This window comes from Haliotis rubra, unplaced genomic scaffold, assembly GCF_003918875.1.
Source record: "Haliotis rubra isolate DU_JTF1 unplaced genomic scaffold, ASM391887v1 Scf610, whole genome shotgun sequence".
NCBI classification, from domain to species: Eukaryota; Metazoa; Mollusca; class Gastropoda; order Lepetellida; family Haliotidae; genus Haliotis; species Haliotis rubra.
The window spans coordinates 182,699-243,646 of NW_025767314.1; the positions used below are offsets into that span (position 1 = coordinate 182,699).

The following is a 60,948-nucleotide window of genomic DNA, read 5'->3' on the forward strand; positions in this document are numbered from 1 at the left end:
TACTATTTGCCCTATTTTGCTCTATGGGTGCGAAATATGGGGATTTGAAAATGTAAAAGCAATTGGAAGGATTCATACTGATTTTATTAGATATATTCTAAACCTAAGACGCAGTACCCCAACATAAATGTTGTATCGTGAAACAGGGAGATCACCTCTTACTGATAAAATTAAACTGCGCATGTTGTGTTTCTGGTCTAAAATAGTATCCGGAAAATGTAATTCTACGTTAACAGCATTATATCAAATATCATTAACAAACTCAATGAAATACAACCACAACTATAAATGGCTCGATTACATTAAAACCATATTAGATAATATTGGTATGTCCAATATATGGCACTCTCAAGATATAGTTTCCTTTTCTTGGTTCAAAAATGCTGTCCAACTTAGAATCTCAGACCAATCGCTTCAATTGTTTAACAACCCCATAACATCTTCCTCTAAAGCTGTTATCTACGAATGTATGAAATCTCATTATGATATCTCCTTACTGGAACGTAAATTAGGAACAAAGCACTGTAATATTTTAATCAAATTTAAAACCGCCAACCATAAATTACCTGAAGAACAAGGAGAGTTCTATGGATATGCACCTTCTTTAATATGATATGAGCGACGTTTCGGTGTAGCTACTAACACCGTTATCAAGCAAATGATGTACAATACTACATGCAAGGTATATTTATATACATGGTAAAGTTGAACAGTAAGTGATGATGTTTACACAATTAATGAGGTAGATGTACAGGGTGGTGGATGTTTACACAAGGGGCCAATAGTTACACAAACATAGTAAGCTATGGGGGATTAGGGGGGGGAGCCAGTGATATGACAGACAGGAGAATAAAAGGATTATCTGCCAACATGACATGATTAATTTACCTGTACATAATTGCTGGATTTGTTTCAAGCCATAGCCTAAAAGTGATATATTTTTGAAAAATACCCCCATGATGCTTTGCATGTATTTGTAAACTTATGGTAATAAAAAGGATGATTGATTGGTGGTGGGGAGTGGGCGGAATTTCTGAAGAGCACGTTTGGTCACTCAACAGCTTGGATAGAGATTGATTATTGGCTATATTGTTGACCAGTCAATATGCTGGGTTTCGGCTTTATCAACTTAAGCTATCATTTAACAGTTTGTTTATTGTTAACATATATAGTCGTAACGATGTATGAACTATACACATAAGGCAAATAGGGGTAGATAGTAGGGGTGGGTATTGCAGAGAATTTTCATATTGCGATATGTATTGCAATATATTGCAAGAAGTTTTTTCAATGACAACAACTACTTATACTCGAGTTAATGCTTGATTTATAAAGCAAAAACAAAACAAAAGCATAATGTTTGATTAAGCTTTAATAAAAACTTTTAATCCTGGCAAAATAAAAATGTAAATAATATTTGGCGCAAATGAAACCACAGGGGCTTGTAACGCTAAAAACTGCCATCAAGGCATATACTATCACTGACGGGGTCTTAGTACTATATAAAAGGAAAGGGATGTAACGAGGTCAACACACCAAGTTCGTGTCAGGGCGAATTCAACAATGATCACTGCATACAACCCTATTAAACTATACACGCATTAAAAGCCAATAGATTTACCTACAAAATGAGACACAGATCACAAAAATCGAAGCAGTACTTTGGGTGCTAGGGCCTTCGGAACGTCGAAAAATCATGATTTTTCGATTCCGAGCCAAAATCCCTGCTCAGAATTTGTACCGCAAACTTACCGAATTTATTTTTTATTGCATCGTGTACGCTCACACCGCGCACCAAAACACGCTGATTCGATGGCACCTGTCTCCGTGCTGATCGCCAGTCGTTCCGAGACTCATAAACTTTACAGTCATAATCGGTTTACCTATGTTTATACATCGCGATCGGGCTTGAGCCATACCCTTTCGCCATTGACGACCTTGGCCTTCGCCTACCCCGCACCGAACATAGCCTCCCATCTGATTGGCTATAAATAAAATAAGCTTTGTATTTATTTTTCACCTCACGTCGTCTGCTAATGTGGCGCGAAGCATGAAAACGGCAAATGTCAACATTTCACAATCATGTCAACAATTAATTGGCAAGTAATTATTTTCTTTCAATAATTTCTCATGTTTTCCATGATTATGTATCATGTTTTATGAATATCAATAAATTCCAAGAAGAGTGTACAGCTAAAACATGTTTTTTAAATTGTCTATATCAAATTGTTAAACACAAATTAGAACTGAGTTATATGTTTTTACCCATTGATACAATGTTAACTGTAACATTTAAGAGCTGGTTTTATAACATTATGAATAAAATGGGAGTATGTATTGTAAATTAAATGTAAAATCTGTCAAAAGATAATCTGAAATTTATGAAGACCTTTCAAAGGACCCATAAATATTTACCATATTCTGGTTGCAAAGTCTAAATATTTGATGAGTTGGTATTTCACTTTGGTCAATGATGCTAACAATAAAGATTATAGTGATTCAGTTTTACATTATTGCCGTGGTGAAATTCACTGAGAAATCTTTATGTATGTTTACATGAATGTGGCTGCTGTTGACTGTGCCTGATCTGGTTTGAATTCATTTAAATACATGCAGTCTACACATGATATATGGTGAACTGTATGTGAAATAGTTTAGGCTGTTGTAGGTGAAGAGCCTTTGAGGTATATATTTGGACCCCTGGTATATTCTTTTCTGGGAAGACAATTTGAAGTTTCAAGAAAAATATATTCAACTCATATGAATGAACAGTAAAAATATTTATTCTACATACATAATCTATGTGATGTAAACATGGGGATCATGGCATCAGTAATACATAAATCATGAAAATGAATAGTATATGAATGTGTTATAAGAGACAAATAGATTTTTTTTTTTCACAGCTAACCCAAGACTAAAAATAAAAATTATACATATGGCTTGGTTTAACTACATAGAATATGCACTAGTAATCCTGATATTGAACAATGCAACCCTATTAATAATTATAAGATATACTCTATGAAAGGTTTATAAATTGGCGATTGACTTTCCAAACAAGTTTTCAAAGACATAATGCAGTTTGTATACAACACTACAAGTACTGTTATAAAATAATTTTGATTAGTGTTGGGGTTTTACCAGTTATGAACAAGTGGTATTCACAAGTTATCCAAAACTTATAATTAATGCAGACAATGGTTATACTTTCATGGCAGGTTTATGATAACAAGAAATCCATAGATGTTTATGTGAACCAGCTGGAAGTGATCTTGTCAGAGACCTGCAAATATAAGAAAACTACAGACACATATCTCAAGTCAGATATCTTATCTCTTCTAATTGTGCATAGTAGTGGTGATTCGATTATTTGAAATAATCAAAGATTGGTTGCAGTGACTAATTAACCAAGCAATTGATAATGTTTTTGCATAATCGAACACAGACAATTTGGGAACATTTGTTTGCATTAACAATATTTTTCACAAGGTTGGATTTGTCTGTCATTAAATTTACATTTCATAAGCGCTATGAGCTCGTTCCAAGTCATGATTGAATTTATCAAGAAGACTCCCACAAATTAATGTTCCTAACATACTAGTCATCATTTACAGATGTTAAATTTGCCAATGCATTTTGTGCAATGTTAGAAAAACAACCAAAGAACTACATGTTTGTTCTTTATTTTTGAGTGTGTATTAACAACTCTAATAGGATAATTTGAGGACAGGCTTTTGTTGTACAAGTAACAATGTGTTCAACGAATATCATCCATTTTCACATACAACTGCATAATGCTTTTTTAACTTCTGTTTATTAACTACAAACTCCACATTTGTAGGTACTTCATGCTACGCGTTAATCACTTCCAAAAATAACTATGTTGCCATAGACGTATTAATGCCTATGAATACCTTTGACTTTGTCAAACATGACCATGGATAATAAAATTAAAATAGTGTCTGTAAACTGCAGGGGCCTTGGGGAGAAAAACAAGCATAGAGAAATAATGAACATATGAGGAAAAACATGTTGCTCAATTATTTGTCTACAAGATATTCACGTTGCTGAAAAAGATGAACTACTAATGAGAAACGAATGGGGATTAGAGTGCATTATCGCCCCTTATAGATCTAATGCAAGAGGGGTTGCCATTCTTTTTAATAACAATATTGAAGTCAAAATACATAGAACAATAAAAGATCCTTATGGCAACTTTATTATTGAAGATATCTCAATTGATGGGATAAAATGTACCATTTCAAATATTTACGGCCCAAACAATGATGATCCAACTTTCTATGAGAATATTTTTAGAAATATTGATAGCCTTGAAAATGATTCTTTGGTCTTGTGTGGAGACTGGAACTTCGTACTTGAACCGTCAATAGATTTAGAGAACTATCGGCATGTTAACAACCTAAAGCCATGCAAGTGGTCTTAGATATGATAGAAAATTACGATTTGTTGGATATTTGGAGACAATATAACCAAGGCTCTAAATGTTTTACATGGTGGAAAAAAAATCCTATACAGCAGGCTAGGTTGGATTTCTTTTTACTATCTCAAGATAGTATTAATTTAATACATCCTTATTACACAATAAAGACTATGGGTGCCCATGTATCGCCTTACAGACTTTGTAAAATTGATATTCCCTACTGGCAGGATTTGATATATATTTGGAGTAAATACTATAGGTCTCATTTGACAGATGCAAGAGATAATCAGGCTATTCTAGCTGAACCCGATATGGTTTAACCACCAGTGTACAGACTCAAATTTTATTATAGAAAACTGGTTCGGTAAAGGAGTGCATTATATAAGAGACCTATGTGATGAGAATGGGCTCCTACCCTTTGTAGACTTGAAAAAAAAATTCAACCTCAAGGGTACTTATCTGGACCACCATCGAGTTGTTAGTAATCTCCCTAAAGAATGGATAAAGGTGATAGACAATTCTAAACCCATATGTGTCTACGATCTTATGATGAATAACTTTCTAATGGAATGGATTAAACCAGCAAAGGGATCCCGGAAGATATATGATATACTTGTGCAAAATAACTATCTCCCTATTATTTTTAGTAAATGGCAACAAATGTTCTTAACTGACTAAAACTGGAAGGAAATATTTAGTCTTCCTAAACAATGTTGTAGAGATATCAAGCTACAAAATTTCCAATATAGATTTTTGCATCGCATTATATACACCAAAAAGGAATTATTTAAGATGAAGCTGATCGACAATAGTACTTGTCAAGGATGTAACAATGAAAACGAATTGATTGTGCACGTATATTTTGAATGTCCACAGGTTAGTCATTTCTGGTACAATCTGGAACAATTTTTGAGACAACACCTGTGTCATGAGATTCAGCTTAATCTTAAATCCATCCGCTGTGGTATCCAGGGGACCGCAAACTTCAAACTGGTGAACCACATTCTTTTGGCCCGGAAAAAGATATATATACATAAGTTGTATTAGAAAAGAATCTCTATCTTTCAAATCTTTTACTGCTATCTTGAAAGATATTTTTCAAGTTGAGAGATATGTTGCTAGAATATAAAACCAACTAAATGAATGTAGGAGTAAATGGCTACCACTACTCACAATATGGACCGATGTGTCATGACTCTTCAACAAGCTTAAAGTAGAATTTTGAGATCGCGAATTACAATATGTGCCAATCCACGGATGGGAAAAGATATACATATTTAATGCATAAGCTGTATTAAAAATTTAATATTGATCCTAAAATCCTCCATCGCTTCTTTGAAAGATATGTTGCCAAAATGAAAAACCAGCCAGACGAATGTGGAGTAAACGGGGCGCCCATTACACAACATGGTCTGATGTGTTATGACTCCTCAATGTATAAAACTTATGATCTTTGTGCAGTAACACTTGAATGCATGTACTCATGCTTGAAGACTGATGTGTTATTAACTGTCAACATGTATAAGCTTGTATTAGACTTGACATCTGTATAACAACTTACCTACTGATGTGAATAAAAAATGTGGAAAAAAAAGGAGGATAATTTGATAAACGACGCTGACCAATTATTTTCAATGATTGATCAGTTGTACGGAACCAATCATCAATTATGAGATTTTAACCATATCAACACTAGTGTACAGTTGAGACGTACTGTCATGAGTGCATCATGGTTGTCTGCTGTAATATTGTCTACATGTGAATATGCACAATGTGCACCATTTCCTTAAATTGAGCACTAAGATAGTAACCGCTTATTACATTCAGCTACTAAAGATGCTTATACCTGTATTTTATTTCGTTTTAGGATCAATACCTCTGCTGTTTGCAGTATAATTATTCACTACATTGGGGACAGAACCACTCATCCGGTAAACAATCTAGGTCATGCACTTTCAGACAATTTCCATGAAACCATCTCTCGCAAAGGTCACAGGCAACACAGTCAACATAACATTCTGCATCACATATCCCACATGGGTTTTCAACAGAGAGTGCCGATGTCAAGGCTTTGCCTTTGCCTCTGCCACTGCCTCTGCCACTGCCACTGCCTCTGCCTCTGCCTCTGCCTCTGCCACTGCCACTGCCACTGCCTCTGCCTCTGCCTCTGCCTCTGCCTCTGCCTCTGCCTCTGCCTCTGCCTCTGCCTCTGCCTCTGCCTCTGCCTCTGCCTCTGCCTCTGCCTCTGCCATGACTCTCTACACATCCTTCCAATGGCTCTTTGGTTTGTGAACTCTCCCTTGTATCTTTTCCTTTTGTAATTTTAATGTCTTTCCTGTGTGCCTCTTTCTTCTTATTTTCCCAAGACTCCAAGATGTCTCTAACAAATTGTTTGGACATGATTCTGGTGAAAATCTCAATAAAGTTATTGTAGGTTTCTGTGACACCTGTGGCAAAATCTACAACACTGTTAAGACAATCTAGTACAGGAACCCTTGTAACAGTCTCTGTTGAGTGTGACTTCATTTTAAACACATTCATCCACTTCTCAAACAGTTCTGCTTTTCCTTTGAGAGACTCCACCACAAACCAATGCAAATTTCTACCATACTCATGCAGATTTCTTTCTGTTTGCAAATGTATGCATATCTTACTGACTTGCATGGCAAACTCAAAGCCAGAATCACTAATATTTATGAGACCTTCTCTGATATTCTGTTTTCTTCTTATTTCTTTTAAACTGGCTGGGTCACTTGTCTCAGACACAATCTGTCTCTGATTCCTCAAAGCCATTTCTATCATTTGTTTTTTCTTATACTCATTCTTTACAATCTCCAGTGAACCTGCCTTAGCCTTGAATATGTTGTTGGCAACATTACTGGCACATTTCTGATGAAGTTTTCTGAAGCAATATCCAGCTACATAACGTATTTTGCCTCTTGTTGCGTCATTAATGTCCACACAACTTCTAGGATTGACATCTTCCTCAGCAAGGTGCTTCGCATCTTCACTCTTATGCTTGAGGAATCGCTCTCTCAAACTCAGAAACATTTTGTAGCATATGTGATACTCAACATCACCCTGGGATCCAAACAAATTCACCACAGCAACTTTGTATTTTGATGTTGTCAGATAGTCATGGCAGATTTTGTAGAACTTGTTAATAGTTTCACTTTTGCAATTAACATCAACAGTTTGTGCATAGGCTTTGGAGATGAAATTTTCCACAAGTGAACAGTAGTGAGCAACTCTTTCTGGATTTTTTTCTCCCAAACTAATTTGAACATTCACCTCCTTCTGAAATTCTGTGATGTCATATTTGGGGCGAACAGATCTGAGAATTGACAATGCATCATGTACTTCATAGGTGCTCTCAACTGTATCAAGTTCTTCCTCACTGTCATCCTCTGGGATTTTGCTAATGCAGTCTTCATAGGCTTTTATCAAGTTGAAATCATCAGCAATATCGAACACATCGATGGTTCTATCTGCCACTGGGGACATGAAATCCTCTCCAGATGTGCTGCAATATTAATGGTATCGATGCAGAATTTGTTTGGTAAAATGTCACTCATAAAAGTTTATGAACTAAGGAAATGATCATTATTCCACTTTTTACCAAAAATCATCATTCATTTCAAATGTGTGATGACATCAATAGTTTTTACTTAGGAAAATAAGTTTACTCTACCCCAATGTATAGTGTAATAAAGTACACTTTTGCCCTGAACTTTTACATTTAAAGTACGAGGATGCGACATGAAGTAATTTTGGCACCTTTGATATTTAAATGAAGCATCTTATAAATACTATTACTACACATCTTATAGTGTGACTAGTATTACCACCCATTCCTTTTTTTAATGATACCACATGTAACTATGGATCCAGTATTCAAAATAATTGACCCTGATTTTTTTAAAGTACAGTTCAGAAGATAATCATGCCATCTCTCTCACGACATTTGACACATTAACATTTCATGAACAATAAAATCACCTTTCATATGAAAGTTGGCAGCAAGCGTTGTTGTCCAGGATTGGCACAGATTCCCTTTCATAAAATTCAAAAAGGATGTCATGTTGGGGGATAACAGCACATACATCAAACTTAGTGACCCTAAGTCCATCAATCCTTCGTGCACGACCTAATGCAACTCCAAGCTGACCAGGTCGAAACATATTATCACAGTCAATCTCCAATCTGCAATTAAAAGATAACATACCAACAAAGGAAACAAACCAACGACATAATCACCAAGGACAAAATAGTATTTGTTTATAGTTGTTGTTTATAAAGTACTGAACAAGATGGAAGTCAAATTTACTTTCTAAAAATGATTTCAACCAATCTTCAGAAAAGAATGGACTATGGTCGTTTTTGACATTAATATATATAAAAGGATAACATAGAAGTAGCTTAAATAACTTGAAACAAATTCCCAAATTAATCTGATACTTATAGCGATACTTAATTAGACATTAGACATTTTACTATCATCAAGAAATATTTGTAACACACGACAAAATGAATGTAAACTTTCTCCATGGCCTGGTCACTTTATAAACAAGGCGAAATCATTCTCACAAAGAGAACATCATTAACAGTAGTAAATCTTGATACTGACTTTTACTTATGATTGTAAAAGTGGCGACTGACCTGTCAATTGTCATTCCTTGACATTTGTGCACTGTGAGGGCATAGCACAGTTTTAGTGGAAACTGTAATCTTCTGGCAACATCTGACTTGAGCCTTGGGTCATAAACTGAAATCATACAAAGTTAATATATTATATATGATATATAGTTCATGCTGCAAGGACTGAATGTTGTTGATATTATTATTTGACCGGACAAACAGAATACAAAACACATGTATATTCTCTATTAAATACAACAATATCAAATAATCCTTGTCATCGTCTATGCTCATTGATACTGGATATATATAACCAGATTTTTTTAAATATGAAATGCAATAAGGCATGTTGATTCACTGTTTGAACAGTTTGAAGAAACAAATCCATTGATAAATCAAAGAATTGTGTTCTTCATGATACAAACAAGTTTGGTTATTAAATGTACTGTATTGCATTTAACAGGCTTTTGGGGAGACTAGAATTTCAACCTGATGGTGAAATTGCAGTTGATCATCTGCATGAACAGTACAGGTTGGAAATACAAGAAATAGGACACACACCCTGTTCGCCAAATATTTTTTCAAGACTACTGAAATCAATTTTCCCAGTTGTCAAACTTCACCGACCAAGAGATAAAGGACTACAGATCAGTATTTATCATGGAATACATTTAAGGCCTTATCCTTCACTTGAGAAATGTGATTTTGATACAGATGTCATCATCAAAAACATACCTCCCCAATACAGAATCATCGAGGTGAATAATGATAGTGTGCATTTAGGACTTGACACTGGTTTACGTGCCAATGGAAATGTTGTTCAGAAAGAACTTGTCTTCAATGAAAATGACTGGCATCTGATAGTGTCTGGCTCTAAGATCGCAAAGAAGGAACTACAATGCCTATACATTGACACAACATTTCAATGCACCCCGCTCAATGTGATGACAGTGTGTCAAATTGTGGAGAAGATTCCCCTTTGTTTAGGTGTCATCAAGGACAAAAGACATTGTACAGGAAACCAAATAAATGTGAATTGGTCAAAACATGGAGATATAAAGTTTAGCATGAAGTGTCTGAGGTCACCCTCATGTAACTATGTTGTCACATTCATCGGAACAACCAACTGTTGTCGTGTGTGTAGGCACATATCATTCAGGCAGCAAAAGCATGAGAATCAAATGAACAAGGGTGAAGAGTCTAAAGTTGCTGGAAGTAGAGAACTCTTAAGGAATTTAATTCCTAATGCATCTGACAACATGCTTGACGTTTTCTGCAGTCAGATTCATAATTCATCCAACAAAGATCCTCGCAATAACCGTTGGCCCAAATCTGTTCTGCAAACCTGCTTGACCTTATGGACACGGAGCCCATGCAGCTACAGTGACTTAAGGAGTAGTGGACTGCTATTACTGCCATCAGAATCACTCCTTGTTCTGTATAAAAACTCAGTCGAACAACGGTCAGGGTTTTGCGATGAAGTGTTTCTCTGGATGCACAATGAAGCAGAGAGGTTGAAGCTGCATGAGTCTGGAAGAACTGGAGGGATTCTGATTGATGAGATGTCAATACAGTCAGACATTCATATGGTAAGAAGTGCCTCAGGCATAGAGTTTGTTGGCTTTGTTGAAAATCTTCCAGAGTCCGAACACATGAAAACAATCCAGAGTGGAACAAAGAAGCAGCAGTTGGCAACCCATGTATTTCAGATGCTTTTCTTGGGAATGAGCGGTTTTCGATTCCCATTTGCTCACTTTCCGGTGAAGACAGCCAGTGCCTCGGACACTCACTGCATGGTTCATGAAGCCATTGACAACCTCGCCACATGGAATTTTAGAGTGCTCTTTGTAAGCATGGATGGAGCCGGTGCAAACCGTGCCTTTATGAGAATGAATGTTGACATCGACCGACTGTCACTCACGGCAAGGTCAGAATCCAATCCTCTTAGGAAGTTACATTTTATTATGGACATTTCTCACTGTCTCAAGAAAATCCGGAACAGCATTCTGAAAAGTGCAAAAAACGGTAAGGTGCGCTGCTTAGAATTGCCATCTGGTTTCCAAATCTTTTGGCAGTTTTGGGTGGATGCATACAAATGGGACAAGTGCAACATACTGCAGTTTCACAGGAAGATGACCGCAGATCACATATACCCTGATCAATCGCAGAAGATGCGCAATCATCTTGCAGAAGAAGTTCTTGACAAGGATATGTTAGAACTCTTCCTCCACTACAAAGCTTCCTTAGGCTCAAGAGGAGAAATGCTGAATGGAGCCATTGAGTTATTAACTCAAACAAGCATTTTGGTCGCCAATTTCAGAGACCACCGGACAATAACTCATACCGGAGACAAGAGGCTCTATGAAAACAGACAAGTGTTCCAGTGGTTCAAACACTGGGAAGATCATCTGACAGGCACACCAGCAGAAAAGAGGAAGGCACTGATGTCACCCCAATGCAGAGAAGACCTGACAGCCTGTATTCTTGGCTTTGACAGTATGGTGAAAGAGTATCTTCTTGAGCATCATGGGAGCGGGGTGAAGCCATCATGCATCAACAGTGATCCCATTGAGAATCATTTCTGTCAACAGAGAGGTTTGCATAATGGAAATGCCACCAACCCAAATTATGCCACCTATCAGAAAACTAACAACAGTATCATTCTGGGACAAGAACTTATCTCCAAAAAAAGTAATTGTCATCATAAGAGAACATCAGCAGATTCGTTCTCTTCTGGAGTCAAAGGCCCATTGCGACAAAGCAAACAACAGAAACTGCAGAAAATAAACCCACTATCAGATTTAACTAATCACGATTAAGTTTACCAATGACAACAACTTTTAAAGAAGGCAAACTGACTTGACACATGTACAGTGGATTCCTTATTATCAAGCAAAGCCACAGATGGAACAAGCCTGACATGAGACCTAGTAGCATGGAATATTATCATATTCTTACCTCCAAATGTATATTTCTCTATCTTAGATGAGCTCCTTGGAAAATCAACATAAATGCAATCCTGAGAGATTTCAGTGACAACACCAATGCTTCCATTGACAAGATTGTCTGACAGGTTCCTCAGCAGCATAACCTGGCATCCTACTTTCAGCCACAGACACTTTGGCGCCACAATCCTATCCAAGTGTTTTTTCTCACCCCAGTCTTCGCTGTAGAATATTTTCAGTTCTCCTGAAGAAAGAAATTTACAAAGGGTTAAAATGCAAACATAACAACAGATTGTACATGTATTTTGGATTTTTAACTCTCAGATGAAACAAGCAGCTTCAAAAACTTTAACCATCTGTGTCAGAATCAGTGACTGTGGTCAGCCAGTGCCAGGAACCTAGGGGTACCATTCGTGAGCAACATGTCCATGGAACAGCATGTTAACCAACTCTGAAATGCCTGTTACTTTGAAATTCGTAACATAAGCAAGGTCTGACATCTACTAGACACTACAACTAAACTCATGATGCAAACTCTCGTCACTTCACGTCTTGACTACTCAAACGCTCTGTTTCAACATCTCACGCTCACTCGAGTCAAAACTACAGTGAATTCGAAATGCAGCACCACCAGTATCAAGAACGAAACTCTGACCATATCTGCCCAGTTCTCCAATCTCTCCACTGGTTTTCCATCATACAACGCATCAGATTCAACATTATCCTCCTCGCCCATAACCATGATAACTGCAGCTATAATTCCTGATCTTATCTCAATGACCTTGTATTTCTCCACAAACCCAGTCAATCTCCTCATTCCAGTGACCTCTTCACTCTCTCCACTCCACTCAGCGAAACAAGAATAGGTGATAGAGCGTTCTCCATCGCAGCTCCCCATCTTTGGAACTGTCTTCCACAATCAATTATAATCAAAATGGAACATGCCTAGTTCTTTGGAACCTTACCTTGTAGGTCCATTAGTGTCCTCTGATTGTGCATATCTACTTGCTGGTTGGTGGAAAAGACTCTCACAACATGCTCTGGACCTTCCAGTGGCTGAGACAGACTTTCTAGAAAGTCAACAGTGTCCTGTGAAACTATCCCACGACTTGTTTCCCTCACAGCAGTTATCAGCTGGATTTCACTCTGTCTGACAACTTTATCAAGAATGATATGATGTGGAAAAGCATTGTTCCATAAAGGTCCACTGCAAAAGGTAAAAATGGCATTTTAAAGTGTAAATGTAACCACATGTGCTAAAAAGAATTTGTGAAACTTACAAACATATGCCTTGGCTAGCTGTTATCACAGTACAAGTAATCTTGCCTGCATAGGTAGGTTAATAAACCCAGTTTTGTGAATATTACTCATTATGCCTCACTGCAACCAGCATGAACATGATGATTACTCTTAAATACCTGAATGCAAAGTCGCCTCTGTCACCATACAGTGTATTTGGCACAGGTTGGAGCTGGAAGAAATCCCCGCATACAATCACCTGCAGTCCCCCAAACATCTGTTGGCTCTTCCTAGCCATTCGGCAAACTGCTTCTACTTCACACAGCATCTTGTAGCTGAAACACCAAAATAATACCTGGTAAGGAAAATACATTAACCTGTGGGACCTGCTTTACAACACTGTGATCGTATTGATAAATAACTTCAATTGTACAAGCAAGTGAAGTGCCTTTTATGTCTTTCCCCATGAAAATAGATTTTGGGGTAAAAGTATTGAATTTGAGGGACAAAAGGGTTGTATTTATAAGTTTCATTAAAGTCAGTCACAGAAAAAGGTGTGAGTAAACAAGCATCATGAGCATGCAAAGTAAAAATTCATACCTTAAGTAATTACATTAATACATGACAATGTGTGTAAATGTGTGAACTGCTATGATCATATTGATAATTATGTAATTTAATTTTAATTAAGCAAGCACATGAAGTGCATTTTTTCCATGAAAATAAACTTTGGGGGTAAATGTAATGCATTTGAGGAACAAAATGATTGTATTTATAAGTTTATGCAAAGTCATAATTCATACCTTAACATGGATATCTCATCAATTATTAAGACATCTGTGTGGCATAGCCTGTCTCGGGTCCTCTCTTCTCGCTCAAGAACTTGCTGCAATTCTTGAATTGAATAGCGGCCGTCTTTAATACCACAAAAACGATGAATGGTTATAGCATTCTGCAAGAAAAGGTGTATGGCTTCCTTTAACTACATGATTTGTATTCATTGAAATGTGTACATGACAACATATTTGTCTCAAATAAGACAGCACTTGGGGCCCTGCACACTCGACAATTGTTCAAAAGTATAGATCTTGCTATAACTAAACATTTTACTGCCAGACAAAGTTATAAATATATGGCACTAGAATGGATCAAATGTGCTAGCACTTACGGAATAATTGGCACAAGCAACTCCGGTTGTGCACGTCACGACGACTTGCAGACCGTTTCGTTTCAGTTCATCCTTGATGTGGTTGAGAAGAAATGTCTTTCCGACACCCGCTTGACCAAGTATCGCCAAATTATGTCGCGATAAAGCGACTTCGAGGGCTGCTTTCTGCTTGTCAGTCAGTGTCATGTTGACATTGTCGTCTGACCATGCTTGTTTACGCTCTTCAGTTACCTCCCTTGTTTGGCCAATCAGATGGGAGGCTATGTTCGGTGCGGGGTAGGCGAAGGCCAAGGTCGTCAATGGCGAAAGGGTATGGCTCAAGCCCGATCGCGATGTATAAACATAGGTAAACCGATTATGACTGTAAAGTTTATGAGTCTCGGAACGACTGGCGATCAGCACGGAGACAGGTGCCATCGAATCAGCGTGTTTTGGTGCGCGGTGTGAGCGTACACGATGCAATAAAAAATAAATTCGGTAAGTTTGCGGTACAAATTCTGAGCAGGGATTTTGGCTCGGAATCGAAAAATCATGATTTTTCGACGTTCCGAAGGCCCTAGCACCCAAAGTACTACTTCGATTTTTGTGATCTGTGTCTCATTTTGTAGGTAAATCTATTGGCTTTTAATGCGTGTATAGTTTAATAGGGTTGTATGCAGTGATCATTGTTGAATTCGCCCTGACACGAACTTGGTGTGTTGACCTCGTTACATCCCTTTCCTTTTATATAGTACTAAGACCCCGTCAGTGATAGTATATGCCTTGATGGCAGTTTTTAGCGTTACAAGCCCCTGTGAATGAAACAAGGCAATATCTGAAGATTTCCGAGTGTTACGAAGTTTTCCGAATGCATGTCAAAATACCGGTTTTAGATCAGCGTATCGCAATACGTATCGTTTTCATGTCTGAACCGGTAAATACCGGTAAACCGGTTATATTGCGCAACCCTAGTAGATAGACACTTTGGCGAGTTTATTTGTCCTCAGAGATTTTAGTGTTTTTCGATAAGTAAAACAAAGCGATTGAAATCCAACCATTGAGTAGCGATAGTATTTATTTTCATATACATTTTACGCACACAGCTAGTGCATAGAACATAATGGTTTGCTGTACATGTAAATGTAATCTTCACCTTGATACGAATGAATATCACAATTATAGTACACGTATTATAGAATTTAAAAAAAATGACACTATACTGAATTATTGCATTGTATAAACTTGCAGTTGAATGCCCCCAAATATTTATGAGGATGGGCGTGCCTATATTTATACTGAATTCAAACGAGGTTCATAAAATTACAGATGCATAAACATTACAGAGAGGGGCGTGGCTCCATAAAGCAGGTTGTCCAATGATATAACAGCGCATCTGTTTATTTTACACTTGTCACGGGACAAACCTTTGAACAAGGGCGTAACTGCATATGCATTCTACCGAAGGCTGTTATTTCAAGGTCGAAAGAGATGTTTAATTATCTCATTACTGTAATCTGAGTGAATGATTATACGCATGTGTATCGATACCGTATCTGATATACTATCCTGCTTTAGTGACAATGGATGAATAGAGACTGAATTCGTTGATACACGTGATAATTACAGGGATCAAATACAAACGTTGTTTTACACAATGCTCGTGTAAATTGCATTGAAAACTGACAATTCCAATCAACATGAAACTCTCAACAGCTCGAACATGCTTGAAATACCTTTGTATGGTTTACATGTAATAACTTATGACATTACTTCTGTCTATGTCTAAGATTTTTTTTAATTACCAACTTAATGTGTTTTGTAACGTAGTAAAATATTTCATTGTTGTAATAACACTGACATGTATATATTCGATGCAAAGGCGCTATTTTTCACCTTATATTCGATTAGGTAACATCATCAACTTTAGATTATGACAAATAAATAGTTACAATACAGTAAGCTTTAAATAAGTAGATTTATGTCTGATTTATTCGAGCTTAAATGTATAATTATTTGTATTTACGATTCCGCATATGAAACATGACAACGTAATAATACCTAAAAAGTGCATTCAAACTCTTCTTTTGGGTTAGAATTCTTTGTATGTCCTTGAAATTTCGTATATTCTTTCATATTTATTAGGTAGTTGAAGAAAATATGTCAAGATCACATAGTAGTTTGGTTTAACTGTATGACGTGTGTTACAGTGTGGTTGGACTGTTGTAGGTGAGATCAGGGTGTGGGAATGGGTAGAAAGCATGCAAGGTGATATGAAGAGGTTAGTGTGGCAAGAAAAGCATGCAAGGTGTGAGGTTTGATTATATTAGGCAGGGTGCAAGGGTTGGGGAGTGCAGTCATGAAAGTTATCTGATGAGGATGGCTATGTAAGGTGGCTGGTCTAATTTCATGGCGTGAGTAGAATTTATTTTATTGGATATTTATGTTTATCATCTTGATTTGTAATTATTATTGTGGAGCTATGTATATATGGGCATTTGTTAAATGATGATTATGTTATCATTTTGTCAATCCTCAAATGTTGTAGCAAGAAATATACTAAAATGTCAATTCTCACGATTTAGTTGCAGGTAAATTATTTTGCTGTCAGTTATACGTGTTACATTGTGAAACAATGTTGTAATCAGATGTTTTATCAGCATATTCACTTGCCTGTATGTTGAATAACGTAAAAGTTTTTCTAAGTGGAATGTAATGCTGTGATATTCATCCTGTAAAGTATAATATCATTCTGAGTATCTAATGCTCTTAGTACGTTGAATGATTGTTATCATTCTGAGTTTGTAAAACTCGGTGTACATTGAATGATAAGTATATCAAATGTTGTTTTGATATTTGTATAGTGCCCGGGACCTGTGCCGGACCGTATAAAAGGCAGTATCTGTGTGGTAACCTCGCCTTGTGTGTAAGAGGCAGATCAGTATGATGGCCTTGACCTGTAAAAGGTGGCGTCTGTGTTGCCTCCTCGTGTGACTGACCAGCGAAAACATCGTCAGGATGGCTGACCGTGAGAGACTGAGGTTGTCATGACCTTGCTATGTGAGAAGAGCTACAGCTATATGATTGAACTTATCATCAGTGAACATTCAGTCCCATTCCGTGTTTGATACACGGGGTGTACGCTCTGTACAATGTTAAATAGTTGTGTTATACAAATGTAGTGTTCTATTGGGTTAGGGTTTGTTTTTTTTTGTATGTGTAAAGGATATGTATAGGAGTGATTGTGTGCTACTATTATGTTTGGTGACGAATGCGGTATGAATGAAGGGTGATTTGGGGTTTTATTTTGGGCAAATGGTTTTGATTCCATTATATATATAATTTTTGTAATAAATTTCATTTATTACATTCCTGCCTTTGCATTATTCATCTCGTATTGTGACAAAATATAATCTTCTAAACCTCCAAACCATTACATTTAATTCAATCAATGTGCATAAAAAGTATTTTAGTATCCACTCCCAATGAACAGTACCAGACACTTTCCTCTGTAAAAACATCTCATAATTCCCTTTCTCGCCGACATGTGTTCATTTGTCAAACGCTGTATAAGCCTATGATACAGATTAGCAATTGATATCAAAACACTTAAAATACTTCTGATTAACACCAAAGGTAGCATCTCGCGTAAGAAAAGCTAATCTTTGCTCAGTACTGCTAAATTGGTTGAAATAATAGGTACAGTGCTATTTTAAAAAGCAAAACGCACATGTGCGGCTTTCGCTGAATAAGAGGTGCTTTCTGTTGTCGCACACGTGCGGCTCTCACTGAATAAGAGGTGCTTTCTGTTGTTGCACATGTGCGTCTCTCGCTGCGAGGAGCTAATAATATGCGACTCTCGGCCTTAATGAGTTTTAAAAAACCCCTTTGGACCTCTGGACATGGAGATTACAGTGTCCTCACAGGACAAGTGGATACATATCTCCTCCACCCATTCACGAGAGAGATCACCAATTAAGCCGCCATGACTCAATTGTCTACTTAAATGCAAAGGAATTGCAGAGGACTAGAAAATAACTCCAGTGGGATACAATTGCTGATACAAGATTTTCAGCCGTCAGCAATATATCTCCAAGAGACATATCTAAAAGCTACAGATAACTTTACTTTACGATAGTACAGCGATTATCATTCCCTTTCACCATCAGGAGATAAAGCAACTGGAGATGCTTCTATTTTAGTACGGTGGGGTATACTACATAGCCCCGTCCCACTTAATACCAAGCTCCAGGCTGTAGCTGTTCGTCTGACCCTGTACACTGCACTGGCTCTGTGCAGCTTGTATATCCCTCCTTCTTCTAACATCCGACAGTCTGATCTTCAAAATCTATATGATCAGCTTCCAAAGCCATGTGTTATCATGGGTGACCTGAACGGACACAACCCGCCTTGGGAAAGTGTCCATACTAATAATAAAGGTAAAATCATGGAGAAATTCCATTCTGAAAACAGTCAACCCTGGTGGTGATCCACCATCATCAGGGCTGATTGGTCCTTTTATGAAACTCTGTGTGTTGAACACGTGAAGCATGATATTTTTAGGAACAGTGAAGATCCTATACAGTCTTTTCGGACACACTAAATGACATTGCTGACAAAACAATTCCTAAGTGCTCTGCAATTCCACATATTCGTAAACTATGGTTTAATAATGACTGTAAACAGGCCAGAAAAAGTAGGGAGAAAGCCGAAAAATATTTTCGTCAACATCCTACTGTCCATAATCTAGACGAAGTCAAAATTAGTAATGCTAAGGCCATACCGCTTATAAACAAAATAAGGGTCAAAATTCATGTACATCTATGTCAAAGGTGTGGAACATGATCCAAAGAAAAAGGGGCAAAGGTTCCATCATTTGAAGGACGGTGTTCATTTATTGACTAATAAAACTTACATTGCAAATAAACTTGGTGAAACTCTTGCCAAGCATTCATCTTCATCAAATTATGTCCCTGAGTTTCAAAAGTATCAGAAACAAGAGGAGAAGAAAACAATAAGTTTTAAATCAATGGTGAAGATTATAACGAATTATTTTCTTTACATGAGCTCCATACCGCCCTTGAGCAAGCTCATGATACAGCAACAGGAGCTGATAATATTCACTATCAGCTCTTGAAGCATTTACAGGAATCATGTTTAGAATCTTTTTAGAAATTTTTATTCAAATATGGACTTCAGGGAATTTCCCAACTTCGTGGCATAATGTCATTGTATACGTAGTCCCTATTCCAAAACCTGGCTTGGGATAATACTGATCCGTCTAATTACAGACCAGTCTCTTTAACGAGTTGTGTCTGTAAAACCATGGAACGAATGGTAAACAACAGATTAACATGGTATACTGAAACCAATAACCTTATAACCAATATTCAATGTGGTTTCAGGAAAACTCGTAGTACCATTGATCATATGGTACGTTTAGAATCCTTTGTTAAAATACTATAGTAAATAAACAACACGCTGTATCAATTTTCTTTGATCTTGAGAAAGCTTATGATACGACCTGGAAGCATGGCATTTTGAAGGATTTACATTTTGGTTTGAGAGGCCGTTTGCCCATTTTTATATCACAGTTTTTAAAAGACAGAAAATTTTAGGTCCGAGTGAGTTCAACCCTGTCTGACCATTGCAATCAGGATAAGGTGTCCCACAGGGCAGTATTTTGTCTGTCACGCTAATTACCGCTATATAGGTGCTGCTTTGAATGTGTTTGTTGAAAACATTTAAATGTTCAATGGTTGTGTAATGACTTGTAGGTATATACATATCTATTATGTTCATGGTTTGATTATTTGCTACATTTATTTTTATGGTAATGTTTTTTATTTCTTTTGAATTGATATCGATTTGTAGGTAATCGATGCCTTGTTTAATTAAAGTGATGAGTCCGCCCTTTGGGGGTCTTTTGATGTTTGTGGTTTTATCTTTACTGATGATGATATGCCATAATATCGTCTTCGGGAGTAATAGCCTGGTCTTTTAGCTCCTTGGAGGTTGGAGTGTGCGACAGTGATAGTTACTGCCTTCTTAAACTGTTTGAGTGTTTTTGGTATATATTCTGAGTTTTTTGCTAGTCTGGAGATTGTAAGGATATTGACTTCCAAGGTTTGTAGATTTAGACTAGGGATGGATGTAAGTGCAACTTCCGTAATGAATTCAACCAAAGTATTGAAGTTTGCGTGATTGTAAGAGCTGTCATTTATTGTTTGGTATAGGTAATTTGACTGATTGTTTTGGTTTAATTTTGAGTAGTTTAGTCGTCTTGCAGCTTAAGATTTGTTTGTGTTTTCCACTTTTTGGGGTTTCATTTTGTTTTCTCTTTAAGTGCTGGAAGCTGAGGTTTGAAATGAAACTGGTTCAGGTTTACCTTTATTTGTGATGTCTCATGTTGTACCAGAGATTTTTCAAACTCAGAGAGAAGTTTGATGTTTTGTTTTTCCCTGGAATCATTTCGAGAAAGGTCCATTTTTTGGTAGTACCTGTTACTCTTTGGAGTTGAGGAGTATTTCCCCATTTAAGTCAATACACTGATTACGTCTATCTTGTGTATGGGTTTTATGATAGCTGTTGTTTGCCTGTTTTGTGTATTTCGTTGTCTTGGTTACATGTCTGTTGAATTCAGCTGTGAGCTGTTGTTTATATCGACACTTATGGGAAAGTGAGCTATGGCCTGGTATCCGGCAATGATTGCAGTAAAAGCGAGCTCTACATTTATCAAATGTATGGTTATTTCTGCTGCATTTAGTGCAATGTTGTTTTTCTATACAAGGTTTTTGAGTATGGTTATATTGGAGACACTTTGTATATTGTGATGGTTTTTTGAGGTGAGGTTCTAACTTGCGATCAATGATGCCAGTAAGAACTTTATAGTTGGTTGGGTTGTTTTTCTTTTGAGGTGCGATATGGCTGAGATATTGCCGATGTGACGTTAAGTTTTAACTGACTCACTCACTCTTTTGAGGTGATTCTGCTGGCAGAAAGAATTTTAGTTTGTGCTTTGTTGTTATTAGCTGTTTGGACGGGAGAATCTAGTTGTTGTTATGTTATTGTTGGGTCTAGTTGTATAACCCCTTTTATTTGTTGAGTCCAGTTAGGTGTTACAACTTTTACTGGAATGTTTCTGATTTTGTTGATTGCTTTGTAATTTGGTGCATAAGCTTTTTGTGTGAAGTGGATGAGATATCCATGATCACAATTTTTAAGTTTAGCAGGTGGTACTCCATTTTGGCTAAGATACACACCCAATTGGACTACTGTTAAGGTTTGAGATAGGCTTATATCCTTCTGTGTACTCATAATGAGTAAGTGTATGTGGTTTACTGGTTTGTTGTGGTTTAGATTGTCCTTAGTGATATTGACAGAACTTTTAGATGATACTGATGTATCTGTAAGGGTATGGTTACTGCTTTTTTTTCTTTTGTTGCTTGGTCTTTTTACTTGGGTGAAGTGAGACTCTTGTTGAGTATCTGGTTTAGGTTTAATAATACTGAAAGTCCAGTAGTCTAGATCTTGGTCTGGAAAATTGGGTTGTGCTTGACTTTTATAGGTTTAGGTATCTTGTAGACGTTGTGATAAGTCTGGGAGATTGGTCTCGTTTGAAGCCCCAGGGCTATTCATTTTGGTTATATGGTATACTTTGGTGGCTGTGAAGAGTAAAATACAAAGGATGAGGGTATTAAAAACATCTAAGGTTGCTGTATGAATATTTTGTTTAGTTTGTTTAACAATATATGTTAAACAATATTTTGTATTTTTTTTCAGTAGTAAGTAATGGTTATTAGGTGAACGTTGTTTAATTTGAAATGAATGTTTTGAGGGAGTATTGTATTTAATACGGGCAGCAAATTTAAGCTGTATTAGGTATATTATGCTGGGATGAAGGCGAGAGGCCTATACAAAAATATATTGGTATGACAAAAGGCAATTATTGTGCCAATTGTATAAATATTGGCATGGAGTGTGAGGGGGGATATATATATATATGTACATATATGAGGCACTTCAAAGAAAACATGTTCAACAATGTTGAGGAATGAATGTGTAATACAAACATTATGCCAGTGATTCACTGAAACAACAAGGTAATAAATGAGGTAAAGAATACAAACAGAAGGAGGCAAGTGAGACAGCGATACTTTATAAACATAGGAGGGGAGGCCAGTTATGCAAAGCATACAAGAGGCCAGTGGGCTCATGAGGTGGCGATAGGCATATATATTTAGATAAATGAGTCCCCAGCACATGGTAAATACATTCCTTGATTACGGTTGATAGCAGGCTGTTGTCTCTGTATGCATATAGCTTCCTGAAGCTTCCTTTGGCGCCAGTTGTTGGCTTCGACTTAAAGGTTGTTAACAAGTATCAGCCATCGAAAAAAGAAACTAAAAGTTTAATCATACCTCTCCACAGTTGACAGCAAAATATTTATTCCTCCATTTAGATGGTTTGAAAAAGATATGCACAGACATACGACTATTTGAAGCCTGGCATGTGGTGAAACACATTGCAGAGCACAATGAGAGTATCTTAACGATTTATGATAGCAGCAAGCAGTTTAAACACATGATCTGTGATTAAAAGCACAAGCAACAATACATGGAGTTTTTTTGTTTGGTTAAAAACAATGTTGAAAGGTACTGCAATTTTATCCAGCCCCCACGGATAATGCCTGGGCCGGACACGGTCACTTATTGCAAACGCCAGGTATCATGACAATTGTATACTAATTGATAAAGACACACACTATGGTGGTATTTACCTCTCCTAAATCAATTGACTTTAATGATAAAAAACAGTGTAACGTCTAAAAAGACACGCTCTCCAGTGACCCATCTAACTTAGACTCATCTTGTGAACTGTCGTCATCCACAATGAGTGAACGGGGTACAGACGACATTATTGCGAATTCAGGAGATTCTGCAGAACCTAGTGTTTTCATTAGCCACTTCATAGCTGCACTCAAAGACAAAAATGTTTTGTGGCTCATAGGTAAAGCCGTGAGCGAAGAAATAAAACCTATACTGAGGGAGGAGATGAATGCACTAATCATGAAGAGCCAGCACATGGAAGAGGAAATAACGTCATTGAAAGTAACTATAAATGAGAAGGACAATGTAATCACCACATTGTCCGATATCCTATATTGGTTGGAACAAAACTCTAGAGGGAACAGCATCAGGATTATGGGGCTTCCTGAGACAGAACGTGAAGAGACTGACATGTTAGTAGTTCAGCTTGCTACGGCCATTGGTGTGGACAGCTCCACTGATGAAATCGACGTAAGCCATAGGGTTCCTAGGTTTTCCCCCAACCCCAGTCTCTAGCTAGGACCATCATTGTGAGGTTCCTTTCCAACAGCACTGAGAAAAGGATCATGTCAGAGAGGGCCAAACTTGAAACGCGGAAGGTATGGGAAAACAAGAGGATCTTCGTTAACGAAGACCTTACTAGAAAAAGGGCAATGCTGGCTAGATAGGCGAGGGATCTTGTTAAAGACAAGAGAATAGAGTCGACTTGGGTGACAGAGGGTGTAGTGATTGTGAAAATGAAAGATGGATCTGTCAGAAAGTCTCCACTAACTCCAACTTCAAAGACATTCGTGAGTCAACAAAACTATCATCAGACTCAGCCAACACACTCAGTAACTTGTCACCAGCCCACAGTATCAGACATTCTCATATTATTCTGAAACCATAGAATTTGCAACCTCTGTAACGTTCATGCTGTAGAAGACGAACACCATTTTCTTTTTATCTGGCCAGCCTATGAAAACCTTAGAAAGAAATATCTAACATCCTACTTTTATACCGATCCAAATGAAATAAAAATGACTATATTATTAACAAATGAAAATACTATTGAATTACAAAACCTGTAAATGTATATCTATTTTGCATGTATACATAGAAAATCGGCTTTAAATCTGTAATCTGTAAATATTTGACATGTGCTTTTCTGATGCTCAGTTGTACATATTGTGTATATAAATGTACTATAGACCTGTGACCTTTAAGTACCGAATTAAGATTGATATTATATTCTTAGTCAGTACTAGTAGTGTGCTATAAACTGTGGAATCCAGCAAAGTCAAATTTCAATAGGAAACATTTATTGGAGTGACCATGGATGTTATGTGCAAGTGTATAGCCAAGATGTACAGTACCATCTACCTATCATACAGAAGGTAGTATTATATGGAGTGACCATGGATGTTATATGCAAGTGTGTAACCAAGATGTACAGTACCATCTACCTATCATATAGAAGGTAGTATTATATGGAGTGACCATGGATGTTTTGTGCAATTGTGTAACCAAGATGTACAGTACCATCTACCTATCACACAGAAGGTAGTATTATATAGAGTGACCATGGATGTTATGTGCAAGTGTATAACCAAGATGTACAGTACCATCTACCTATCATACAGGGTGTAGTATTATATGGAGTGACCATGGATGTTATGTGCAAGTGTATAACCAAGATGTACAGTACCATCTACCTATCATACAGAAGGTAGTATTATATGGAGTGACCATGGATGTTATGTGCAAGTGTGTAACCAAGATGTACAGTACCATCTACCTATCATACAGGGTGTAGTATTATATGGAGTGACCATGGATGTTATGTGCAAGTGTATAACCAAGATGTACAGTACCATCTACCTATCATACAGGGTGTAGTATTATATGGAGTGACCATGGATGTTATGTGCAAGTGTATAACCAAGATGTACAGTACCATCTACCTATCATACAGAAGGTAGTATTATATGGAGTGACCATGGATGTTATGTGCAAGTGTATAACCAAGATGTACAGTACCATCTACCTATCATACAGAAGGTAGTATTATATGGAGTGACCATGGATGTTATGTGCAAGTGTGTAACCAAGATGTACAGTACCATCTACCTATCATACAGAAGGTAGTATTATATGGAGTGACCATGGATGTTATGTGCAAGTGTATAACCAAGATGTACAGTACCATCTACCTATCATACAGACTGACTGAGTTTGGTTTTACGCCGCTTTTAGCAATATTCCAGCAACATCACGGCGGGGGACACCAGAAATGGGCTTCACACATTGTACCCATGTGGGGATTCGAACCCGGGTCTTCGGCGTGACGAGCCAACGCTTTAACCATTAGGCTACCCCACCACCCCACCTATCATACAGAAGGTAGTATTATTGCTGTGCTTTTTGGATGCATTATGATGAACATTATGAGTATATACTCTGATATAATGTTTTACAGACACAGGATAGGGACATTCTGTGTTAAACTTTGTTGTAACGTAAAGTGTAAACTAGACTAGATAACGTGCTTTTTGATAATATCTGTTGCCTGGAGATACCTGGTATTAGACTGACGCTTTTGTTATTACTGTGTAGTGGTGATGTGCATCCAAATCGTGGCTCAGAATACACCGATGTAAGTATTGTCCATGTAAATGTTTGTAGTTTACAATATTGTTTATGCTGAAATAACAATTTTGACGTAATTTGTATTACGGAAACGTGGCTGCACGCGGGCCTAAGCAATGACAACATCACGCTGTCGCGGTATCACCCACCAGTACATTGAGACCGGCCTTCACGTGGAGGCGTCGTCGTAATTTACATTAAAGAAAACTTGCATGTTAAACATAGAAAAAGACTATGAACTTCCAGGACTCGAAGCGGTCTGAGTTGACATAACTTAAAAAAATAAATCATGCGTATAGGTAACTTCTATAGAGCTAATAATCGCGCCTTTATTGGGATCTAATTGACGATTCTATTGCCAGGGCAGTAGATACAAACATAAAACAGTCATTTAAGGTGATTTTAATATTAATTTATTAAACATATCTGATGCCAACATTACCAGAGAGAGAGAGAGGTTATATGGTCTGACATAAAATCATTACTGAAGCAACTAGAGAGCTAATAGAGAGCGCCTTTTATTGGGACCTCCAGAGAGAGAGCCTGATAGGAGAGAGAGATACTGATCTAAAAGAGTCCAAATTTAAGAGAGAGAGAGAGAGAGAGAGGAAATAGTTTTTTTCTGTGTCACACATCTGTATAATACAATGTTAAAACAGACAATTTAAAATGTTCATAGAATACAGATGTCCGGCCATAAGGCCTATGAGACACATTATTTATCAACAAAACAATAATATGCGATAGAATGACTTTCAGATATTAAAAATGAAATAAAAGGGATATATTAGAAGGGTTGTTGGAGGGCACTGTATGTAATCATATGGCTGCTCGCCGCCTCTAAACATTACTGTTAGAGTATTTGCAAGAAGCTACTGTAAAATAACGCATATCATGAGGAAAATAAACTTCATGTCTTCATTATAATCAGTAAAGGATGGGTTTATTGTCTCTGCTTCCTTCCTCAGGTCAAACTTCAGGTCTGAATAAAATTCACAATTCACTGAAAAGTGGCGTTCATCTTCAATGGTATTTGTATTATGGCAGTATCTACAGATTCTATTTTCCAGCGCAATGGTTGGCTTGGTATAACGACCAGTTTCTACGTCTAAAGGGAGACAACCACTCAGGAACTTGGCGAGAACACTTCTTTCTTCTCTCTTCAAAATGCATTTAACATAAGGGCTAACAGTAGAGTCATATTTAAAACATGTGTAAGTTGTTAGTTTATTACCATTCATTCTCCCGGCATCATCCCATACTTTCTGAGACCACTCCAGGCCGTCACGGTAACTTAAAAATAATTTTAAAAACTGTATATTTTCTGTATACTCCAATTTTCAGTAATACTCCACTCAGCATTCAATCTGTGGAGGATTTGATAGTTCTGTTAATCCAAGATTTATTAAGTTTAAAGGACCAGTCATGAATCCTACGAGCTGTGCGTGATTCAGGCGTATTTCTAACACGGAAGAAAAATCTGTACAATTCAATATGTTGCATCACAGAGGAGGAAGTCCAGCCCATCTCTCCTCTTATAGCTTTGTTACTGGAATTAATTCCTGTTCCAAGGTAATGTCGACACACTTTATTTTGTATATATTGAATTTCCTTGAACACATTGACTCACCATACACCACCCCCCGACAAATCATTGCAGAGGTTGAAAATCACAAACATCGATAGCTTAGTTTAAATTTTCAGAAGGATGGCCAGTGGCATTCTCACATTGAACAAATTGTAAATAGAGTTAGTCCGATGATCAACTGTCTACGTTGCCTTAAATGTCGATTAACAAGTCAAAGTCTAAAGACTTTGTATAGTTCTTTTAATCTTTGATTACTGCGATCATATTTGGAATAATTGTACAAGAGTACACAAAAATCACAAGAGTACCTTCATGAAAAACTTCATTTAGATCCGCTGAGAGCTATTTGTGGTGCTGTGAAGGGTACGTATCATCAAAAACTTCATACTGAAACTGGGTTCATTTCATTAGCCATAAGACGGTACAATCATAAAATGAACTTGTTTTATAAAATGATTTCAAATTTGACGCCTGAATATTTATCGGAGCTCATACCTCGTACAAGCCATCGCTTATCACCTTATGAAACAAGAAACTCTGATAATATTTAAGTTCCGAATTGCCGTACGCAATTATATAAACGATCTTTCTTGCCGTCTGCTATTGTCGAATGGAATAACCTCGCTGGATATATAAAGGATTCAAAATCGATATCAATATTTAAAAACAGATTGCATAGTGACAATAGTGATGGACACGAAATTGTGCAGAATTATGGACTTAGAAACAATCAAAATTGTCTATTAGATTGGGATGCAGCAACTTAAATGGTCGTACATTTGATAGATTTATTGTCAATGATTCACGATGTTCGTGTGGTCATGCGTATGAGGATGCACATCACTACTTATTTATATGCCCAAATTATGCAGATATTCGTCATGTAAGCTACTTTTATGTCAATGGTCACAACTTGAGCATTGTATTATTTGGCAATAAGAACCTATCAAATCATATCAATACAAAATAATCTAATCCGTTCATAAGTTTATATCAATAAGCAAACGTTTTGCGTGAAAATATCAGTATGTCACAATGCTTTCTACATGAATGCATAATAATTGTTGATGTAAATATCCTGTTGCAATATGCATTTGTTTGGGGAGAGACATTAATATAGGGGTAACATTGTGTGTCAATCCCACTGTACATGCCTTAAGTACAAGAATACATATTGTTTAAACCACAATACGGTACAGTGGAATCAAAACTAATAAACCAATGCCTTATGCCCCAATAAATAGCCTGATATCCCTTTGTTTGACGTTTCATGATCCAAATCAATCTCCAAATGATAATAGGAGGGTGTTTAGTCCTCTTGCAGTTCCTGAATTGATTCCCTATTCACTCACTCAGTTACCAAATTATCTCTACTCACAGGCAACCCAGAGGCGCTATCGAATATTGGTATTGGATGTAGATGGGAAATATGGAGGACTAGGTGTTACATGCTACATGACAATCAAGTAGACATTTGGTGGTCTTTTGTAAACCATGAGAGATGTGTGTGGTCCAAACATAAACGTTTGAGGTGGCCTAATGAACAAACACACACACACACACACACACACACACACACACACACACACACACACACACACACACACACACACACACACACACACACACACACACACACACACACTATCCGTGAACCACATCAATCTCCAAATGATAACATAGGTTTGTAGTCGACTCGTCTTGCTTAAATACGAGCTTAAATACTAATATTCTCCATGTTTTACTGACCCGTGAAGGTCCGGGTTAGAATTGATTTTCAGCAACCCATGCTTGTCGTAAAAGGCGACTTACAGGATCGGGTGGCCAGGCTCTCTGACTTGATTGACTAATGTCATCGCTTCCCAATTGCGCAGATCGATGCTCATGCTGTTGATCACTAGATTGTCTGGTCCAGACTCGATTATTTACAGACTCACTCACCCACTCGTATATTACTCTCACGAAAGACATAACAACGTTAAGAAGTTGTGAATCCATACCATATGCTGTTATGTTACTTTCCAACTTCTAAATGCTCATCAAGCTTCTCACGAGTGCAAATTTCTACAATATCGAGCATATGTTCTTGTTCAGACAGGAATGTATGTCGCAGTGATTGTCACCTTGGAGAAAAGATATCGCTTATCAGTCCTTACTCTTACACCGATCTCTGTACAGACAGATTTGTGCCAAATAACAGAATGCAGTCTCATTTAGTTTGAACAAGCAAACGTGATGGGGGTTGTTCAAAAGGTCCTTGTTCTGGTCCTGTTTTTCCTATCGTTGACATCGGCCGAGCGCCCTAATATCGTGTTCATCGTGGCAGATGATTTAGGTGAGTGCAGATTTTGAAAGCAATTACAAAATTATTTTATGTTCAGTACCTTCTGAAATAGAAGCTTCTAAGATTACTCTCAATGTGTCTCAAGGTTACAAGGTTTCAAGGTCTTGTAATTCTCAGTAACCACCAACGGTGGTAGAAGAGCATATCTTTGAAATTAGCAGTATTACAACTAACATGATCGACATGACATTTAACATCTTTTAGCTAAGAAGGTTCTTCAATTGTTTGGAAAATTATAATAACGCGGACTGATGAACTTTGATCTAGGTTCTGTAAAGGCTGAACATCGGAACAGGTAATGAAATTCGTCAGCAATGCCAGATGTATTACAAAGGGAACATTTCCTCTGATCACGTGGTATATTGTTCCAACAACCGGTCTCTACAGGAAAGTAATGGTTAGAGGTTCTAATTGTCAGTAAAGTGTGTGAAAGTGACTTTGGACGCAACAGATAATTATCGAAAAATGGAATAGTTTTGAAGACTCTATCGTAATTAGCTTGTGTACTGCTTCTAATTTCACTACGCCAGGATTTAATAAATTGGTCTTTGTAAATATTCGATTGATCGCAGAAGCCATCCATTGGTCATCGTACATATGGGCGTTATTTATTACATGTGTTAATTCACAGTTATTTAGAATCTCTATAATAAACAATAGCCAAGTGTTTTGAGACATATTACGGTCGTAATTTTAAATAGTCATAGGTCATTTTAGACCGCTGAATTGGGTAATCGTTACATTGTAGTTTATGCCAGTAGCTTATAATTAATCGTTATCTTAATGGTATTACTACGATAGTGTATAAACTCTGTCAAAGCAGTGCATTCGGGGAAATCTCTCTGTGTTTGTGCAGGATGGAATGATCTTGGTTTCCGGAATCCTGACATGAAGACCCCAAACATCGACAAACTTGCCACAGAGGGAATCATCTTCAATAATGCATACGTCCAGCCTCTTTGCAGCCCGTAAATTGTTACATTCTTTCGCTCTCACTTAACAAGAACCATAAGTGTTTTAACAAAAGACATTACCTCAAGCGAACGCAGGTCAGGGAATACATTCACACACGCACGCACGCACGCACGCACGCACGCACGCACGCACGCACGCACCTGTACATGTAACGAATAATACATTTTCTAACTGCCAAATGAACTAACTGTGTAATGGAATACACAGGTCATTCATTGTTTCAGATCCTGTACTACCTTGATGAGTGACATAACAAACATCATTACGTCAAATTTGTGCAACGAATAAAAAACCCCATTAATTCGCACTTGTATATGAAATTAGCTACATGATCAATCAAATTTAATCACATAACGGACATCAAAAGTGTATATACATTTTGAAACTCAAAATTCATCTGGGGGTTTGAAGAAATTAATTGATTTTAGGATGAGCTTTCTTACTGAACTCGTGTAATGGTATTACAATATTACACAGATATCACTTCACACACTTTCAGATCCCGTACAGCTCTGATGAGTGGAATGTATCCATTCCATGCAGGCATGCAGGTAAATATATCCTTTATCATTTACCTAACGCATTTAGCCAAGACATAAGCTTATAACATTAAAACATGTCATACCATTTAAGTAAGCACATTAGACAAATGAAAGTGGGACTTGTATCGTCGACACACAAGAGCACATATTGTATACCTTTAAGGTGTCAACACTATGTTTGCCGACAAGGTTACTGTGGGAAAGATAACGATTAATCTCGCGAAACCTCCAAGCCGGATTCCACTCACAAGACGCTGGATTGTCATCTACAGTGACAGTGACACCGACTAAAGCGTGGTCTGACCTCTCAGATGGTTTGATTCGAAAGCAGTGAATTAACATAATCAAATAACACAGAATCGATGTAGTGATCGTTTCATTTATTTTGCCAACTCTGTTTCAGTATTATTTGTAAATAATAGGATAATCTCCTTTTTCAGCGAATAAATATGCCAACAAAGAGTCAGCAGGGTTTTTTTAAATTTTGGTTCATAATGAAACCAGTGTTTGCAATGGAAATCATGTATCACAACACACGATAAGTTACTTAATGCTGATGCAACCAGTTCTATACAGAGAAACAGTAATGTGAAAATGATAAATAGAAGTCATCACTCGTTGGATTTTCAATTTTCACGATATCAACCTTACCAATGACTTGGGAAATGCCGATAAACTAAGGGTCGATTGATTAATTTATTGTTTCCCTATTGAAATAACATTTGTAATGAATCCCCATTCATCTTATATGCAATATATATTAGGACATAAATAAATGCATTAAGCGAAATATTTATACTGTAGTTCATGTCCATAAAAAAATGTTGATTGTATTAAAAGAAATTCTTCTACTGTTTTAGGTTACATCTTTCACTCAGTGTTCAACTGGAAGTTTTTGACTGTAGGTGGGGGTCGTTCGTCTATAGCTTCCTTTGGTCCTCTTTCCTGATACTGGAAGAAACTCATTATCACTTCACAACAGAGTCAATTTCCTTTTCAGCACATGGCACTTGTCCGTGACCAACCCGTATGTGTGCCCCTCAACTATACACTACTCCCCCAGGAACTAAAGGGACTCGGCTATGCTACGCACATAATTGGAAAGTAGGTACCATCAAGGAAAACAAAAACCATAACATATCAAATGGAATAAATAAAAGATCTTCAGTGGATGCAATATTGGAATCTTTATTTTATCTTCTGGACCAATCGTTCTCTTACATGTACACCAATGTACATATATTCATGCATGTTGTCGTGGCGTTTCGATTTGTACAAAAGTGCATATCTGATTAATTTTAAGTGGCATTTCGGAGCAGAACTGTAAGTTTTCACTTTCATTTCAGATGGCATCTTGGTTTTTGCAAGTGGGAGTGCACCCCAACGTACCGAGGCTTTGATACTTTCCTGGGTTATTACGTTGCGACTGAAGACTACTTCACTCACTCTGACGGTGGGCATGATACCGTTTGTTTGATGCATATGGTTGTAAAATGTACTATCAGTACAACTATGTCAATGTGAACACGTGTACAATAGTTCCACATATTTAATTTATATTTCATCAGGGGGGTACTTGGACTTCAGAGACAATAAGCTTCCCGCAAGAAACTATTCTGGAGAATATTCTGCTGTAAGTATTGTAACAGATTAACAATATTTTTTTTTTCAATTTCGTGATAGCAATGAGAATTGTGTTTAAAAACTCATACTTTCTGCGATATATCTATATCCTCTGGGCTGTTTGTTGGTTTGGTGAGTGTAAATGTTCCTATTCATCATCGGTTTCTCATTTCAGAACACATTCGCCCAGAGAGCCGTTGACATCATCCATCGTCACAATATATCACAGCCGTTGTTTATGTACCTCCCGTATCAAAGTGTGCATGGTCCAATTGAGGTACATGAAATGCACAGTATATTGATAACGTGTACCAGTTTACTTTGACATCTTTTCTCGTATTATATATATATTTGTTGTGTCAGTGAGGGGGGATTTTACATGTGTTTGTTAATAATGCATATGGAGCAAAACCATTTTTCGTGTACCTCCCGTATCAATGTGTACATGCTCATATTGAGGTACATAGAAATCACAGCAATGAGAGCATCTGTTGTCTGTTTGAATATTTACATGCAAATGGGATTATGGCGGTATTACTGACGGCATTGTTTACCTTTGCTTACACTGGATATGAATATGTTTCTTTGTCAATGTATGTACCTCAAAGTTTAACATCACAGGTCCCGAAGAGGTATGAGGATATGTATCCAAATGTGATTAACCAAGGGCGGAGACAGTACAGTGGTATGTAGTTTGTATCCGTATTTCCTTCACAGTTATCACTGAAATCTACATAGTTAACAAAAGAACAAATTTCAAATTTACTTTGTAACATGCATTTGATTTGAGTGACCATCATAACGTTCACACACCATGAAATATCTGAAATACTGTTCAAAGCACTGGTCAACAGCTTCTTCTCCCAACAGGAATGGTGTCTGCACTGGATGAGGCAGTCGGGAATGTTACCAAAGCCCTGAAGGATCGGGGCTTGTTTGAAAATACTCTGATTCTATTCACCGCAGATGTAAGTAGTTGCAGTATAATAGGGAGAGTTAATTTTCAATCACTTCCTACAGAATGATATTGATGTCGGTATAAAGTCTTGTTAAAAATGTTGATACTTGTTTTCAATATTAAATAATATTTGCCTAAAGCTAACAGAATTATAACAAGCATGCAATCGAGGGCTGCAACAGAAACTGCAATTGGATCACGCAACAAGAGAAAGACACGTATGCCACATATGAGGTCAATGGTATACATTACGAACATCACGATGTCACCATCGCAACATCAGGGGCGGTGGGATAGCCCACTTGTTGAAAGCGTTCGTTCGTCCCGCCGAAGACCCGGGTTCGATTTCCCAGATAGGTACATTGTGAAGTCCATTTCTGGTGTCCCCCACCGTGATTTTGCTGGAATATTGCTAAAAGCGGCGTAAAACTAAACTCACTCACTCATTACAGCATCAGGAGTACGCCGACGTGCTATTTGTGCACATTTGTTTCAGTTAATGAAAACGTAAATTCATTTTCTCTATAGTTACAGCAACAGGTACTTGTTTTTCTGGATAGTTATGTTCCATCAAACTGCTAGTTGCAACTTTGGATCGATATTTCAATCGAAAATGAAGAGTATGATTTTCGTGACTTGTGTGGGCAGCTTTGTGAATAATGACTAATCAGCCTACAGCGCTTGATTTTTATCATTACATATAACTTGCCAAAAAAAAAAGTATTACATCCTCTATTTTTGCAAATGGGTGCTGAAAAAAACTGTTCCTATTTCATTGTATACGTAGTTGTCTTCTTATGAATGAAAGCAGTTGCAATTGTATATACATGTAATTACGTCTGACAAAATTATAAGCATGAGCCACCTACCAGCTCTATAGAAATACATAATGAAAATCATGCTTTTTAATTAGGAATATGAGAATCAAGAAGAAATTGAACTGCTACATGAGCGTGTTTATTTCAGTAAACGATGAGTTTCAATAAATGGGGTATTCCTGGGAAGCAGAATGGGTTGTTTTTGTATAATTCCTTTGATGTGGTGGCAATGTGATTTTAAGGGATTGAAATCTGGAATGAATAAGAATTTTACGGTGAGCTGAGTTTGAGTTATGAGTAATTGAGTTATGTTCACTGGAAATCACGTATTGTCCTTGATTGATTGAATGAGAGTGATCACTGTTTAGAGACAATTACTGTTTAAATATATATTTAAACATAAAAAGGAATATTTGTGTAAAGATGGTCAAAGTTCTAATCTTGTAACAAACAATCTTTCTGATAACAAACCAATGCTAATTCAGAATGGAGGCCCCATCGAAGCGTATGCTAACAATTGGCCTTTGAGAGGAGGGAAGTACACGATCTGGGAAGGGGGCACGAAGGGGGGCATCCTTCATGTATGGTGCTGGGCTCCAGAAGACTGGGACGACACACGATGGGTAACGCTATAAAATACATTTAGAGTGAGTGAATTAAAGTTCATAGTCACAGCGGCAGTATTGCAACCATATCGTGACTAAAAATAGTTATAAATTCATGATAAATAGAATACATTTAGATATTTTACAGAAGTGTTCCAGTGATGATCCAAAGTAAAATATATTATCCTACTTCGAATTTCAACAGACATACTGTAAATCAGCAATGCGTGAGTGAGTTTAGTTTTACGCCGCTTTCAACAATATTCCAGCAATATCACGGCGGTTGACACCAGAAGTGGGTTTTACATATTGTACCCATGTGGGGAGTCGAACCCTGTTCATCGGCTTGACGGGCGAACACTTTAACAACAAGGCTACCCAACCGCCCCGGTAAATCAGCAAAAGACAATAGCCTAGACATGCACTTGTCACAGACGTGTAAAAAAAAAAAAATCTCACTAAACTAATTTTATGGCAGGTAAGGAAATTCAAAATACACCTTCAGCGAAATACTTTTTCTATTCCTCTTTCTGTTTAATGTGTACAAACTGCTTCCATGGTGTAGTGGTTAGAGCGTCCGCCCGGAGAGTGGAAGGTCACAGGCTCGATCCCCGGCCGCGTAATACCAAAACACGTTAAAATATGGTACTTGTTGGTCCCTGCCTGAAGCTTGGCATTAATGGGTACCGCAAGGACTAGTCAGCTCCGAGTCAGTATATTGTGTGTAAGCGGGGTATTCATACTTAACTGCGACATGCTGTTTCAGTGAGCTAGCACTATAAAACCAGCTTCAGTTTGGAATAGTACAAGCAGCCACACTCCTGCATGCACTTCGTCATGTGAGCGAAATATTCTTAAGTACGAGGTTAAACCTCATTTCACCTCACCTTATTGTGTACGTCAATTTAAATTAAGTATAATGATGTAGTCATTGTTTGGGAGCTTAACACATACATGTATGGTATATTTTCTAAGTGAATTCTTTCTACCTCTAAACAGACTGATCCACGCCGTCGACTGGAAGCCAACTTTGGTATCTGCTGCTGGTGGAACTCCGGGTGAGGAGATTCTTGAATATGTCCCCTATTGTCTTGAGAATAGCAAAAATATAGTATGTATATATATAGTCTGACCAGAAATTATTGAGAATTTTAGGAATATGTTTAATTGGATTTCTAGTATAAACAACCTTGACCAGCTATCAAGTGCTTGGTTTCATTTAAGAGAGACAACTCCGTTAATCCTTTTTCATTAGTTTGTGAAGAGTTATCCACCTTTGTTTACTTGCTAGCAGACGGCATTTTCAGTGATCCTCAGTATGGATGATTTAAAGAAGAGGAAGTTGATTTTAGAGTATTATGACAAGGACATCAGATCAGCTAAAGTGATTTCAAGTAGAACAGGCATCCCTTTATCCACTGTTTATCGTGTTTTGAAAAATATTGCAAATGGATATGGCATTGCGCACCAGGGAGGCGCAAGTAGGCCCAGAAAATTGACTGTCGGTGACAGGAGGCGGCTAGGTATTCTTGTTTCTAAAAACAAACGAAGGAGTTTAGAAGACTTAAGGCTCGATATGATTGATAGAGAAACTGTGGCTGTCTGTAAGGAGACAATTAGAACTGAGCTGCATGCAATGGGTTGGCAGAAAAGTCGAGGAATTCCATCACCGATCATGAAACCTGAACAAAAGGAGCGACGGTTGAACTGGTGCTTACAGCATAGAAATTTTAACTGGGACAATGGGATTTTCTCAGATGAAAGTTCTGTGTGGCTGTCTCCTAATACACTGAATTTCTGGACCAAACAAACTGAAAAACCTTTGTATCAGCGCCCAAAGTACAGTCCGAAATTTAACGTGTGGGGTGGCATATCTGTGTTAGGGGCAACGCCCCTCTGTGTATTTAAAGGGAATATGAACAGTGAGCGGTACACATATATTCTCGAGGGACATTTACATCTGCTCACGTGTTCTATGGAAATGTTTGGATTTTCCAGCAGGACAACGACCCAAAACATCGTTCAAAGCATTCACAGGCCTGGTTTCGGACCCAAATTATGACATTATCAGATTGGCCAAGCTATAGCCCTGACCTAAATCCAATAGAAAATGTTTGGGGACTTATGAAAGAAAGTGTCAATAAGAAAAATCTGACAAATATTGCTGAAATAAAAGAAGAGGTGGTCCGATATTGGGACAGCATGGGCCACGACTTTCTAACTATCTTTGATCAGTAGTATGCCGCGCCGCATTGAAGCCTGCATTGCTGCCCATGGTGACTTGACAAAATACTAACTGTTCACCTGTCTTTGAATCTGGAGTTATGTTCTGCTAATATTCACATTTAATACGTGAGTAATGAGTGGAAAAAAAGAAATTACAATCTTAAATTCTCAATAATTTCTTGTTGTACTGTATGTAGTAACTGTAGAACTGGTGAGGTATTTTAAACTGTCTTTAGTCTGTTTTCCTCTGTCAAAAAGGAACACATAAGCAATTTACTTCGAATGTTTATATTCCTTTCATTGTATGTGGACACAGAAACTACTATTGATGGAATGAGTCAGTGGGAGTCTATTCGAAATGGCCTCCCCTCTCCAAGGACAGAGTTCATCTACAACATTGACTACTTTGAAGATGCATTCGAAGGGCATGCTGCAATAAGGTATTTTCAGAAGTCGTATCTTTCATCTTGCTTTTCAAGCAAATATTTATTTGTGTGATTTACATGTACATATGACGATTTGTATATCAATGACCTCCTTCAGATGCAATATCAAGTCAACTACTCTCAACCCACTAGTGATCTTAAAACAAAGATACGCTCATCGAATATGACAGTGTCTGCCTTACTATGTATCAGGGTAGGAGACTACAAGCTGATGCTGGGGTATCCTGGAGCTTTTGACGGCTGGCACAAACCTATGAACAGAACCGAGGATGATATCCCTGCACAACCAGTTTTCTACACGGGAGATGAACCAGTCCATCTCTTCAACATTCGAGGTATTCGATTAACCTACCTGTGTTGCCTTTCATAGTTATTCTAGGTGCTGAATACTCGTATACGTCGAAGAAAACTAGCAGTGTCTTTCGAAGGGACTCGTGATTATCCCCGATCCCTTAAACAGTATATACAAGAGCTGTTGGAACCCACACATACCGATACATGTTTTCGGTTTTCATCTTCTGATTATAACTAATATAAGCTTCTTCCCGATCTCAGGGCACTGACTGCTTCCATCATTGTTTTAAATGCATGTTGTTTTGATAATAGAACATTCTTTCTCTAAACAAATATTCTTATACACATCCAGAGGATCTTACTGAGCACAACAACCTTGCACAAACGATGCCGGATATGGTGGCGAAGTTGCGAACCAGGCTTGAGGAGTACAATAAGACTATGGTGCCAGCCAATTATCCTGATGGAGATCCAGCTTCTGACCCAAGCAATTTTGGAGGTGTTTGGAGCCCTGGGTGGTGCTAAACAGATGGAGCTAATAGACATTGTTCATGCAAAGTGTGTACTTTGTACGTTCAAAATAGGATAATTTGTCACTTGTCCACATCAATGTTGCTTCGTATTAAAGTAATTATAATGGACATAGCCAGAGTTACGAGTGATTGGTTAATATCTGATCAACTGTAGCATGAGCAAAGAATGCTGGCTAAATCATGACGGCTGATACTTTTTGAAAATTCCAATTAAAACATCAGTCATTGCATATATTCTGTGACTGAGCGTCATTTGTCCAATACATAATCTAAACAAATATACATATTTGTTTCTGTTTATGGTGCTTGCTTGCTCATTACAAAAGCATATTCATAATGAATTTCGGGGTGGGAAACCGTTTGAACGTTAAGTTAGTGCTCTCGAAACTGATCTTTGTTCTTACAACCGAGCATAACATTATATTTCATGACTTTTCTGAGAGTATATGTGATGACATAGTTCCATTCTATCTATTTGTCGCGATGGAGGTAGCCTAGTGGTTAAAGCGTCGTTCGTCACGCCGAAAACCCGGGTTCGAGTCCCACATGATTCCCACAAGTTCAGTTCGGGTGTTCCTCGCTGTGATATTGTTGGAGTGTTGTTAACAGCGACGTAAAACTAACTCACATCTAACTTGTGTTTTCTTGAACATATTGTGTGTTTCCATGATATTTCATTCTGCACTTATGTTTGAAACTGATATATGTTAAGTGTAGACTGCACCCAAATATATAGCGTTCATTGAATCTCATAAAAGTTGCTAGAATATTCCTACAATGTTGATGAAGGTTGAACAGCAGTGATTTTTACAAATGCCAGATCATGTAGGTCACATCTTAGACAAAGAAAGGGTTAATCAGTCTATTCTAGGACAATGGAAGGTATACAGATAGACAGACATATGGCATGCAATACAAAGCTCTCTTACTTCTTTTAAACAGGCAAACGAGATTTGGGTTCGGCTGCTCCTTGCTCCCATTTTCTTATCACTGTAATCAGCACAACGCCAAAGAAGCCATGTTAACACTCTCCGGTAGTCGTGTTGTCAGGGAAACATGTAGTCTCATTCAGGTTAAATTAGCGAATGGGATGGAGTTCAACAGCACCTTGGTCTAGTTCTGTATTTTTTTATCATTGTCGTCGGCACAACATCCTAATATCGTTTTCATTGTGGCAGATGATTTAGGTGTGTGAATATTGAAGCAAGTACTAAGTACTTTTATGTGACTGACTGAGTTTGGTTTTACGCCGCTTTTAGCAATATTCCAGCAATATCACGGCGGGGAACACCAGAAATGGGCTTCACTCATTGTACCCATGTGGGGATTCGAACCCGGGTCTTCGGCGTGACGAGCCAACGCTTTAACCACTAGACTACCCCACCGCCCCACTTTTATGTGAACTACATACACAAAAAATATCTTTTTTTTTCACGGAAGATATGTTAAAGGTCACACGCAACGTAAAACACGACTTTGCAGATTCTGATACCTTTCGTTATGGACTTACCGAAACAAATCATCAAAAATGCAAATTCAACTTATAAAGTTAAAAAATAACGCGATTGAAAAAACCGCGCGAAATCGTAGTTCAAACGATTCACTAATTTTCCCCCAGCGTTTGGGGGAATTCAAGTGGTTTCAACAGCTGGGGTGCGCTCATGGCACTTGCGCAGTGAAATAGGTTCGAGCAGCTTGGAAGTGGGTTGTCCGGTGAATACTCGGTGAAGGCTTTGGTGTGAGCTATTTTTCTAATGTTTTGTTGATATTTCACAGGTGCGAGCTTTTCATATGTTATGACAGTAAATTAACTGTTTATGTAATTTCATTTGTCTATTTCACCACACGTTCTTTTTACCAAGTCACTTTCTCAGTTCGATACTTAAAAGCAATGTCATTATTTAGCGTTGACAGAATTTCTAACTGTGATATAGATATGTCGTTGTCACAGACAAAACTCAATGTCTTGTTTTATTGACACCTGTGTGTCTGCCTTCCTGTCTGCTAATGACAATATTCAATACACAACTGCGATCACTGGCCACATGCAATTTGAACTTAAAACCAATCAGGCTATACACCATAAACAAAATGCATTGATTAACTGCCAAAGTTCGGTCTCTGTCACATTATGTAATTACACAGACAGGCAGGTGTGATACTTGAACACATGATATGTTATGATGTCTGTTGATTGCAAAATGTTATACACAAAAAATTAGCATGTATTAACAAAACCCAACATCTCTATATACACACACACAATGAGCCGTGAGGGCATCTGCAAATGAACCAGCCGTTACCCTTGAGTGCACACCCACCCGCTCTGACTGGGTTCGGTATCCCGGTTGCTTCGTTTTTGGGGAAGTAAACCCAAGTACACAATATTGCACTTTTGATTTGCAATTGTACGCTTATAATTTTGTTTATATGTTTTTTCATAATCAGCAATGTGTATTATATGTCATGAATAAGTGATAATTGTGATTTTTTGGTTGCATGTGACCTTTAACACTGTTGTCTTTACTCTCTGTGTGCTTGTGGGGGCTGGAATGATGATGGTTTTCTGAATCCAAACTGAAGACCCCAAACATCGATAAACTGGCTACAAAGGGAATCATCTTCGATTATGCATACGAAATAACAAAATACTGCACCTCGCGCAGAAAAGCATTCACTCACTTTTGGTCATTAACCTGCTATATGATGCAACATTTGATTGCCAGATAAAATCAGACCACAATGCCGGATATTTACACTTCATTTAATGATACTAGTGAAATTTGTAGGCTTTTCACATTAACAAATTGCCAAAGGCTAAATATTAGAATGAGAAACCCTGTCAGTAACATCATTCATATGGACCTATAACTTTTCCCCTAGTTACTTCACAGGGCGCTCGAAAAATATATCCGCTAAACTTACCATGTAACGATGGAACACAATCGGCGATATTTTCGCTATCAAATTTGCTAAATTAAAGATGCTAACTATATCTAATCAACGTGGTCGTTCCGATCCATCTTTTATATGTACGATTTCGTGACGATAGCGAGCAGACTAATGGGGGGAAGGGATTGTCATTGTTTTATTTTGCCCATGAAAAGAGAACTTTCGTGTATTGAGACTGCTTTATTAACGTTTTCACTAAAAGTAACGAAGGGCGTTGTCCTGGTGACGTATATCTTGCCACAGTATCGATGTAAATGCTATGAAACTTCTAACCACCCGTTCCCGGATTTTTCGATAGTAAATAACTAAATGTATTGTGTGTCGCCCAGTAGTGAAGGCCCACCGTCGGCAGTCATTGCCGGGGTCAGTGTGGAAGCGTAGCGTAGCAGGCCTCGGGAACCAGGCTGGTTATCACTTTCATTACCTGCGGACGCATCCGTTCATCGTTCATCTATTGACACTTCCTCAGGCAAATAAACGACGACTGCCCAGAAACGTCGTGTGTAAATAATAAAGAAGTTGCACATCCATATCAAGTGTCTTGTATTAGTATCAAACATCTGACGATTGTTTGCAGCAAAAACGTATTATTTTGCAGTGTGTCGTAAAAAATGTACTATATCCAAAACCCAAGAGTAATTTTGAGAAGAGATTACGATGGATCCAACTCAGTGGTCGACCAGATAAACTCCTCAAGTATCAACCGAAACAGATATGCTTGAAAGAAGGCACGGTTCTCTTTATAAGTAGACCATGTGGACCTATATGACTATACGTAGTGTCGTGTCCACTGTTTCATCGGTTTATAATGTTATGATGCTTCAGTATTTATTTACTTTTCGAATATTTCAGTCCCTGGTATGGTGATCTACCTTCAATTGTTGGAAATCCATAGCCTGTTTTTAAATTGTATTGTTCTCTTTAAAAATGTCGTTTTATGATAGCATGCTAGGTTTACTTTAATATCTGTGCTACACTGGTAGTTTTACTGTTCTTCATCAACAGTCTTTTAGTTTCTAATTTTATTGTTCTATAATACAATAATGAATTGTTCTCGTCACGATATGGCTGAAATATTGTCGATGTGGCGATAAATCTTAACTCACTCACTCACTCGAATATTTCAAATGAATCATAGTACCTAATGAAAAGGGAAAGGATGATTATATATTAATTGTATTATAAAGATATCTAGATATGTAAACAGGATATTTTAAGCTACCCAGTTGCTAAAACTTTCAATATGTGTGTTACCATGCCTATTATTTTACAAGACAATTACAAGGAACTAATTCTTCCAGCTTTATAGCGGCGTCTGGAAATAACAGTTTGCACCCGACAATCCAGTGATCAACAGCATGAGCATCTATCTATGCAACTGAGATACCCACGGTGAATGTGCAAGCAAAACAAAACGAAAAACTTGAATCAGAAATAGAATGTTTGAAGTTAAAAAGAAAATATCTAACAAAGAAAATCAATCAACTAGAAGTATACGTCTACAGCTATTGTCTATAATGAAATTGGAATTGAAAACCGGTGCATTATCTGGAAATATTTACTTAAAATATAGTGAATGCAAGTGTCCCCTGGATTTCGGTCCCGTTGCTGCGGGTCTTGTTGGTCTTGTGCGTCTGTGTCCTGGGCAAGGTTGACTGACGTTTCCAGTTAGAGCTAGCTGATGCAGCACTGCATGAGCAGTTAGGTATATTCGAATACATGATGTATCCTGAAGGACACAACAAACATTCAAGTGAGTAAATGTTGTTGTAAACCGCATAAGCAATATTGCAGCTATTCGCGGCTTGAAAATCCTTCCTACCGAAACGAATATAGAATAACACTGATGGGCACTAAAACTGTAATATGCTGGACGTTCTGCCTAATAGCAGTATGACAATGACTTGGAATCTGCCTTGGATTTATCCCTAATACCAACATGACTGGGTATTTCACAAAATAGGATCTCAATGTTAGCCGCAGACAGATTCAAATGCCGTTTTCAATAGTTAAAACCGGATGGTCAATTATAAGGTTGTTGAATGCATTTAGGTAGAATAACTATTTGGAAATATAATATATCTGCTTCCATTAATAAGTTTAATAAGTAGCAAAGTTAATAGGATAACCCTGACCTCTGTCGTAAACAATAGAACTTCCATCGGTTTATAGTAGAGATAGAGTATCACCATGAGTAGTGAATGAGTGAATTTAGTTTAACGCCGCCCCCAGCAATATCCCAGCTATATGGCGGCGGTTTGTAAATAATCGAGTCCATACCAGACAATCCAGTGATCAACGGCATGAGCATCGATCTGTGCAATTGAGAACCGATTATGACATGTGTCAACCAAGCCAGCGAGCCCTACCACCCAATCCCGTTAGTCGCCTCTTACGACAAGCATGGGTTATTGAAGGTTCATTCTAACTCGGATCTTCACGGGTGTCATCATTAGTAACAGCTGCAACTGACAAGATGTTTCCATTCGTTGTTCCATCGGTGTATATCCTTGTGTGATCGACATATGGGTGTTTAATTTCCAGGAAGGCTTGTGCATATGACAAGGGGTTTGTATCAGCCTTTTCAATTTCGTTATGTCCAGATTGATAACAGACTATATTGACTGACACGGTGGCACGTCAGGCAGTTTGAAATCAGCAATTGCAGGCACATTTATCTTTGCATCTGTTATATGAATGTGGGGCAGTCCAGGTGTTTTTGTTCACCGAATTATATTCGGGAGCTTTTAAACATTTAAGTTTCATATTTTTAAAATATACAATTACAGATGAAAAACATTTTAAGTAAGAAAACGAACGAATGCTCAATATTTTATTCGTTCAAAACAAAACAAAAAGACACAGCATACTATATACCCAAACATGTATTGGACCCAGAGCTACTGTCACTCAGTAGCAATAAAACAATGACCTTTTGTGTTTCATGCTTTCAGTAATAACTGATCGTGATGAAAAAAAGCAGTTTTAAGAGAATTCTGTGTCATCTCATCTTTTATGATGAAGGCAGTAATCTTTTATAAACAATAATTATGAGTCTGCCCACTGTAATGAGTGTCACTATAATTGAGCTATATTATGTTGATGGGAACTTTATCATATTTTACCCAGAAGCCAAAAAACTCTCCATGCACGTTAAATTAACTCAACATACTCGAAACTATTCCATGTTCCATAATTACGAGCAGATTTATGACATCAGAGGTCAATTTCTCAACCAGGAAAACACACATCAATATTTATGATTCCACGGCCAGGTTTCGTGGAACAAGTACCCCTTAGTATTCTCTTCAAGTTACAACACCCGTGTCGTTTGCTATTGTTTCACTATGTAATAACAGTTTCAAGCAATTGTGTCAATGCTTGTATATTGTACGTATGAGTATTATTTCGGCGCACATTTGCAATTTCATGTCGACAACGCTTCGAATGTTTAGCTTTGATTGTGGGTTTGCATTTGAATGCACGATGCTGTAAAGTAGAGAGAGAGCGAGAGAGTAACCTCCCTTGAACCACCGAATCCCGTGGGATCACGCAGCCTTACTTTGTTAATGCTATCAAGCAGTTCAGTGATTAATTCATCGTGTTTCTCCCCAGCATCGCTTTCATGAACCCTTGTGGATTTACACATCCCTTCAGATTTTAGCAACTATTGACAAATGTCGCCAAGTATTAAAACGACACACATTCAGTGATGTTGTAAGAACAGATATACTTTGAAAGACGTGGTCTTACTACCCTCTCATGGCGACAAAACTCTCTACTTCGAGGGTAGAGCCACATGCAATCTCAGTTATCAAATTTATTCAATCAGTTCTAAAACAAAATCCGTCATGGTTCAGGTAATTCTGACGGTACACGGACAGGCACTTCACACACAGCATCTTCGTCCAGCTAGGGTCCATGCAGGTAGCAAAAGTAATGTAAGTCCCCATGGTTCCTAGTTTGGTGATCTACCTTCAGTTGTTGGCGATCTATAGCCCGTGTTTTATACAGTATTGTCCTCTTTAATTGAAATGTTTTAGCTTTGCTCGCTAGTTTTATTCATATATGTGATTCTCTAGTATTTTTACTGTCCATCGTCGACAGGTTTCAATCTTCAAAATGTTTTCTCTTTATATTGTGTGGGGCGGTGGGGTAGTCTAGTGGTTAAAGCGTTGGCTCGTCACGCCGAAGACCCGGGTTCGAATCCCCACATGGGTACAATGTGTGAAGCCCATTTCTGGTGTCCCCCGTCGTGATGTTGCTGGAATATTGCTAAAAGCGGCGTAAAACCAAACTCAGTCAGTCAGTCTTTGACTTATTGTATAAATTGTTTTCGTCACGTTATGGCTGAGATATTGCCGATGTGACGTTAAATAATAACTCACTCACTCACAGCCTCCCAATATTTCAACTGCAGTGGAATTAGATCTTGAACTCACTCACTCACTCCCAATATTTCAACTGCAGTGGAATTAGATCTTGAACACGAGTGCTGTTTCATGGTGTTCGTCCGTTTGTTTGACGCCACACTCAACGATATGGCGGCGGTCTGTATATGACTGAGTCTGGACCATACAATCCAGTGATCAACATCATATCATGCACATCGATATATTTTAGTTGGGATACAATGAAATGAGTCAACTCAGTCAGCGGGCCTGATCACCCTATCCCGTTAGTCGACGTTTACGATAAGTATGGGTTGCTGAAGGCCATTCTAACCTGGATCCTCACAGGGTAATGTATGTATATACGTAACGTGCGCCTGTGTGTATGTGTGTTATATCTTTAGCTTTTTGTGTCGACTATAAACATATTCTGGTCATGTTTTTATTTATCCTTTCCTTCTGTTGTGTGTTATGCATGTGTTATAACCGCCTCCGTGAGGTAGTGGTTAGTGCGTCCGCCCGGAGAGCGGGAGGTCGCGGGTTCGATCCCCGACCGCGTCATACCAAAAGACGTTAAAATATGGTACTTGTTAGTCCCTGCCTGGCGCTCGGCATTAATTGGTACAACAAGGACTGGTCGGCTCGGAGTCAGTATACTGTGTCTGAGTAGGGTTTTCATGCTTCACTGCGGCATGGTATCTCAGTGGGCTAGTACTATAAAACCAGCTTAAGTCTGGGCTAGTACAAGCAGCCGCACATACACATACACACTCATGCACGTCGTCATATGAGCGAAATATTCTCAAGCACGACGTTAAACCCAATTTCACCTCACCTCACCTTGCATGTGTTATATGTGCAATAAAGGGATTAGTCAGTATATCACTATGTATATCATAGCCTGTGGGTTTTCTCTAATAAATCAGATTTATTAATATTTCAAATTCGTCAAAATGAACTTTAAAGTGTCCATCATGTATCACCTGCATTTTATTTCTAAAATCAATACCGAATTTAACGGACTTGGAATTCTCCAGATTCACAAAATCAAAACACGAGAAATGTTACAATCTTACAGTTTCATCCCTAAAGGAGCTTTGTAAAGTTAGTTATGATTACTTATAAATTGATGTAGTAAATAAATATGACAAATAATACATTTTGAAGATGTGTCTTATAATTTGTAAGAGAATTTCAATTTGTTATAATGAATAAATAATTAGGATTGTTTGTGGCTTTATCTTCTGAAGGAGTTAAGACGCTAAAAATGTTTTACGTGAATCCCAATTCAATCAAAGCATTTTCCATCAATAAACTAACTACATACTAGTTTTTAATCTATATCTATTTGTACATGTTTACTGTCCTTTTTCGACAGATTTTACAATCTACCTGCATTTATTAGCAATGACGGTTCTTGGGGTGGGTATTGGGGTGAAACTTGCGTATCGAATGGTGGATCACTCCCAATACAACGAAACACACAGTTTTAATTCAGTCATCAAGAATATATTTCAGAACACAAAATTACACACGGGGCACATATTTCGTGTTAAATGAAGTGACAAAGCCCAAATTCTCTGGGATAGTGATTACAAGTACAATAATCTACAACGGAAGAATGCTTCCGTTAATAAAAACAGTGAGCGGTTATCTCAGATATCTCAAGGGAATGAATCCGGCAACGAGGTATTAGATGAAAGAGCAATCCGTATTTAATGGAAGTTTCTTCGGCAATTTTCAGTTTTTCTCGCAACGTTTCTAACTCACAAACCACCGATAACTGAACAGGGCTCCGTTGTTCAAAACAACCTTATCTCTTAAGGTCAACCTTATCTCTAGGATTACAACCTTAGACCTTTACTAAGGTTAGCCTCCCGTTAACATGAAACAACCTTAACTAAGGTTAACCTTAAGTTAAGGTTGATAACTAAGGTTGGTCCGACCCAACCCTTAGCGTCGGGTAAGGAATATGGCTGCTGTTTATATTTTATACAACGAGATTGAGAGTAGTTTGAGGAAGCAGAGAGTCTACAGAGACAGGACGAGACTCGCTGAATGATTTCGAACTTATTTCTCGCCACCGTTTGTCACGTGAAGCTATTGTAGCTCTTGTAGAAAAAGTTGAGCCAATAATCGGAAGGGGTACACAGCGTTAATACGCCATTTTTGTAGAGTCACAGGTGCTCTTGACTTTACGCTATCTCGGCAAAGGTGGCTTCCTGTCCACGATCGGGGGTATGGCTGAAATATTGCCGAGGTGACGTTAAATTTTAACTTACTCACTCACTCCGAGATCGGGGACCTCCACGGCCTTGACAAGTCAACCGTTTCGAGGTCCCTGCCCAGCACAGCCAGTGCTTTTTGCACGGTGCTAAATAACATTCATTTTCCATGGACACCACAAGAACAGATAGCAGTTAAAGAGGGCTTCTACAAACTATCCGGGTTCCCCAAAGTTCTTGGAGCGGTTGACTGGACTTTGATCCCAATAAAAAAAGACCCCTATCGCCGAGGAAGCAGCGTTTGTTTGTCGGAAGGGCTACCACGCCTGAATGTTCAGGCTATTTGTGACAGCTCTCTTCGGTAAGATCTTTTCTTCACTTTTTTAATAAACAAAAAGTGAATAAGCATAATCATTTCTATATGTTCCGATTCTAGTAAGCCCGAAAGGTAAAAATATCCCAATGCGTCTCGAGTTTGACATATTAGCAACGACCTTGACCTGACATATTGATGCTAGTTCCCTGTCCAGGTAAAAAGTCTATCATTTTCACTGATTTAAAAGACACGTTATCATGTTTATTTTTCTCATATTTCCGGTAATCTATTTTATGTTAAAAAACATGTTAACTTATACAAAAAACTTACATTGTTTTATCTCAGATTAGAACTACAAACGTAATGGCAAATATTTATTGAATATTACACACCTAAATAGCGAATGGTCACAAGCACCTGCCTAGAACCCTCTACATGTAAATGAACATACGAGATCAAGATGTAAGTAAAACCAGCATTTTTAGTTCTGCTACAGGAAGACTATAACATTTTGAATCCATCCAAATGATTATTTATAATCCCTTTTCTTGTCTACAGCTTCACAAATGTGGTAGTCAAGTGGCCGGGGTCGACCCACGACTTGCTCATTTGGAGCAACAGCAGCATTGCCACTAAGATTGAACAGCAGGCACCGGATGGGTGGCTCCTTGGTGATTCTGGGTATATTGTGGAGGTTTTAACCCCCTTATTGTGACACACTAGCTCACATTTGTTGTGGGTCATATATTACTGACTAATATCATCATGTACAGCAGGTGTGAGTTACAAACGCATCAATATCATTTTTTTAAGTATATCAAAGATTGAATATTGGGATGAAAGGCCACCGTTTATATATCAATTTATCAAAGCTGTTATTTCTTCTTGCTGTGAATCTTTCAACAACAGATATGTCTTTCAAGACTTGTAGGAATTGATTAGTTTTTTTAATTATTGTATTTAAGGTATTTAAGGTGCAAGTATAAATATAAACATTTTGCAGAAAATATTATTTTGTTTAGTAATTGTCATTGCCTAAAATGTCAAACCATACTGAAGTTTTTGTTATTTCAAAAGTCTGTATATTTTTGATAATATAACTTATGGTTCTTTCCCCAAAAATTTGGTTGCATTACACTCCCAATATACATGGCATAGAGATTCATTTTCAACATTACAAAAGCTACATACAAGATTATCAACAAGTTTCATTCAAAAAAGCTCCAAAAAGGATTATCTCAAAATTAGACAATGAATTTGATTACAATTCATGCAGAAACTTTATTACGAGGGAAACAGTTTTGTATTCTGGTATGTTAATCAAATTTGTTTAAAATTCAAATTTCTCTCTTTCCAGCGCCAGCCTGTAGGACTCCACCTGCAGTCGCTGCTCTGAGACAGCCAGGATTTTTCTCTGTACTTCGAGGAGGACTTTCAGTATTTCAGTCCTTTCCTTTTCACTAGCAAGGACGGCACTCACGTCTGGCTGAGCTTCCCTTTCTGTAGAAAAGGTAATAATTTCATAATTGCGATTTGTTTTATTGTTGTATGCAATTAAACTATTATTAAAAAATCTTGTTTTCTGTTTATACTATACTCTGAATTAAGGCTGGGAGGGGTCTAAATTAACTACGTGGGTACATTGTTGTGGTAAAACAATAAATTCGTCACCTGGGTCCTACTCAGTACCCACCCGTCCCACCCCTAATCTAAATCTAGTAACTTTTCTTACTTGAACATGTCCTACCTACCAGATTTTCTTGAATTGTGTGTAACTTTAGTCCTAGAATGGATTTCAGTTGCTGCAAAAAATATCATTAATAGTAAGTTTCTATAGAAATGAATTATAACCAATACATTTATTATGAGTACAAATTTATAGTGTTAGTATTGCCACAAAATTAGAGTAACATAATAATATACTTGCAATTACAATGCACTACGTTTGACATTAATGTATCATTTTCCTCACACAAAATATTTTCCTTTGTCGGACTGTTAATGGAAGACCCCAGACTTCTGCAAATGACATTACCCTTAAAAAACAACATTACCTTCATTATACTGCAATGTGCAACCTAATAATTGGAATAGTGAATTCCTGTAAATATTTAGTTAATTAATTGATTTGTTATTGAATGTGTTTCTTTTGCAATTGATGTTGAAATGTTGATATGAATTTGACATACATATTGATAGATATATGTATAGTATAATAGTAGTGTATTACTTATCACATACTTTCATCCACTTCACTCTCTAATCCACCAGTTATTCCTTCAGTCTGGCACTGAGGAATCATTGACACAACATACAAACATAAAAACACACAATTTTTACATAAATGTTTTTTGATATGCTCGAAATGTTTGAGACTCTGGAATGAGATGGATAAGGATTTACTAACTTTAAGTATGTAAGACCAAATAAAATAAATTTCATCACTTTTTTTAATAACCATTTTAATAATCGATCACAAATCCAACCTTGTGCTCCAGGTCAGACAGACCAACTGGTGCTGGACTCCCGCCTGTCTTGCTGCTCTCACGCCGCACATCAATGGCCTTCTTCTTCACCTGAGATCTGGAAAATCATTTATACTATAATGCAAATACAGCATAAAATTAGTTTGTTTTCAAGTGTTTTAGTAAATCGAATTTATATCAATTTTCATTTAATTAAGGATATACCATTTTTATTATGCAAATATTTCTGAACATTAATGAAAACTTTATTTTCAAAAAGAATTATAAAAGAGGTGCTAATTGTATATATGGGAATTTATCTGGCAATGTGTTACTGTGAGTAACAACGATACTCTATGTGTTAATTGTCATATTGAGTTATTGTCATAATAAATATTTCAATCTTTTGGGAAACAACAAAATGAGTGTTTTGTCATTTATCATTGTTGGTGATGAGCATGATAATTTGCCACCTACAGTTGTATTCAAAATTATTCAACCCCCCTACTTCAAAGTCTGAATAATTTTGAAACTGTTAAAATCAATGAAAGCATGACATATTATTTAATTTACAATTTTCCTTTGTGTTTCTTTGTTAAAAATACTTTAACCACATTTGTGTCACTATATCACCACAGACAATAAGTACTGTCTCTGCAATAAGTGTGAATGCATGTTTTGGGCATGGGGGTTGAATAATTCTGACACCAACTGTACAGTAATAAGATAAAATTTAAAAAAACAATTCATATCAATAACAACCTTTTTCAGTGTAAACCATACACATGATTACATTGAAATCTCGCTGTGTCTGTATATTTCGAGTATGGTTTGTTAATAATTACTTTAGCCAGTAAAACGATATAATGAACACAGCTTTGAATTGGCTATTGATATAAAGAAAATCAGGTAATTACTCACTTCCATTTCTTCCGTATCTGGGCTCAAGATCTCTGGACGTACGAACAGTCTTAAAATAAGTATTAAAAAATCAATGATAAATCTCTTTCTTTATATGACTGATATTCACTTATATTATACAGGGTTCGTACAGGTCATGGAAAAGCTATGGAAAGTGGGAATATTCAAAAATGTCATGGAAAAGTTACTGAATTTTGAATTCTAGTGAAATTTCTATTGGAAGAAACTTGACACATGGTGGGCACAAGTTTGCTGTGATTTTTCTCATAAGGAACATGTGCTATTCATTTTTTTTATGTCATTTAGGTCATACAATTTGTGTTCACTCACAGTTTTAAGGCCTTTGATTGCACGTTTAACGGTTTATAAAGGCACTAGGTCGCTGTTTGCCTTGTCATGGAAAAGTTGCGAAACATCCTGGAGAAATCATGGAAAAGTCATGGATTTGGTGGTGGGGTGGGGGTTCAAGCATATGAACCCTGATAAGGGTTCTATAGGTTTGTTGTCGCTCATGTTCCAGACTACTCACTACACATTTTATAAATATTAACTTTCAATCGATGTTGAACAAGTTTTGTGATACAAGGTAATTCCGCGCGTCCCACAACTCTGCGCAGCTGCAATAGTACACTTTCGTATCGAAGGTAAACATCGCCTGCTACCAAATTTACGCTTGAAATCGGGACATTTTTACAAGGAACAGGCTTTTAATCACTAAAGGTAAGTAACTAACAGTAATTGGCAGAAAAATTGTCAGCTAAATGAAAATTTGTTTTCTTCAGACTTTTATACCTTCTTCATCGTTATTCATAATTGGATTTAATATGAAACACTCTTCCTTACATTGATGAAGTGATTTTTGAAAATAATCTGGCCCTAATACGCTTCCATACTTCGGAGCTCCAGCTGGATGTTATGCGCATCAGTTGCTCAGCTATGTCGTCAGAACGCCGGTAAGGTCAACCGTATGGCATAATGCAATGTTAGAATCTTATAGTCGTCAATAAAACTTATAATTCTAGGTAAATATGATGCATACCAGCATGTTTAGTCACGTAAACCACAAAAAATAAGAGACGTTAGTTGCCGTGTTGCGATCGTTGTGCTTAGGTGCGCTGAATTACCGGACGGCATTGTACAACTTCAATACAACCCGGAAGTAACACTTACTTGGTTGCGATTTCATCCCATTCCCGTATTTTGGCCGTGTTGGTGACTGTTGTCGAAAACGGGCAGGACAATTTACTCTGTCGCGCCTTCACCTCGTCAGCTATCAAATTTATCTCGGAAGGAGAAAAGTGTGACTGCCAGTTACGCTTCCGTATGACTGACAGCTCGGACATTGACATTGTTGTCGTCTGCAGGTGTGAGCAGGGGAGGTAATTCACGTGGTAACTAGGTACGCTTCCGTAACTCCAGCTCTGAAGAGTTCAGCCTTAGTAAAGGTTACGGCTAAGGTTCGGGTCCGAGTTAAGGTTGCCCTGAGGTTGTTTTGTGCAACGGGCGTAACTTTTTCTTAAGGTGATCGTAACTCTAACCTTAGTGTTTAAGGTTGGCGTAGCTAAGGTTGTTTTGAACAACGGGACCCAGGTCAACACAGTGACGTCTTACCGGAAGCAGGCTTTCGGCTGGAGGTTACGGTCAGCGGAATTTTAGAATAGGGTCCGTAAGTAGGTCACGGCACTTCGCGAGACCTTAGGACTTTCGGTGACAAACAAAGTTCCATACCTTTTCGAATGGTTTCATGGTTGACAGTAAGGAACCGATAATCATTGCATGGATAACACATTTCCGATCCAATCTTAAATAATCAACTATTACAACTGTCAACAGCTGTGACATCCAAGAATAGTTGTACATTTGGAGCAGTCTAGTAAGGTCATATTTGGCGGTCGCGCAATTTAAAAACATAACTGGTTCTTGAATAAACGCTTGCAACCGGAAATCTGGTACCCGAAGAAAGCTAGGCCCCGTCTCGTATATAGCAAGTTGGCGCGCGCAAAGGGAGAAGGGAACCAGACTTAAAAGCCCTATCATATTCCGCCAGTGACAGTAGTTAATTCACATAGAATGGCTGATGTATTGCCAATGTGATTAAAATCAAATGTAAACTCATTTAAGGGCCGGTAGGGTAGCCGAATGGCTCGGCACGCCAAAGACTTGGGTTCGATTCCCCACATGGTAACAATGTGTGAAAGCCATTTCTGGTGTCTCCCGCCGTGATATTGCTGGAATATTGCTAAAAACGGTGTAAAACTACACTCACCCACTCACTCAAATCACGAAACTCGAATCATTTCACAGGAACTGATCACTCGTAAACTCATTGCAAATAACTGGCTGAGAATAAGACTTTTGGTACAAACAGAATAATATCTGACACACAATATACAAGAAGCTTTAATCCAGCTTCTTGGTCGAATGTCATTGTCTCATTTGTCAATGCGAGTTTATGGGGAAGTACGGACTGAATGAACAGCTTTATAGTTGTAAGGTATTTCATCATATGTTCCAGTTAAAATCCGTCCATATCACGAACATATGCGCGTGAATTACAATCAAAGATGATACCAGGTGTTCGCCAGAAGGTGTATGTACCCCGCCCCCACAGGTTGCATCCGTCACAAAACCACACAAGAAAAATGCTTCCCAGAAAAACAGAAATATAAATGGGAACACGATTAATGTCGAGCGTTTTTCAATCCGAGTATCCGTCTGCACGTGCATTTGAGATATTGAAAATATTGAATGGTACTTATTGTCCAAATGTAGGAGGGAGTCGGCAAACTTAATACCAATGATTGATATTTTATTGGGCGATTTATAAAGCCTTTATTGTATTGATGAAGTATGATTAATGTCATTATCATTTATCTTGTGCAAACAAAGTACACATTTTAGCAGTACAGCATGATAAATATATTGACAACGTACATCTGACTAGCACCACCCAGGGCTCCAAACACCTCCAAAGTTTCTTGGGTCAGAAGCAGGATCTCCATCGGGATAATTGGCTGGCACCATAGTCTTCTTGTACTCCTCAAACTTAGCTCGCAACTTCGCCACCATATCCGGCATCGTTTGTGCAAGGTTGTTATGCTCAGTAGGATCCTCTGGATGTGTGTCAGAATATTTGGTTAGTTTGGTTGGTTGTTTTGTTGTTTAACGCCGCACTCAGCAATGTTCCAGCTATATGGCGGCGGTCTGTAAACAATCGCGACAATCCCGTGATAATCAGCATGAGCATTGATCTATGCAATTGAGATACGATGGCATGTGTCAACCATGTCAGCAAGCCTGACCACCCGATCCCGTCAGTCGCCTCTTACGACAAGCATGGGTTGCTGAAGACCCCTACCAACCCGAATCTTCACGGGCATGTCTTTAGGGAAAGACAGTTCTGCAAACATGAAGCACTCATCATCATGCTGCATTCATTTTTTAATCTGACAGTGATCAAAGATCTGGGTGGGATGACGAAAAAACATTGGTCTTGAAAATCACATGTTGATTCTGCAAGGTATCCAGTGTATAGTAGGGCTGGATAAAACGAACGATAATCGGAAATTCCGTCGATGGGAAGATGATTGATGGTAATCGATATGAAAATTGTATTATTGATTATATCGTACATTAACTTATAAATTTAGGACTTGTTTGTAAATTATGTTCAGGACGTTGTTTTGTTAATAGTAAATATACTTCGATATTTATCGATAATCAATCGATATTTAGTTAACGATTATCGATCTCTATGGTCTATATCGATAGCCAGCCCTAGTGTATACCATTATGGTCCCATCATAAGCATGAGGCCAATCCCAACACATAGAGAGGATATGTTAGCAGCAGTAAACATAAGTGCTGCTGGGTAATGTGTGCTAACCACTTCGGAGATCATTGAAAGATACATGACCATCTACATTTACGGTAATTAATTCCGTACCTCGAATGTTGAAAAGTTGAACTGGGTCATCTCCTGTGAAGTAAACTGTTTCTTCATAGATATCATCTTCGGTTCTGTTCATGGGTTTGTGCCAGCCATCCGGATCTCCAGGGTACCCCAGGATCAGCTTGTAGTCTCCTACCCTGATACATAACATGAAGACATCTCAACATCAAATGGGCATCTCTTTGCTACAACTGTACTGGGTCCAGTGGCAAGTGATATTGAATCGGAAATGCATCAATAATGTAACTCTGCATTGATGTAAATCGTACAGACAGTTGACAGCTTGCCTATAACCTTCAAATACCTTATTGCAGCATGTCCTTCCTCTGGAAAATCGAAGTAGTCCATGTTGTAGATGAACTCCGTCCTAGATGAGGGGAGGCCATTTCGAATAGAATCCCACTGGCTCATTCCATCAATGGTAGATTCTGTGACCACATGTTATATTTATGAAAACAGTTTATTGAACAGAACACATTGAATCTGCATGTTAGTCACTGGTTACAAAAGAATCGTTTATTTAAAGTGGTATTTTGTAAATGGGAATCTCTCTACCTGGAGTTCCCCCAGCAGCAGACACTAAAGTGGGCTTCCAGTCGACAGCGTGGATCATCCTATGTGGAGACAGTAGGGATTAAGACAGAGAAAAACCTACATGACTAAAGCCTGTTGACAACATATCCCTTACTTGTAGTTTACAAATACATCCCCACTGAGGGGTATAAAAATAGCATTTTTGAATAAACTAACATCAAATCAGTTTAGTGAGATTATAAGTGTGTAGTTTATGTTATGCTTTGTTCTGTTGCTTTCCAGATACGGAAATACATGGGATTTTACTGTTCACACCTCTAAAATAGGATTTGTGACTGTTCTGAATATATTCCATGGTGTTACCCATCGTATGTCGTCCCATTCTTCTGGAGCCCTGCACCATACATGAAGGATGCCCCCTTCGTGCCCCCCTCCCAGATCGTGTACTTCCCTCCTCTCAGAGGCCAGTTGTTGGAATACGCTTGGAGATGGCCTCCATTCTGAATCATCAAAGGTTTATTGCAAGGGAGTCTGACATGATTAGCAGTTGGATAAAACATAACTCACCAGAAAAAAATACCTGTTATTTTAAGAAAATCTATTTAAATCATTATTACATGAAATAAGCGTGCACATTTATAACTTCGACATATTCCTGATTCATACCGTTATAATGGAGAATATGTGCTATTCCTTATGTATAACCAAGACCTGACTAGTTGCATGCGTGTGTTTCCCTTTTTAGTGATCCAATTGCAGAATCCATGACTTGATCATTTTCCACTACGAATATAAAAATGCTTTTGGAGAATGACAAAACCTCATATAATTCTGTTGGTTATTGGTAGGTAAAGAACAAGCAAGGCTGATTACAATTAGTCACAATTCACAAAACTCTCCACCGAGCTCTGTTTTCGAGTATCATTCTGTACAAAAAAGTTCTCCCTGTTGACACTGAAACTAAACTTACATCTGCAGTGAATAGAATTAGAGTATTTTCAAACAAGCCCCGATCCTTCAGGGCTTTGGTAACATTCCCTACTGCCTCATCCAGTGCCGACACCATTCCTGTTGGAAATGAAAGCAGTTCGCAAGTGTCTTAAACAGTTTGCCAGATGTACATGTACGTCACGGTGTGCGTGAAGTAATACAAACCTACTTTTTTGAGAGGCATTTAGAAGTTGGAGTAGTAAGGAGGGATAAAAAATATAATAAAGTATGATGACCATATTGATAACAGTGTTAGAAGCTACACGGAATCGTCGCTTTCATCGTTTGCTTGATAATGGTGTTAGAACCTTCATCGAAACGTCGCTCTCACTGTAATAAAGACGTTGGTCATCCATATATTGTTATTCTGTCTTTATCAAACTTACTTATATGGTTTTCTAAGATTTCACAGATAATAGATTGTAACGAACACGACAGAAATTAACGTGCATACCACTGTACTTTCTTCGCCCTTCATTAATCACGTTCGGATACATATCTTCATACTTCTTTGGCACCTGTAACATCCAACGTAGATATATATACATAGGTAAACTGAACATACACAAGCATCTTGTTAACAACACATGAATATCACCCTAACAACTGTTTTCATGAATGACTCAGTGTCTAATTCTAATCAATTATGTATGTATCACTGATTTTTGTACGGAATTTATCCAACCGTGAAAATAGACATACATGGGGCTCCTCTGAAAACAGCGTCAACACTAATTGAACTGGTGAAAAAGTTAGAACAGACTTCCTGTTTCCAGAAATGATGTCGACGCAAACAGGTGCGGAATATCAAAGCAGTGCTTTTCATTACCTCAATAGGAGCATGTACGCTCTGATACGGGAGGTACATAAACAACGGCTGTGATACATCATGACGATGGATGATGTCAACGGCTCTCTGGCCGAATGTGTTCTGAAATACATGATAAATATCAACTAATGCAATGGCCGAACAAAGAAAGGACTCCCTTGGGAAGTCCATGTATCACAGAACGTGTGCATTTTAAAAAAAATATAATCGTGATAAGTAAAACAATGTTCAGCTGAGGTTTGTGCAGTTTCAGCCTGCATAATACTTACAGCAGAATATTCTCCAGTATAGTTTCTTGCTGGAAGCTTATTATCCCTGAAGTCCAAGTATTCCCCTGATGAAAGAAACTGAAATATTTCAACTATTTAACATCTGCTTAAACTATTATGCATTACGGTTCAACGTGATGTTTTGAAATACACGTACCTAATGGAACATTCAATACTGCCAAAATCATACGCACCAGTAGAGTGAGTGAAATAGTCTTCGCCGGCTGTATAATAACCAAAGAAAGTATCAAAGCCTCGGTATGTTGGGGTGCACTCCCACTTGCAATAACCAAGATGCCATCTGGAATAATAGTGCTCATGAGAATTAAGAAGCTTCAAAATAACAGTGAGGGTACTCAGATGCGTTCTTCGGGGTATCTGGAAACTGCCCCCGCCCTTTAAACCCAGAAGTCACGATAGCATACATGAATGAATCCACTTACGTTCATATAGAATGACAACAGTCCATGAGAAAGATCAAATAAAGATTTAAGTATTGCATCCATTGTACATCTTTGTTTTTATTATTCCTTGCATATCTAATACGGTTTTCGTGCCGTTGTGTAGTATAATGCTTACTTTCCGATTATGTGCGTTGCATAGCCGAGTTTCTTTAGTTCCTGGGGGAGGAATGTATAGTTGAGGGGCACACACACTGTCTGGTCACGGTTCAGTGCCATATGCTGAATTACATTTTATCTTTGTAAGAACTTCCCATATGCTGAATATAAGAATCTGTCTTTGGTAGAACTCGCAGGTGATAAAAATTGAAAATTATTTTCACATAGACACATGGGTCTAGGTCCAGGAACACGATGTTTCTGGGAATATTCTTACGCCTTCATCTGATGAATGAAAAAACCTTGGAAGCCGATAATATAAGTACATGTGAAACAACAGTGATAAGATAACAACAAGGGGAAACCAGTAATTAATTGGTGCTGACTGGTCATTAATCCATGTATACACAGGCATAGCAACTTTCAATATTTAACACAAAAAGGTGAAACGTTTAACACAAAAAACTGGAAAGATGAGACTACACAAATGTCAGACAGTTCCCATCGAACAGTGAGTGGTAGATTTTACCCTTAAATAGCTAGAGAATGTATCTAATAACAACGTGCATGTTTTCATGGATATTCTTTCATGTATCATAATCTTACGATTCCGTAGCATGTCCAATGTGTACATGTACATCCTATTATTTTTAAATATACGATATAATTACCTGCATGCCTGCATGGAAAGGATACATTCCACTCATAAAGGCGGTCCGAGATCTGAAATAGTGAGTTATGTAGTCAACTGAAGTACATAATTTGGAGGGCTTTGTTTTGATGTATATACAGTGTACAGGAATATTTACATCCGTTTGAGCCGGCATTTAAAAAACTGTAATGTATGTCAAATTACTCTAGAAGGATATGTGCATGTTTATGTCTTATGCGTGAGATAAAGTATTTTGTTATGTTTCTTATACAAAGAGAGTGAAATAATATAACAATTTACGGGCTGCACAGAGGCTGGACGTATGCATTATTGAAGATGATCCCCCTCTGTGGCCAGTTTGTCGATGTTTGGGGTTATCATGTCAGGATTCCGAAAACCAACATCATTCCAGCCTGCGCAAACACAGATATTTCCCTGAATACACTGTTTATATAGTACGGTAGTACAGAGTTTATATAGTACGGTAGTAATATCATTAGTTTGCAATAGGACACATTGAGAGTGGCCTATGAAATAAGTTGGTAGTTCACATTAGTACTCGCCGTCAATGTTAACACTTACCTAAATCATCTGCCACAATAAAAACGATGTTAGGACGCTGTGCCGATGACAGTGATACGAAAAACAGGAACAGAGCTAGGAGCTGTCGAACCCCCATCACGTTTGCTTATTCAACATAAATGAGACTGCATTATATTATCTGCCTATATGTAGATCTTGCAGTGTTTAGAAGCCTATACTGATAAAGCCTATCTATATCTCAGACCTGACCTGCATACTCTGGTATTTGTGAAATTCATTGCTGAGTCACAAAAGAAAGAAACGTTTATACCGTTTCAAGGACATTTATCGACCGATGTATATTTTCATACCATTTTCAAGTAACATGTAACCATTTTTTATCTTCAGTCTCTCAACATTGTCCCCAGACAGGTAACAACCACTTTGACCTACTATTTTGTTTGATAAAGAAAATATGCGGACATTTTTTGTTGTGGACATTTGTACTCTTTTAATAGAGGAAACTGAGGAGACTTACAATATGTTCAAGCA

General features: G+C 37.8%; 3 protein-coding genes across 3 annotated transcripts; 1 reads left to right on the forward strand and 2 right to left on the reverse strand.

The window, feature by feature from the left end:
• Positions 1 to 6,507: 6,507 nt before the first annotated feature.
• On the reverse strand, positions 6,508 to 15,166 carry LOC124255869. Its single transcript, XM_046689813.1, has 8 exons — positions 14,406 to 15,166; positions 13,446 to 13,655; positions 12,993 to 13,234; positions 12,041 to 12,271; positions 9,104 to 9,224; positions 8,444 to 8,647; positions 6,932 to 7,967; positions 6,508 to 6,702 (listed from the first exon to the last, which is right to left on the reverse strand). Exons 1-8 carry the CDS (start codon positions 14,849 to 14,851, stop codon positions 6,508 to 6,510), a joined length of 2,685 nt encoding a protein of 894 aa, XP_046545769.1. The 5' UTR covers positions 14,852 to 15,166.
• Positions 15,167 to 29,637: 14,471 nt separating this feature from the next.
• Positions 29,638 to 39,096, forward strand: LOC124255872 (arylsulfatase B-like). The gene is given in 15 exon segments (XM_046689816.1): positions 29,638 to 29,789; positions 30,655 to 30,766; positions 31,273 to 31,324; positions 32,316 to 32,419; positions 32,662 to 32,768; positions 32,884 to 32,948; positions 33,114 to 33,215; positions 33,560 to 33,623; positions 33,809 to 33,906; positions 35,200 to 35,277; positions 35,279 to 35,337; positions 36,319 to 36,377; positions 37,862 to 37,985; positions 38,184 to 38,326; positions 38,638 to 39,096. Coding segments are annotated over 15 exon segments (1,440 nt in total). The 5' UTR covers positions 29,638 to 29,689; the 3' UTR covers positions 38,811 to 39,096.
• Positions 39,097 to 54,895: 15,799 nt separating this feature from the next.
• LOC124255877 (arylsulfatase B-like) lies at positions 54,896 to 60,619 on the reverse strand. The gene is given in 15 exon segments (XM_046689820.1): positions 54,896 to 55,201; positions 56,035 to 56,177; positions 56,345 to 56,468; positions 56,596 to 56,654; positions 56,938 to 57,074; positions 57,545 to 57,642; positions 58,019 to 58,082; positions 58,394 to 58,495; positions 58,663 to 58,727; positions 58,857 to 58,963; positions 59,242 to 59,345; positions 59,894 to 59,945; positions 60,175 to 60,218; positions 60,220 to 60,287; positions 60,457 to 60,619. Coding segments are annotated over 15 exon segments (1,437 nt in total). The 5' UTR covers positions 60,554 to 60,619; the 3' UTR covers positions 54,896 to 55,028.
• Between the last annotated feature and the right edge of the window lie 329 nt (positions 60,620 to 60,948).

Bases quoted from the DNA above. Each gene is read 5' to 3' on its own strand.
- LOC124255869 (XM_046689813.1), bottom strand. From the start codon at position 14,851: ATGGCACCTGTCTCCGTGCTGATCGCCAGTCGTTCCGAGACTCATAAA. The intron at 12,272-12,992 runs GTAAGGTTCCAA...TTCTTTCTTCAG, and splicing joins GACACTAATGGACCTACAAG to GAGAACTGAAAATATTCTAC. The intron at 6,703-6,931 runs GTACTAGATTGT...AAGGATGTGTAG, and splicing joins AGACTGTTACAAGGGTTCCT to AGAGTCATGGCAGAGGCAGA.